Source organism: Macaca thibetana, chromosome 17, assembly GCF_024542745.1.
Source record: "Macaca thibetana thibetana isolate TM-01 chromosome 17, ASM2454274v1, whole genome shotgun sequence".
NCBI classification, from domain to species: domain Eukaryota; kingdom Metazoa; phylum Chordata; class Mammalia; order Primates; family Cercopithecidae; genus Macaca; species Macaca thibetana.
In genome coordinates this window covers 2,765,546-2,837,634 of record NC_065594.1, presented here as the reverse complement: position 1 = coordinate 2,837,634, position 72,089 = coordinate 2,765,546, and the positions used below count along the sequence as shown (strand labels likewise).

The 72,089-nt window shown below is 37.6% G+C and overlaps 1 long non-coding RNA gene across 1 annotated transcript; it reads left to right on the top strand.

Moving 5' to 3' along the window:
* The first annotated feature begins 25,916 nt into the window (after positions 1 to 25,916).
* LOC126940862 (uncharacterized) lies at positions 25,917 to 26,562 on the top strand. The gene is made up of 4 exons (XR_007720945.1): positions 25,917 to 26,013; positions 26,057 to 26,142; positions 26,272 to 26,400; positions 26,487 to 26,562. It is a non-coding gene; the product is annotated as an uncharacterized LOC126940862 (long non-coding RNA).
* The last annotated feature ends 45,527 nt before the right edge of the window (positions 26,563 to 72,089 follow it).

Sequence of the window (72,089 nt, the reverse complement as noted above, 5' to 3'; positions counted from 1 at the left end):
TTTTAGTTTTGATTCATGTCAGACATAGTTCCATCTCTAGTTTTAAACTCTCAGTTGTCACTGGGAAAGTGTCACAAAGACATTTTTGGGAATATGGTACCACCTTCACTTTTACCCTCTTCAGATGCCAAATAAATACTGCAAAAATAACTGTATGGATATAATATTTACTCGAAGCATGTAATGAACTCCAACTCTGTGCCGGTCACTGCCCTAGGGCTGCTTACATTCTGGCATTTATCATATGCCAACTACACAATCTCATGAGTTAACAATTAATATTTGAAGCGATGTTGACAATGAGGGCTGTGTCTTAGACATCTAGGAATCTTTTACTATTCATAGCAAGTTAGCTGCATCTTGTGTATAATGAGTGTTGAATTAACAGTTAATTGAGTGATGGGGAGCAAAAACAGATAAAAGTCTTTCCTTGAGAGAGAGATCATGCAAAGTCAAATCAATTAAATTTTGGAAACTCACTTTTGAGGTGTGAACATCATACCCTGAATTGACTCCTACAGTTACATCCAGACTGTATCTCACAAAATAAAGTTATTATATGGGATACGACCTGTCATGGCTGCATTGTTCCTCGCCCCCCGCAAATTCATATGCCGAAGTCCTAACCCTCAGTGCATCACAATGGGACTGAATTCGGAGACAGGGTCTTCAAAGAGCTAACCAAGGTAAAATGAAGTCATTCCAGTGAGCCCTAATCTAATCTAACTGATGACCTTCTCCCAAGAGGAAATGAGGACTCAGCCACATAGAAGGGGAAGACCATGTGAAGATGCAGGGAGAAGATGACCATCTTCAGCATTTCGTATATATGCTACGGAGAGAGACTTCAGAAGAAACAAATCCCGCTGACACCTTGACCTCAGACTTCTAGCCTCCAGAACTGTGAGACAATAAATTTCTACTGTGCAATCTGCCTAGGCTGTGGTACTTTGTTATGGCGGCCCTAGCAAACTATGTACTAATACTAAACTCCATTTCTTTTTTTTTTTTGAAATCTGCATAAAAAAGATTATAAAACCAACATATGTATTTCTTTGCCTTTACTTTGTCGTTGGCTATCATCTCTGTATATGTATATGCATCTGCGTGCATGGATGATAAGTTAAACTTTATATATAGTGCCTACCTGTGTCTGTGTTATGAGGAATATCTGAGGCTAATGTGTTGAGCTCTAACCCTCTCTTGTGGAGATCTGGCTGTGAACATCACTGTGACATTCTACACTGCCAGGAGTGGCAGAGAGCTGGAGCATGCTGGGTAACTATGAAGAAAGGCGTTATCCAAGTGCAATAGGCATTGAGCATGCTTTGCAGAATGCAGAGTTCTATTTTGTAGTCAACTAGTCTTCTAAGCATAGACATGGCTTTCTTGAGGATAAGGTAACTTCGGTGGAACGGCTGAAATGGATAAATTGGACTTGGCAATGTGAAACTCTTTGAATTCACTAGCAATCATCCAGACAGCTTTGTTGGCAGCATTATGCACCGCCCTGAAATGCACAAACTTGGCTGAGAAAGAAAAACCTTAAAACAAGTGCTATGCAGCAAAGATACTGGTTTCAGCCACAGCTAAGCTCTTTTCTCTTCTATATGAGGCCGTTCCACCATGCTTCCGATATGGAAGGGAAGTGCTGGGAAGGGCAGGGCGTGGTACCTTTAAACGATAGGGAATGCGGGAAGTGCTGGGTAGAGGAAGGCCATTGTCCCTGGCTAAGGCTCCATCCTTACGGACCTAGGTGAGGACAGGCATTTTTGGTTCATTTCCCAAGACCACCCTGGCCTGCTACGCCCCCATCCTGGGCCTATAAAACCCCCTGAGACCCACAAGCTGCTGGACATCGAGAGGAACAGGTAGGCAGAGGAACACATGGGTGGCTGGACGTTGAGAGGAATACAGTGACAGGCACCTGCATGCCGGCAGGCCACTGATTTGCAGAAGAAGAACAACATGGAGTTTGGCTGGGGCAGGCTGGGGCAGTCAGAGGAGAGCCCAGGCTGCTGAGCTGCTGGGCTCCAGGGGAAAACCCTCCCACTCCATCCCCTTTTGGCTTCCGCCATCTCCTACCTCCACTCAATAAAACCTTGTGCTCATTCTCCAAGCCCATGGTGTGATCCGACTTCTGGTACACCACGGCAAGAACCCTGGGATACACAAGGCTCTCCATCCTTGCGATAAGGCAGGGGTCTAACTGAGCTAACATGAGCTGTGCATACCCAGCTGAACTAAAACAGTACCCTGTAACACATGCCCACCGGCCTTTAGGAGGAGCTGTAAACATTCACCCCTAGACCCTGCCATGGGATTGGAGCCCCACAGCCTGCCCGTCTGTATGCTCCCCTAGAGGTTTGAGCATCAGGGCACTGAAGCAGCGAGCCACTCCACTCCCCCACAGCAAGCCCTGCGAGGGGGACAAAGGAACTTTTCCCGTTTCAACTGAGGACCTCCCCTGAGATCCTGGAAGGCAAGTGTGAAGGAATGCAAAACTGTGGAGTCTGCCTCTTTTGTAAAACCCTGCCACCTCTCTGTTTCCTGCAGGTACAAGGCTCTGCTTCCCTTCACAGAATTTTAAAAACTCCACCCTAAGCTTGCAGTGAGCTGAGATCGCGCCACTGCAGTCCATCCTGGGCGACAGAGCAAGACTCTGTCTCAACACACACAAAACACACACACACACAAAAACCTCCACCCTAATCAGGCCGGTCAAGAACTCCCAGAATTCGGGAGACAAGAGAACTTTTCACGTTTCACGTCCGTGGGTGGGCATGGGGTAGAGATGGAGGCTGTATGACTCTAAGGTGTTCTGATTGGGTGACTTACTTGTGGTGCCAGTAATTGTCTGATTCCTGTCTTTCTTACCAAAACAAACAAACAAAAAACCCCAAAACATGTAGCCAACAAAAAACAGGGATGTACTCCTAGGCTTGGTGGTGGCGGGGCAGTTTTGAAACTATTGCAACAAGTTTCCTCCAGTGTACCAGGGTTTGCATCTCCACTGTCTTCCTCACTCATTTTCTTTAAGAGGGTCTTGGAAAACTGTGTACAGCTGTAGATAATCTCCAGATTAATTTATCAATGTGGAGAAACGGCAGTGAGACCTGCCAGGGAAGAAAGTGCTTCTGTCGGGTCAATATTGGTAGAGTTAGTGTAGAGGTTAAATTGGAATGAATACAATTCAGCCGTGGCTTTAGATTTTCGTGCTTTGAAAAAAGCATGTTATTAAAATCCTTGTACTACCTAGACATTCTTCTCTGAATGAGAGTTGCTGTCTTTGACTCCAAATATAATCCAGGACTTGCCAGTTCCTTCACCACTGTCCATTTTCTTTGCTTCATCACTAGTCATCTAGAATGTTCCAGGGCCTCTCAAGCCACCTGGATCCAGTGACTTGGGCTATGACTGACATTTGGCTCCTCATTCCTCAGTGGCTCCCTGTGGTCTCTTCCATGAATTCTGAGTTCCTCCTCCTGTTTTTCATGCCTGTGCTTGGAAGACCCCTTAGACAACGCTTACTCTCTTCTCCAGCCTGCTTCCCATTTGCTATTCACTATGGTGCCATGTATCTCACCATAGTCATCACTGCCCCTTGCTTTCAGGAATCCTAAACACTATATCCAAGGGTCTTTCCCCTTCTTTATTTCCTTTGGTCCTTGCTATGACTTGTCCCCTGTGAGATCCTCCCAGTCTCAGCACCCTTCCCTTGCATAGGTGCAAGTGCTGTGCTTCCCTATTGGATGTGTCCCTGCTGGTCCACGTCTGTCATCACCGTCTCGCTGCACCTTGTCATTAAGAGTTGGCTTTGAAACAGTCAGACGTGGGTTTGAAGCACAGCACCACAAATCCTAGCGCTGTGTACCTTGGAGAGTTGCTCCAACACCCTCAGCTTCTTTACGGGTAAAGTGGAAGAAATGTCCATCCCAAAGAAGAGATTCAGGGGCCCAGGGGCACCCGGCCCTGAACTTGGAAGCACCCCACGCTTCAAATTAAAGGCTTTGTGGTTCCCGTCTTGAAATTTTCATAATTTTAACTTTCATATTTGCATTTTGTGGAGTGCAGTGGGAAAATTGAGTTTGGGGAGTGGGCACGACCTGGAGCCTCAGCTCACACAGGTCTTTTCCTTGACTTCCTTCATCTTCCCAGGACTGGTTTCCAGCTATCTGCCTACCCACCTCGCCCACACTCTCCATGGTCAACCCAGGGCATGCTGGCCCTCCCCTGTCCTGGCCCGCACAGGGCTCCAGGGACTGCTGCTTCAGCTACACCCACGGCAGCTGGCAGTGCAACTGTCCATTCAGCAGGAGACTCAGTGGGGGTGGTCCAGGTGCTCGCCCCGGCGCACACTGGCATGGACGTTGCCACACTCTTAGGGGCTGGCCATCCACCATGCTTGGGACTGCAGGCCCCTGGGAAGAGGGCATGCATGTGCATGAATATGGGGCCAGCGTGGGGTGGGGCCCCTGCTGGGGGCCCGCTCCTAGACACCTGTGAGGATCTGCCCGTACCCAGTGAACGGCCTGTGCATGAGAGCGGGCGATATCAAAAGAGCAGGCAGAAAACACCAGGAATGGTTGAGGGGACATGGAAGGGCTAAGGCTCTGTGCTTCCGTACCATTAAATAAGGCAGGTTTTCTTGCATTTTTTTTTTGTTTTGTTTTTTTAGCAAGGGATCCCACCTTTTGGCCCATAAATTATGCAGCAGGTCTTGTATAGAATTAGTTTGGGAATTAAATAACTCATGCTAAGCACGTGGCAAAAACTCCAGGAAACACCATTTGTGTTTTTATGAATGAATGTGTAGGCTCCCCAACTATACTGTGATTTCCTTGAAGGCCAGGGTTATGACGCCTACCAATATTCCTACTTCCCACTTGTCTAGAGCTGTTGTGCTACAGTTATAGTAAAACTAAAACATGCTTTGTCAGAAGCTGTTAAACTAAAGCCAGTGGGGGGATTTCATGAGAGCTCAGAGCTGCCTGAAATAGCAAAATTGTGTGTGATTTTGCAGACACCTTTCCCCTCCACAATCTATACATTTTATATTCTTACAGGGGCTTATCACTTCAAAAAGATTAAGGATCGCTGCATTTAAGCGTGAAGAAAGAACACATGCCAGATCACTGGAACCAAAGAGAGAGCAGTCACTCGAGCACGTCACGTCTCTCCGTGCTCCGGAAGAGTTGAGGTGCAGAGCTTCCCAAGCAGGTGCCTTTAATTATCCAGAAACACAAGACTGGGATGAAGTTTAGTTCATCATTTCCTAGATACTCACATAATTCACATTTTATAAAAATATATTATTTTGCTCTTAATCTTATTTATCTGAAATTCCTTTGTCCAACATCCTATGTAAAACACACATTCCAGTGTTCATTTTCCTGTGGATGGGTCTAGAGCAGAAAATGGGGTTATATACTAGGTGTTATCAACCTTCTCACCAATTAGATGGCACCACTCTTGAGAAACTAGGAGAGACCTGTGGCCGTGATCCACACTTGTAAGTATCGTTAACATTGAAATGAGCATTTTGACAACCATGTCCACATGTTTTGACTTTTGCTAGAAATACCACGTATTTTTATGTGGTAAAAAAACAAGGTAGTATCATTTAAGAAACATGGCTATTGTAATTACACCATTATGGATCATAAATGAATCATAAACTACCCACATTTGATGTGCCTAATAAAATGTCAAAGTTTCTTTTTAAAAAGTCTGTATAGTATTGCAATCCAGAGGTTCTGTGACTACTGAGGCAAGATGGTGGAATCATGTAAAAGAAACAAGTTTGCGACATGTTTAATTTTGATAAAAAATATAGTTATTATTATTTTCCATCATGTTGCAAGAAGTGAACCTGTAATTTATCAATGACCATGCCTTCTTTCCTGCGTTGTTAACAGTTCTGTTACATTTCTGATCACTGCAAGAATTGTGTTAGTCTCTGGGATATTTGGAAATTATGTGGGAAGTTGATGTTTGCTCTCATTTACTGTGCTTTCTATACTATGCCTATTCTGAAGAGAAATCAAGTACTTTTTTAGTCCTCAAATAGATGAAGACCTAAGGTGAGAGTCTGAAGAGTAGAATGATAAATGAAGCTCAGTGGTTCATTCCAGCCTGTACTTCTTTGCTCACTTAGTAGCCTTTGCACAGAAGTGTTGAGAAAATTCCCACATATCACCTCTAAGTTCAGATTCTAATCCAAGATTTCATATGTGTTTGGTTCTCTCCATATCACCTTGTGACTGTGAATTGTTTAGAGAGAAGCAAACACATGTGAAATGAGAAGAAGCAAGCTACCCAACCAAAACATTTTAAACAGAGAATTGATGAAGAGCAACAGTATTTTGCTTTGAAAAAAGCATACAACCAGGGACAGAGTCAGAGAATTTCTGAAAACCTTGCAGAATTAGAGATAAGTCCTTTTCATTGATATTGCTAGATATTTTATGAAAGAGAATTATAACTTGGTCCTAACATATATTTTTAACTTTGTGTTTTGAAATAAATTTAGATTTATGGAAATATTGCATATACCTTCACTCAGCTTCCCCTAACATTAACATCATATATCACCACAGTACAATGACCAAAACTAAGATGTTACCATTGGTGCCACATTATCTAATAAACTACAGATTTTATTAGATTTTCCTTGTTTTCCCACTGATGCCATTTTTTCTGTTCCAGAGTCCAATGCAGGAACTCATATCAAATTTAGCTGTCATATTTCCTTCATCTCCTTAGGAGGATAAGGTTATCCCTTATCTTCCATAACCTTGATACTCAAGGTGTACTGGTCAGTTACTTTATAGGATGTCCTCAAATTTGTTTTCTTCTGTATTTTTTCATTACTACATTAAAGTTATGCATTTTAGGGGAACAAGATCACAGAAGTGCTGTGTGTTTCTTGGTGTATCATATCAGGGCCAGATGATGCCTGAAAGTTTTATTAGCAGTGACACTAACTTGATCACTTAGTTGAAGCAAAGTCTGGGTTTTTTCCATGATACAAGTACTCTTTTCCACTTGTAACTAATTAATAAATATCTTGGGGGAGGTATTTTGTGACTATACAGCTATTCTGTTTTGGCTTAAATTGTGACTCGTGTTCTTCTTGATGAATCTTTCCTGCAACAGTTATTACTGTGTTGTTCTCATGTTGTGTATTTGCTGCATTCTTTCTTCTTTTATTAACTGGAATTCTACAAAGAAAAGCTCTCTTTTTCTCTATTTATTAGTTTATTCAATCTATTGCTTATATCGGTATTTCAAATGTATGGATATTCATTTTATTCTATGGGCTGTAATTCAGTACTGTATTTATTTTATTGATTAAATCATTCCAGTTTTGGCCTTTGGAAGGTCTTTCAGGTTGGCTTCTGTGCCTTCTTAAGATGCCCCCATTCTCTCTTGAGGACTATCTCACTTTCTGGCACCGCAAGATGCTCCAAGTCTATCTTGTGTTCTCCATGCCCACATCTGGAAATCAACCACTTCTTCAAGGAGCCCTGACAGATATTAAAATGATAATTCACACTTAGTTTGGAAACCCTTGATATGAGTAGGTAACAGTGATTGATAATCCTCTGTGTGCTACTTGACATAAATACCAAATTTCTTTTCAGCCTCAAAACATTAGAAACAACCCTCTGTAGTGAATGTGATTATTGCCATTTTGTTGATGAGAAGATAGCTAAGTAAAAGGACAAGTAATTGCCCAAGATCTTACACTCCTGAAGGAAGGAGCCAGATTGACCTAGAACTCTTTTAAGCTTCAACGCTTGATTCGCCTCACCTCACATGAACCAAAGCAAAATATTGCACACTCCTTATTATGATTTTGTTGGACAGCCAAAATTCACTACAGTGAGAGGCAGTTATAGTAAAAATCGTTTTGCAGAAACTGACGTGCCAGCCCTCTCTCATGAAAAAAAAAAAATCTGAAATTTTGACCAAAACACGTCCTACCTTCCTCTGGGATGAAAAGCTGTAACAATTGAGTTTGAGTTTGAAATTATAAAACAATCCAAAGGAAATATACTTAAGTCACAAGAGAAATACTTCTAGTGACAAAATGTACCCAAACACAGATCGCAAATCAGAGAGATATTTTTATACTGAAGTTAGAAAGAAGCAAAGCAGGAAGAAGTGAGATATTTTCTTTTCCCACTCTGTGCTACCATTTTTGAAAACTCCAAGTTTCATCAATTAGCCTACATCTGATGAAGATTGGCAAATTCATGCAAGAAGGAATGTTCCTTGGACTACCATAAGCTTTTCTTACCCATTTTACTTTGATTGGGTAACAGCTGACAGTTTATAATAGAATAACAGGCTATGGTAACACGGAAAAAAACATAAAATTTAACATTTATGTATTTCCAACTCCTGGTCACATGTCAGAAGGATTTAAAAAGGATTAAGTGAGAAATTTATAGCTTTGTACAACCACATTTACAGCAATAATATTAAAGCTTTCAAAAGGATGAAAAATGGAAAAATTATGTCAGATTCTTTAAGTATATAGTCTGCCACAATGAAGAACCACCTTGACTACATGTGTGCGTATGCATAATCAATTTCTGAGAAAAGGGAGACTGGAATGACATTAGAAGACAAGTCTGCTTTCCCACTGTTTGAGGAAGGAAAGACAACTGCTCATAATGTGTCAAACCAAAAACAGGACGTTCGTGTGTATAACTTCACATCTAAGTTTCATTTCTGAGTTAAATGTGATTTTGATAAACTCCACATCTTTCCACCATTTCCTTACATGATTTTGAAACCACCAGCCAAAATAAAAACAGTGGGAAACGGACAGTTATTGAATAATTATTGAGTACATTCCTGCTTCCTGACAGCATATATGGAATTGTGAACAAATGTATATATGGATAAACAAGGTGAAGTTCCTCCTTTTGAAGCACCTTATAGGAGAGATAAAATGGAAGAGATAGATTACATATATATCTTACTATGTAGCCATGCACATATACATTGTGCACATATATTTGTGCATATAACAGTTAATACATAGTGAATATGTGTGTGCATGTATACATAAATTTATATATGCATATTTATATATATTTTATGTACATTAGTTTTGATAGATATTTAATATTTATATATCATTTATATATAACATATAATAGTATAAAATATAATTGTATTACTATATAAATACATATATAGACTTATGAATATAAATATTATATATGATCACCTTTATGTAAAACCTAATTGACAGCCAACATCTAGATGCAGAATTCCTTAATAAGCAATGATGTTTTCATCCAACACTAAAAAACTAATACTCCATCTCTATGCATCTACGAAAAAGAAAAAGAAATAACTGGCAGTTTAGATGTAATTTGACGAAATGTTAATTAATATCTCTGGCTTTCCTGACAGAAATGTCGCATATGTTCCCGCTGTTGTGCAGAGCGGAAGTCTGCAGACCTGTTATTGCAAAGAAAGAGGAGGCCATCTACACGCGGAACCAGCTGGGGGACATGCTGGACAACTGTGTGGTCGGAGAAATTAAAGAGTATTTCAGGGACTGAAATGAGAGAAGAACCTTCTTTAGTCTAAAAATACCTTGACAAGTTGTAGCCCTGGTGTGACAAGGGAACACAGTGAGATGTCGAGGCCCCAGGACAGTAACAAGGGGTGGGTGGCACAAGAGGCTTTTTGAAGTAGGAATGAGCCTAGAAAGAGAGGAGGGGAAGCGGGAGAGAAGAGAGTGGCTGAGCTCCCATGGCAGCCGACAGCTTGTGTTGGTGAGAAATGGTCAAGGGACAGTCAATCAAATTTAAGCTGTCAGATATTATAGCAATGTAATCCCTTGCTTCTTTCACTGTGAAGTCTACTTGATGTCAGCCTTACGTTGGCAGTAACAGGGGATGTGAGTTGTAGACTAGGGGAACTCAAGCAACAGGGATCCACAGAAATCTTGACGAACATGGAAACAATGAGATAGAGCTTTGAGCCAGTTTTAGCTAAATCTGAAGAGTTTTTAATAAACCATTTTTCTTCTAGATCTAGTCCACTAGAAAATTACCATGTGGGAGACTAGGAAAGATGGCCGAATAAGAACAGCTGTGGTCTGCAGCTCCAAAGCGAGATTAACCCAGAAGGCGGGTGATTTCTGCTTTTCCAGCTGAGCCTCCACTGGTGATAGCCAGGCAAACAGGGTCTGGAGTGGACCTCCAGCAAACTCGAGGAGACCTGCAGCAAAGGGGCCTGACTGTCAGAAAGAAAACTGACAAACAGAAATCAACATGAACAAAAAGGACGTGCACACAAAAACCCAATCTGAAAGTCACCAGCATTAAGGACCAAAGGTAGATAAATCCATGAAGATGAGGAAAAACCAGCTCAAAAAGGCTGAAAATTCCAAAAACCAGAATGCCTCTTCTCCTCCAAAGGATCGCAACTCCTTGCCAGCAAGGAAACAAAACTGGATAGAGAATGAGTTTCATGAATTGACAGAAGTAGGCTTCAGAAGGTGGGTAATAACAAACTGCTACGAGCTAAAGGAGCATGTTCTAACTCAATACAAGGAAGTTAAGAACCTTGAAAAAAGGTTAGAGGAATGCTAACTAGAATAAGTTTAGAGAAGAACATAAAGAGCCTGATGGAGCTGAAAAACACAGCACGAGAACTTCGTGAAGCATACACAAGTATCAAAGCAGAAGTGATCAAGCGGAAGAAAGGATATCAGAGATTGAAGATCAACTTAATGAAATAAAGCAAAAGGACAAGATTAGAGAAAAAAGAATGAAAAAAATAAATAAATGAACAAAGTCTCCAAGAAATACGGAACTATGTGAAAAGACCAAACCTACGTTTGATTGGTGTACCTGAAAGTGATGGGGAGAATAAAACCAAGTTGGAAAATACTCTTCAGGATATTATCCAGGAGAACTTCACCAACCTAGCAAGACAAGCCAATATTCAAATTCAGCAAATATAGAGAACACCACAAAGATACTCTCTGAGAAGAGCAACCCCAAGACACATAATCATCAGATTCAGCGAGGTTGAAATGAAGGAAAAAATGTTAAGGGCAGCCAGAGAGAAACGTTGGGTACCCCCAAAGGGAAGCCCCTCAGACTAACACCAGATCTCTCTGCAGAAACCCGATAAGCCAGAAGACGGTGGGGGCCAATATTCAACATTCTTAAATAATTTTCAACCCAGAATTGCATATGCAGCCAAACTAAGCTTCATAAGCGAAGGAGATGTAAAATCCTTTACAGACAAGCAAATGCTGAGAGATTTTGTCACCACCAGGCCTGCCTTACAAGAGCTCCTGAAGGAAGCACTAAATATGGAAAGAAAAAAATGGTTCCAGCCACTGCAAAAACATACCGAATTGTAAAGACCATCGACACTATGGAGAAACTGCATCAACTAATGGGCAAAATAACCAGCTAGCATCATAATGACAGGATCAAATTCACAAATAACAATATTAACCTTAAATGTAAATGCTCCAACTAAAAGACACAGACTGGCAAATTGGATAAAGAGTCGAGACCAGTCGGTGTGCTGTATTCAGTAGAACCATCTTACATTTAAAGACACACATAGGCTCAAAATAAAGGGATGGAGGAATAAGCAAACGAAAAGAAAAAAAAATCAGGGGTTGCAATCCTAGTCTCTGATAAAGACGTTAAACCAAGAAAGATCAATAAGACAAAGAAGGACATTACATAATGGTAAAGGGATCAATGCAACAAGAAGAGCTAGTTATCCTAAAAATATATGCACTCAATAAGACACCTTAGCTCTTGTCTAAGGCAAGCTCTTAGACACCTGCAAAGAGACTTAGACTCCCGCACAATAATAATGAAAGACTTTAACACCCCACTGTCAATATTATATCAATGAGACAGAAAATTAACAAGGATATTCAGGACTTGAACTCAGCTCTACAGACCTAATAGACATCTACAGAACTCACCACCACAAATCATCAGAATATAATTCTCAGTACCACATTGCACTTATTCTAAAATTGACCACATAATTGGAAGTAAAACACTCCTCAGCAAATGTAAAAGAATGGAAATCATAACAAACGGTCCTCAGACCACAGTGGAATCAAATTAGAACTCAGGTTTAAGAAACTCACTCAAAACCACACAACTACATGGAAACTGAACAACCTGCTTCTGAATAACTACTGGGTAAATAACGAAATTAAGGCAGAAATAAATAAGTTCTTTGAAACCAATTCAGATACAATGTACCAGAATCTCTGGGACACAGCTAAAGCAGTGTTTAGAGGGAAATTAATAGCACTAAATGCCCACAAGAGAAGGCAGGAAAGATCTAAAATCGACACCCTAACATCACAATGAAAAGAACTAGAGAAGCAAGAGCAAATAAATTCAAAAGCTGGCAGAAGACAAGAAATAACTAAGATCAGGGCAGAACTGAAGGAGATAGAGACACAAAAAACCCTTCAAAAAATCAATGAATCCAGGAGCTGCTTTTTTGAAAAGATTAACAAAATAGACCACTAGCCAGAATAATAAAGAAGAAAAGAGAGAAGAATCAAATAGACACAATAAAAAATGATAAAGGGGATACTAACAGTGATCCCACAGAAATACAAACTACCATCAGAGACTACTATAAACACCTCTATGCAAATAAACTAGAAAATCTAGAAGAAGTGGATAAATTCCTGGACACATATACCCTCCCAAGACTAAACCACGAAAAAGTTGAATCTCAGAATAGACCAATAACAAGTTCTGAAATTGAGGCAGTAATTAATAGTCTACCAAACAAAAAAACCCCAGGACCAGATGGATTCACAGCCTAATTCTTCCAGAGGTACAAAGAGGAGGTGGTACCATTCTTTCTGAAACTATTCCAAACAATAGAAAAAGAGGGACTACTCCCCAGCTCATTTTATGAGGCCAGCATAGCATCATCCTGATAGGGAAACCAGGCAGAGACACAACAACAAAAAAAGAAGATTTCGGGCCAGTGTTCCTGATGAACATCAATGCAAAAATCCTCAATAAAATACTGGCAACCCGAATCGAGCAGCACTTCAAAAAGCTTATCTACCATGATCAAGTTGGCTTCATCCCTGGGATGCAAGGCTGGTTCAGTATACGAATTATCAATAAACAAAATCCATCACATATACAGAACCAATGACAAAAACCACCTAATTATCTCAATAGAAGCAGAAAAGACCTTCGATAAAATTCAACATTCCTTCATACTAAAAACTCTCAATAAACTAGGTATTGATGGAACATATCTCAAAATGATAAGAGCTATTTATGACAAACCCACAGCCAATATCATACTGAATGGGGAAAAGCTGGAAGCATTCCTTTGAAAACTGGCACAAGACAAGGATGCCCTCCCTCACCACTCCTATTCAACACAGTACTGGAAGTTCTGGCCAGGGCAATCAGGCAAGAGAAAGAAATAAAGGATATTTAAATAGGAAGAAAGGAAGTCAAATTGTGTCTGTTTGCAGATGACATGGTTGTATATTTAGAAAACCCCATCATCTAAGCCCAAAATTTTTTCCTTAAGCTAATAAGCAACTTCAGCAAAGTCTCAGGATACAAAATCAATGTGCAAAAATCACAAGCATTCCTATACACCAATAATAGACAGACAGCCAAATCATGAGTGAACTCTCATTCACAGTTGCTACAAAGATAATAAAATACATAGGAATACAACTTACAAGGAATGTAAAGGACCTCTTCAAGAGAACTACAAACCACTGCTCAAGGAAGTGAGAGGGGATACAACCAAATGGAAAAACATTCCATGCTTATAGATAGGAAGAATCACTTATTGTGAAAATGGCCATATTTCCCAAAGTAATTTATAGATTCAGTGCTATCCCCCTCAAACTACCATTGACTTTCTTCACAGAATTAGTTTTAGAATTAGAAAAAATTACTTTAAATGTCATATGAAACCAAGAAAGAGCCCATATAGCCAAGACAAGCCTAAGCAAACACAGCGAGGCTGCAGGCATCATGCTACCTGACTTCAAACTGTACTACAAGGTTATAGTAACCAAAACAGTATGGTACTGGTACCAAAACAGACATACAGACCAATGCAACAGAACAGAGGCCTCAGAAATAAGATCATACATCCACAACCATCTGATCTTTGACAAATCTGACAAAAACAAGCAATGGAGAAAGGATTCCCTATTTAATAAATAATGTTGGGAAAACTGGCTAGCCATATGCAGAAAACTGAAACTGGACCCTTTCCTCACACCATATACAAAAATTAACTCCAGATGGATTGAAGACTTAAATGTAAGAACTAAAACCATAAAAATCCTAGAAGAAAAACTAGGCAATACCATTTAGGACATAGCCATGGGCAAAGACTTCATGTCTAATACACCAAAAGCAATGGCAACAAAAGCCGAAATTGACAAATGGGATCTAACTAAACTAAAGAGCTTCTGCAGGGCAAAAGAAACTATCATCAGAAAGAACAGGTAACCTACAGAATGGGAGAAAATTTTTGCAATCTATCTATCTGACAAAGGGCTAATATCCAGAATCTACAAAGAATGTAAACAAATTTACAAGAAAAAAACCCAAACAACCCCATCAAAAAGTGGGTGAAGAATATGAACAGACACTTCCTGGAAGAAGACATTTATGCGGCCAACAGACATGAAAAAAAGTTCATCATCACTGATCATTGGAGAAATGCAAATCAAAACCACAATGAGATACCATCTCACGCTAGTTGGAATGGCCATTATTAAAAAGTCAGGAAACAACAGATGCTGGAGAGGATGTGGAGAAATTGGAATGCTTTTACATGGTTGGTGGGAGTGTAAAAAAGTTCAATCATTGTGGAAGACAGTGTGGCGATTCCTCAATGATCTGCAACCAGAAATACCATTTGACCTAGCAATCCCATTACTGGGTATATACCCAAAGGATTAGAAATCATTCTACTAAAAAGACACATGCACATGTATGTTTATTACAGCACTATTCACAATAGCAAAGACTTGGAACCAACCCAAATGCCCATTAGTGATACACTGGATAAAGAGAATGTGGCACATATACACCATGGAATACTATGCAGCCATAAAAAAGGATGAGTTCATGTTCTTTGCAGGGACATGGATGAAGCTGGAAACTATCATTCTCAGGAAACTAACACAGGAACAGAAAACCAAACACTGCATGTTCTCACTCATAAGTGGGAGTTGAGCAATGAGAATACATGGACACAGGGAGGGTACTATCACACAGAGGGGCCTGTCAGGGGGTTGGGGGCGAGGGGAGGGATAGCATTAGGAGAAATATCTAATGTAGATGACAGGTTGATGGGTGCAGCAAACCACCGTGGCACGTGTATACCTATGTAACAAACCTGTGCGTTCTGCACATGTATCTCAGAACTTAAAGTATAATTAAAAAAGAAAATTACTATGTGAATGTTTCACAATTCTTTCATAGTCCTTAAGTCTTCAGATGGCTACTATTCAGCTGTGTAGATTTAGGAGAAGGTGGCATATACATCATGGCATGGGGGAGGAATAACTTAATGTTAATTAAGAGTTCACAGTAATTAACATTTCTACATATTACACCTGAATTGCCCGAGTTGTTTCTTTTTCATTTTGGTTGACCCCACTCACAATGATCAATGGCATAAATTTTACTTTAGTAAACCTCATTATCATTGAGTGACCTGTTGTGCCCTGTGATAGGTGTTAAGTATAAAACTGAGAATGAGGAATGATATGTGACTTCACAGAATTATAATGAAGTGTGGAAACAGTAGATACCACCGTAGAAGTAGAGGATGGAGGCTGTGTGGTATATGAGTTGAGAACGTAGACTCCAGAGACAACAGGAACCATCATTCTTTACCTTATGAGCCTGGACTAATTACTTGTATGTTCAAAAGTTCAGTCTCTACCTCTGTAAAAAGAAACATAATGCTATTTACTATCTAAAATAAAACTGAAAATAAACCAAAGCCAAATAACTTGTTTATTAATGAAGGAAGGCTTTTTCAAACAAAGTTACTCATAAAAGAAGATTGTAAAAATATTTCTAGCGAGTCACCTTTTAGTAAGAAGCTATCAAATCATACCAAGGAAGGAGGCAGGTGAGCATTTAAAAAGAATCACCGATATGCATTTTTTAAAAAAGAAAAAAATAAGAGCACTCCAAATGTACCGTTTTTCTTTCAAAAGATGAGGCATTAATCATGCTAAATATTTGACAACTAGGGAGTGGGATTAAGAAAAACAACATGAAGTAGAAGTATTAAGAACAAACATAAAGTAAACTTCTGGAAAAGTCCTAACTGATCAATTGTTGGTCTTAACTCTTCCTTCATGAATTTACTTATACATTCAAGGATATGTTGATCATTTGAGTAGCTGCTTATGAGAATATGGAGCTATAAAACATAATCAGAGAATTTAGACAGAAGTATTCACATTTTGGATGTGTTTATTAAATGTTTATAATCAGAAAGAAGAAAAATCCCTATTCTTATCATATTCATTATAGCACTATGGACAAGTGGAAGTAACTGAAAATTAGAAGTATCCCAATAGTAATGATGCAGGTGGGTAGGTGAGCCCCAGAGTTGGGGCTTAGCCTGGGAGGGTTCTTGGCTTTACCCAGGAAAGAATTTAAGGGCAAGCTGGTGGTAAGAGAAAGCAACTTTCATAGAACCAGTACTGCTCCTTGCAGTACTGGCAGTGTGCCCTGATATAGAAGCATATTAGGCTGTTGGCAGCTGTACTTATACTCACTTTTAATTATATGTTAATTAAGAGGCACGGTATTCAGAACTTTCTGGAAAGAGGGTTGGGAGTTCCAGAAACCATGTAAGGTAACTTTCTAGCCATTGCCATGGCCTACTGCCATGGTATTTGTAAACTGTCATGGTGCTGGTAGGTGTGTCTTTATGCTAATGAGCAGTGAGGGCACCTAAACGTCACTTTCATAGCCATCTGCTGGTTTTGGCCCACTTGTTTGCTACATCCTGTTTTGATCAGATCCTGCTTTGATAAACAGGGCCATGACTGGAAAACAGGTCCTGCCAGCCCCCTACCTCAGTAACACAACAGTTAAGGAAGATATAGCTCGGCAACCTAATGGGAAGCTATGCTGTCACAATCAACCTTTAAGCCAATCATTTAATGAACACCTATTATGAGTCAAACAGTGTGCTAGGAACTAAGTATCTAATAAAGACGGAGATAGAAGTAGACTTTGCTCCAAAGAGTTTAAAGTCTACTGTCAGACACAAATGGATATTAAATAAATAATTATACTCAGAAATATTTATTTTATGTTCTAGGAAGTGCTATTAAGGAAATAAGCAAGATACCATGGAGGAGAAAAGTCAAAAAGGGGAAATAGGGCTTACATAGTGCCAATTAGTGAAGGCTTTTCTGAAGAATGGTCAAGAATTAGCACAGGAGGGGTGTAACAGAGGGCTGCATTGTGGGAAAAGGGGAGGTGGCTGAGGAATTGAGTTTATGTGGAGAGATACAAATATATATCTATGCCGTGATTTCAACTGTGGATGAAAGAAAAACTAACATTAATTGAATGTGAATTATGCTAGGCACCATGGTAAGTGCTTTGCATTTATTATCTTATTTAACCCTCAAACAATGCAGTGATGCATGTTTTTACTAAATAGGTTAACTAACTAGATCAAAGTTACACAACCAGGATTCAAACCAAGAGAGTCTGAATGAAAGCCTTTGGTCTTAGTCACTATGCTATGGCGGTATACAAGTTTGAATAAGACTATGAAGATAATTTTGTTTATTGGGGAAGCAGGATTGCAGAGTGTATTTTTTAATGTTGATCGCTCTCAAAGGTGTTATAATATTTTGGCCAGAAAGAATAGTTTTTGTTAATTAACATTTCCACTTTTCTATATTAAAGAGAAATGTTGAAGTACTCTTCCCCTCCAACAAAAAAATGTTTTCTTTTTAAAAATAGGATTTAATTTCTTATAGAACTCTTAGGTGTTTAATTTTATCAAAGGAATAACACACATACATTCAAAAAGTACCAGCAGGGTGGTAATTAGTAACATAACTGTCCAAGAAGAAACAATGGTCCTGGCCGGGCGCGGTGGCTCATGCCTGTAATCCCAGCACTTTGGGAGGCCGAGGTGGGTGGATCACTTGAGGTCAAGAGTTCAAGACCAGCCCGGCCAACATGGTGAAACCCTGTCTCTACTAAAAATACAAAGAAAATTAGCTGGGCATCGTGGTGCACACCTGTAATCCCAGCTACTTGGGAAGCTGAGGCAGGAGAACCACTTGAACCTGGGAGATGGAGATTGCAGTGAGCCGAGATCATGCCATTGCACTGCAGCCTGGATGACAGAGCGAAACTCTGTCTCAAAAAAAAAAAAAAAAGAAAGAAACAATGGTCCTTTGCCCATTCTCCCAATTTTTTTTCTACTTGTTTATAGTTGTTTCTAATGTCATTTACCTCCCATTTCCAAATCAAATGTTAGGACAGCTGTTTCTTGATTTTTAACCTTTAGATGGTATCTATTACTTTCCTTTTATTGAGGTTGAGAAATAATCTATTTTATAAAATCTTTGCTAGCTATAAACTCACACAGACTACCCCTCATTCTTCCAATATACTTATATCACCCTTTGAAATTAAATCAATACTTAGGGTTTACATTCCTATGACTATGCAAATATTCCTTACAGTTAAGCAGCACGTTACATTATGGTTACACCTCGTTTCGTGAACAACTTTTAATTGTATAACAACAATGACAAAAACAAAACCCATTTTTGTCATCTTACATAGAATACAAAATGATACTTAAAAAAAAATGTTGCATAAGTAATACAGTAGCCTCCAGGGTACATACTATTAATTTTCTAAAAGTTAGTTTTAGATGTTCCTTCACTTATGAAAACATCCAGCTGTTAGAACCTTCGTTTGTATATTTCTATTAAATATATGATTTAAGTAACATTAATGCTCTTCCAGTCTCAATCTATTTTGAATTGAACTTTATCTCAGATTTGTCTCTATTTGATATTTATTGTTTTTCTACAAAAATATGATGATCAAAGTTTAGTCTCATGTTTAATAAAGTTCCCAAGTAATTCATCATTGCCTTATTTTATAATCTAAAACCACTTGAAAGTTTTCTCTACAAAAAGCACCAGTAAGTTGAGACCAAAAAAAAAAAAAAAAAAAGAAAAAGAAAAATTGAAAAGTAAGTTTTAAAGCTGAATCACAACAGTGGAGTGGTGTGTTCAGTATTTATCCCAATTGGTGACTGAGCTGAGTGTGAACAGACCTAGGTGGAGAGGCAAAGACCCTGCAACATCTGCAACCAATCCCATAAAAAACGAAATGACAGGGACATTTAGTGATGGGATTGTTTCTTTGCCAACATTTTACTTAGAAAGATCTTTCAAGATTCTACTTAGAAATAAAAACAGCACAATGAGTATACCATTTCTGTGAGATGTAACACCCGGGTACTCTAAGTTATGTGAAGAATGTATTTAAGTATCTGCTTGAAATCTGGGACCATTATCAAACCATCCAGAGCTACCGACGCTGTTGCTTGATCTCTTCTTTCAGCCTTTTCCACCCACGAAAATTCTTTGCATTACTTGTGCATTGAATTTGCTAGTATCGAATGTCCATCAAGATAGTAATTTATGAAGTGAAAAAGCCTCTGCTCTAGACGTGATTTCTTCTCGCATGTATTCATTTTATTCTGGGTCTCAGGCCCCACCACTTTGTACTAGTCTCCCACACTTTGTCTTTAGGTCACTTGTGGAGATTGTGGAGAGTCCTAAAAGTAGTGTGCTTAACAAGGACTTTTGACCATAAAAACAATTAAGCAGGAAATTCAATATTTGCAATAAATCTCTTTGTTCCCTGGCCTTCAGATGTGATTGTGACGAGATTTTAGTACATATTCTATTGTTCGTGTGTCTAAATAATACAACATGTGCAGGACTAGTCTTCCCCTACATTTTCCTTCATAATGGCAAAACTGGCCTCACAGTAAACATTTCTGAGAAGTAGAAAACCAGCATATTGTTTACACGACATTAACAAAATGAGATAGAGACAAAATAATGTTTGATATGTGGAATTAAAGCAATAGATTTGAGTACTGACAGAGACCTGACCTGAATTTTTCTAGTTACAAATGTGACCCTTTCCATCTGATTTGTAAAACCACACCACAATTTAAATTCCATAGATATATATACGTGTATATATATGTATGTTGATTATATTATCTATGACTCAATGTGTAAGTCTTGAAGGACTCTAGGTCCTTTATCTACCTATACAATTCAGATAATTCCAGCCTTTTCTCTTTGTTCCTGTTGAAAATTTTATGAAGATTAAAGTTCTGAAAAATATGAAGTCCCAAATTGTCCCGATTATCATCATCTGGGCACAATTAGAAGAGAATGTTCTCTGTCATTGTCTTGTTCCTCAACACCTGCGCATTGCCAGGAAATTTGGTGAGTTCCCTGTGCTCAGATGTGCTCAGTGTGTCAAGCCCACCAACCATCTCGTCGGTAGAACAGCTGTTCACTTCTTACCACCACAGCTCATTAAGTAGCAACCCTCATGTTCAAATGTATTTTGATCATGTCTAATGGGATCAAAAGAAAAGAAGGAATGTTTTAGTAAAAACACATACTCTCTGGCATTTTAATATTACATATTATATACTTGAATTATTTTACCCTGTGTATCCAACAAAAGGGTATGCATATTTATATGTACAGTACTTAATAACATGTCTTATATAAATGAAACTGTATTTCAACACAAATTCAAGTCTCTTTAGTTAGGAAGAGAGGAAGTGGTCCAATAAATCGCTAAAGTGAGTAAATTTCAGGTGTTCTTACCACAAAACAAACAAAAGCTATGTGAGAAGAAGGATGTGTTAATTTGCTTGACTATAGTGGTCATTTACATATATATATCAAAATATTATATTGTAGACCTTAAAGATTTACAGTAAAAAATTAAGACACATGGGTATTTAAAATAGCAATTATTTTAAGGTTTGGAAAAGTCTGAGAAGGGAATAGGGATGGAGGGATCATGAGGGAAAGCAGGAATCCAAAATCATGGCTAGCCCGGAAGCTTCAGTGGGAAGTCAGCCCAAGAGATACTTTTTTATGGAGATGCCTATTTTCAATCTCTTGTAATATTTGTATGTGTGTACATAAATGTGTATGTGTATATGCATTTGTGTGTGAAGAGACAAATATGTTAACCTTTAATATATTAGTATTATTGTCAAATCACAAAGAGCTACCGAATGAAATAGTAGCTTTTTACTTAAAGGAATCGGCAATACTTTTGTTTTTCACTTAGTTATATTGAATTTCACATGATATGTTGAACTATGTATGGAAGAAAATCATCCTATATTTGACATACTTCAATGTTTTATTCTCTAAGATGTAAATTTACATGCATTTTTCCAGTGTCTGATGACTGAACATTCCCCTACTAGGGCTGGAGTAGAAGGAGCCACTTGCGTAGGGTGTGCAATTTAAAGAAATACAAAAAAAGTCAGCAATCAAGATTTTCCCTTTTGCCTTAGTCTCCAGTATGACTGTACATGGGACTGTTTCTAATTCTGCCTTTAAGTAAATTTTGATATTTTCTTCATTGTAAAATTTTTTCATTAATATTTATTTTTTAAAAAGTATTATTTAAAAATATAATTTATCTTGATTACTAAGTTTTTGGTCCCTCTTAAATTATGAGCTCCTAGAAATGCTTTATTTGTCTAACATTAATTCCAGCCCCCTTCCTAAAAAGATAAATGTCTTTATAATAAAATGCAGCAACATCTCAGTTAACTCAAATAATAGAAAAAGTTTGTTCTGATGACATATTTTTTTTAACTGCATGTTCATCTGCTGAAATAGTAAAATTGCCTGTAAGAGAGGGGATTTATGATTACCCTCCCATACAATTGCTAAAGAGATTTTTATCCATAGAACACTTGTTCATTTGTGCAAAGTTTTATGAGTTGATCTCTCAGCCTTGTACTTAAAAAAATATTTTCCTAACCACAAAATTGTAATCTAGTAACCAGATGTTAACTACAATGTCAGTGCTTTTGAAATATGCTACACTTAAAAAAATGGAGAGGACTTCCTGTTGCAGCTCCAACACTTACGGAGCTTGGAAATTGTCACTCTTATCCTTATGACAAGGAAAAAACTAAACAAATGAAAATCAATGACTTTTTTTTTTTTTGCACCCAACAGAGAATTACGATTGCAGGGCAAACTGCCACCCTAAAATCTAAAGAGACAGACAAATTTGGAGAAATATAGCTGAGATCATTTTACCTGGGATAGAAGTCACTGGAGGTGTAATCTGGTAGGCACACTTAAGTGGTGATGCTGAATTTAGACAGGATTGATAATGAATAACTGCTGGAGGCTACAGTCCACTTACATTCATATTTCATGGGTTTTTATATGAAAAAAATGCCAGCAGGTTCTCATAATAGTATTCAAGAAAAATCACCTCGTGTCTTTAGTATGAGAAGATAAAAATAAGTACTTTGAAATATGCCCAATGTGTTCTCCATGACAAAGGCCCACTCTCGAGTGAAAAAAAAGAGTTCACCAGAGCCTAATCTCACACAGGTAAAAGAGTAATCATCCAACTCCAGCCCACTCCAACCTTTCTGTCGCATCTAGGAAGGGGAGAAAAAAATAGTAAGAAATATTTGTGAAAATCACACAGAGGGACATAAAGAGACTGAGATAACATTATAAGAATATAGAATGCCTCTCCTTTGCCACTCCTTACCACCACATTAACAGCGCTTTTTATAATAAAAGTAGATAAAGCTGTCAGACTCCACTTAAGGAGGAGTCTCTAGGGAAATCTAAATACAGCAGGGGAGATAACCCATGGACACCAGAGGAATATTAGTTTCAGACACCTACAGCCACAGGAAACAATAAATATAACCTATCCTATAGCCACATAAACATAAAATATCTCACTAAAGGCCTATTTATCTCAGTTTTCTTTTGCTCGATACACTATATAGAGTTTTCTATGAAAAATTACAAAGCATGCTTAAAAAATTACAAGTCTGCAGATGCCAAAGCAAGCATCAGAATTGGACTTGGAAATGGAAGAGATTTTGGAATTTTCAGACAAGGATTTAAAAATAACTATAATTAACATGCTAATAGTTTTAATGAAGAGAGTAGACTACATGCAACAATAGATTGGTAGTATAAGCACAGAGATGAAAACTGTAAGACAGAATGAAAATAAAATGCTAGAATTTAAAACCACAGTCATAGAAATGAAGAATGCCTTTGATGGACTCAGTAAGATGAACTTGGCCGAAAGAATCAGTGAATGTGAAGCAATACCATTACAAACTGTCCAGACTAAAATGTAAATAGAAAAAAGAATGAAAACACAGAACCTAATATCCAAGAACTGTGGAACATTTTTAAAAGATATGACATACATGTAATTGCAATACTAAAAGAAGAAAAAATGAGCAGAAGTAATATTTGAAGCAATAATTGTTAGGTGAGAATTTTATAAAATTAATGTGTGTATATATATCCACATTAGTGTGTATATGTATATTATATATATGTGTACATGTGTGTATATATATTTTATATATATATATATCTCCAAGCTTACCATATCCAAACAAAAGAAAACCAAAGCAAAAGAAAACTTTGAAAAAAGCCAGAGGCAAAACATTATATCTATAAAGAAAAAATACAAATATTATATGTTACATCTTATCAGAAACTTTGCAAATGAGAAGAAAGTGGGTGAAGTATTTAAAGTGTTGAAATAAAAACAACAATTTTATATTCAGAGAAATTAATCTTCAAAAATGAAGAAAATGTAAAAATTTTCTACATAATTAAGAAAAGCTTTGGAGAAGAAATGAATGAAAATAAAGTAAAATCTTTGTTTATCTTATTCTTAATTGATAAGAGATATTTACTTAAAATAATAAGAATGTATTATGTGACTATAGCATGTGATAAAGTAAAATTAATGGCAGCAACTTTATAAGTAATTAGATGGAGAACTCTGAAATACTTTACAGCACCTGCAAAATTCATGAAGCAGTATAAACTTATTTGAAAGAAAACTTAGGTTAGTTATAAAATGTATATTGCAAACTTTAGGGCAAACAATAAGGTTTTTTAAAAGCAACATATAACTGAAATGCTAAGAGAAGGGAGAAAATAGAATTACATATACTGAATTAAAATCAGACAAGCCAGACAAAAGAAGGTGAATAAAGTTTGGGTGCAGTGGCTCAGGCCTGTAATCCCAGCACTTTGGGAGGCCAAGGTGGGCAGATCACCTGAGGTCAGGAGTTCAAGACCAGCCTGCCCAACATGGCAAAACCATGTCTCTACAAAAAATTAGCCAGGCGTAGTGGTGGGCGCCTGTAATCTCAGCTACTCGGGAAGCTGAGGCAGGAAAATCACTTGAAACCCGGATGCAGAGGTTGCAGTGAGCCGAGATTGTGCCATTGCACTCCAACCTGGGTGACAAGAGCGAAATTCCGTCTCAAAAAAAAGAAGGTAAATAAAAAAAACAGGAAAAGCAATGAATAAAATACAGTTACAAATATGGTAGATATTAACCCAACTATCAATCATCACTTTGTCAGTGGTCTCAATACTTCAATTAAAGACAGGTTGCTAGAGTGGATTGGAATAAAAAAGACCCTACTATAAATTTTCTACAATAAACCCTCTTTAAATAGAAAGACACAGGTTTAATCTAAAGAGGTGGGAGAAAGATGTATCATACGAACACGAATCAAAAGCAAGTTGGTGTAGCTGTATTAATTTCAGACAAAGCGGATTTCTGGGCAAGAAAAATTATAAGAGAAAAAAGAGAGATTACATGTTGATGAAGGGATCAATTCTCTAAGAAGACAAATCCTTAATCTGTATGTGCCTAATAACACAGACTCAAAATACATGAAGCAAAAACTGATAGAACTGCAAAGAAAAATAGACAAATCTATTACTATAGCTGAAGAATACAATACCCTTCTTTTATTAACATATATATATCAAGCAGGCAGAGAATCAGTAGGATGCAGTTGCTCTCAATAGCATTATAATTAGCATATTCTAATTGACATTTATAGAATTCTCCATCCAACGACGGCACAATATATATTCTTCTCACATTCACATGGAACATGCAACAAGACAGACCCCATTCTAGCTCATAAACACACCGTAACTAGTTTAAAAAAAAAAAAAAAAACAGGAATTATGCAGAATATGTTCTCTGACCACAATTAAATCAAACTACAAATCAGTAACAGAATGGTATTTGGAAAATTTCCAAATATTTGAACATTAAACAAAGAACTTCTAAAGAAAAGATGGGTAAAAGAAGTCTCTGGATAGATTTTTTTAAAAAAATTGAACCAGATGAAAATTAAAACACAACTTATCAAAATATGTGGAATGCATTGATAGCATTATTTGGAGGGAAAATTACATTATTAAATGCTTATATTAGGAAAAAAAGCTGAGGTGATGGTGATGTTAATTTGCTTTATTGTGGTGATATTTTACAGTGGATATGTATATCAAATCACCAATCGTATACCTTAAGCATATACAATTTTTACTAGTCAAATATACCTCAATAAAATTTTTAAAAGGAATGATAATAAAAAAGGCAAGAAAATCTAAAGTCAATAATCTAAGCTTCCATCTTAGAGAATTACAGAAAGAAGAAATAATTTATGCTTGAAACAACTATAAAAAATCATAAAAATTAGAGTAGAAAGCTCTATTGTAGAACAAAAACCCTCCTGGAACTTACAGGCAGTTACAGCAAAAGGTTGTAGGATGTGGGCTGATAGACAAATGTCAGTTACAGCAAGGTTGTAGGATGTGGGCTGACAGACAAATGTCAGTTACAGCAAGGTTGTAGGATGTGGGCTGATAGACAAATGTCAGTTACAGCAAGGTTGTAGGATGTGGGCTGATAGACAAATGTCAGTTACAGCAAGGTTGTAGGATGTGGGCTGATAGACCAATGTCAGTTACAGCAAGGTTGTAGGATGTGGGCTGATAGACCAATGTCAGTTACAGCAAGGTTGTAGGATGTGGGCTGATAGACCAATGTCAGTTACAGCAAGGTTGTAGGATGTGGGCTGATAGACAAATGTCAGTTACAGCAAGGTTGTAGGATGTGGGCTGATAGACAAATGTCAGTTACAGCAAGGTTGTAGGATGTGGGCTGATAGACAAATGTCAGTTACAGCAAGGTTGTAGGATGTGGGCTGATAGACCAATGTCAGTTACAGCAAGGTTGTAGGATGTGGGCTGATAGACCAATGTCAGTTACAGCAAGGTTGTAGGATGTGGGCTGATAGACAAATGTCAGTTACAGCAAGGTTGTAGGATGTGGGCTGATAGACAAATGTCAGTTGCTTTCTTACATACCAGCAATGGATAACTGAAACTTGGAATTAGAAACATAACACCATTTATATTAGCACCGGAAAACACTTTGATCTAAGTTTAATAAAATACGCACAAGATCTTTATGAGGAAAGCCACAAAATTCTGACGAAAGAAAAAATTCTGATAAAAAAGACCTAAATAGGCCGGGCGCGGTGGCTCACGCCTGTTATCCTAGCACTTTGGAGGTCGAGGCGGGTGGATCACCAGGTCAGGAGATCGAGACCATCCTGGCTAACACGGTGAAACCCATCTCTACTAAAAAAATATAAAAATCAGCCGGGCGTGGTGGCGGCGCCTGTAGTCCCAGCTACTCGGGAGGCTGAGGCAGGAGAATGGCGGGAACCCGGGAGGCGGAGCTTGCAGTGAACCAAGATCGCGCCACTCACTCCAGCCTGGACGACAGAACGAGACTCTGTCTCGGGGCGGGGGGGGGGGGGGGGGAAAGACCTAAATAAATGGAAAGCAATTCCATGGTTCATAGACATGAAGGCTCAATTTTGTCAACATGTCAGTTATCAATTTTATGTATAAATTCAACACAGTCCCAGTCAAAATACTAGCAAGTTACTTTGTGAAAATCAACAAACTACAAGAAAGCTGTAGTAATCAAGACAGTGTATTACGGGTGAAATAATAGACGAATAGAGCAATGCAATGGAATAAAGTGCCAAGACATAGACCCATATAAATATGGTCAATTGATCTTTGGTCAAAAAGCAAATCAATTTAACAGAGAAAGTACTTTTTAAAAATGGAAACATTTATTTGAATATTTCTTAGAGGTTTCAGGTATTTATAAAAATATTTGATTACAAAAGGAGAAAAAAGTTGGTTCTAAAGTGCAACCCAATAAGATGCCAAGTAACAACTGCAAAACACTTACATATTTAATAGAATATAAGTTGCAAGGTGCTTGGATCAAGCCAGTATATCTCTTTTTTTTTTTTTTTTTTTTTTTGAGACGGAGTCTCGCTCTGTGGCCCAGGCTGGAGTGCAGTGGTGTGATCTCGGTTCACTGCAAGCTCCGCTCCCGGGTTCACGCCATTCTCCTGCCTCAGCCTCCTGAGTAGCTGGGACCACAGGCACCGCCACCTCGCCCGGCTGATTTTTTGTATTTTTAGTAGAGACGGGGTTTCACCGTGTTAGCCAGGATGGTCTCGATCTCCTGACCTCGTGATCCGCCCGTCTCGGCCTCCCAAAGTGCTGGAATTACAGCCTTGAGCCACTGCGCCCGGCCTCCTCTTCTTAAACAGATTAATTTTCGTATATTTCTCAATTTAAAACTATAGTTGGCCGGGCGCGGTGGCTCAAGCCTGTAATCCCAGCACTTTGGGAGGCCGAGACGGGCGGATCACGAGGTCAGGAGATCGAGAGACGATCCCGGCTAACACGGTGAAACCCCGTCTCTACTAAAAAAATACAAAAAAATAGCCGGGCGAGGTGGCGGGCGCCTGTAGTCCCAGCTACACAGGAGGCTGAGGCAGGAGAATGGCGTAAAACCGGGAGGCGGAGCTTGCAGTGAGCTGAGATCCGGCCACTGCACTCCAGCCTCGGTGACAGAGCAAGACTCCGTCTCAAAAAAAAAAAAAAAAACAAAAAAAAAAACTATAGTTTCTGTGCATTGAAAGCACAAGATATGGGTGAAACCTGGAGGGAACTTATTCAGTTCTTGCCAAATAGCGGATAAACTGGTAAAACTAAATTATAATGGACCTAATCTCCAAGTTGTCACAGCTGGTATGGTTTTCCTTGAGCTGTATTCATGTTCAAACCTGGCATTAGTCTTTACATAGCTATAAATCAAACTTTCAAAGTAACTCTTGAACTTTTGTACTTTGACATCATTAAAACTACTCTGAATGTCATTCTTCCAAGATAGAAGATATTGAATTTAAAAAATTACTTTACGCTGAGACTTTTTTTTTTTTTTTTTTGACAGAGTCTCGCTCTGTCGCCCAGGCTGGAGTGCGGTGGCCAGATCTCAGCTCACTGCAAGCTCCGCCTCCCGGGTTCCCGCCATTCTCCTGCCTCAGCCTCCCGAGTAGCTGGGACTGTAGGCGCCCGCCACCGCGCCCGGCTAATTTTTTGTATTTTTTTAGTAGAGACGGGGTTTCACCATGTTAGCCAGGAAGGTCTCGATCTCCTGACCTCATGATCTGCCCATCTCGGCCTCCCAAAGTGCTGTGATTGCAGGGGTGAGCCACTGCACCCCGCCGATGCTGGGACTTTCTTTGAAGGAGGAAAGCAACAATTATCCTACATTTTAGTAAACACAGGCACTTATTTATTTAAAAAATACTCCTAACTAAAACTATGCAACTTGAGATCAGTTGGCCACAGTGAAACCTAAATAACATGCAGGACTTTCCTTGCATATTCAAATAATGCTGTAGGCCTATCATCATACTGATCACTGGGGGCCAGAAACCAATGGAACAGGACATTAGCAAATCAGTTAAAGACTTCAGAAAAAAAAAAGCTACAATTTATAACAACCTACAGATAAAACATTTGATGCATTTGCAAACTTGAACACCTTAAAACTTTTAAACACATGTTTGAACAGTGGACTAAAGGAAATGTAATGTTTCATTTTCTGAAAACACCAGATGCTTTGTAGTTTATTATTTAGAGGTCTTTGTGATAGGTAGTGAACATCAGCAAAACATGATCTGTTCAGTCCCAAATGTAGGAACTCGGAAACAGAAGTTCTCACTGTTCCTTAGCCATTTAAATCAGTAGGGCAAGGGCCGAAAAGAGGATTCTGAAGATGCCCAGTAATACACATGCCCTGGGTTAATGACACGTGTTTCCCTGCAAAACCAAATTGTATTTACTGTGGTACCAGTGTATCTCAAACAGAATTCGAGTTCACCAGAGTTCAGAATTGTTTTCCAGATGCTGCCTTTCCTACCTTGCAGCCAAACACCCAGCACACTTCTTTGCTTATTGGATGAATACGTATTGCACACTGTTTAGCAGGAATGTGTGGAATTAGAGATGGTACCCATCTCCCAGGTTCACTTTCTTAGGCACTATGGCAAAGTTTCAAAACATGAATGCGTAAAATCAAATTTAGAAAAAATGGCTAAGATAGGAAATTTTATGTTAGCTGTACTTTATCACAATTTTTAAAAATCAAAGTTGTATGTTCAAAGGCACCATGTTGGGTGGTATAAAGTAGTAGCTAACATTGTTCTTCCCATCTACATGAGCATACATCCATGACACATATGGTAAAGTGCATTATGTTGTATCAATTACTGCAGCTCTGCTGGCTTCCTCTGTCTTCCTTCTCAAAGCAGGGTTTTGTGTGAGAGCTGATTTCTAGCTGTGTCTATCATTCTTTGAGTCACAGGTAACACATTTTTCCAAGACAATGTGGGCCATGTTTATTCAGGGAGAAGTCTTATTTTTTGAATGTTTAACTTGTTCACAACCTAGACATTGGTTATTATACACTGATACTCTTTAAAAATCCTATCCTTAAACAAAATTAGACCTTTTGTAGACTTTGAAGACCAATCTTGCTCAAAATCGCTTGATGTTACCATCTAGTAGTCAACAGCTTTGTTGAGGCACAATTGCCATATTTGTATATAAAATTTCAATTGCCCAATGAATCAAAATTTTTAATGCAATATTCTTTAATAAAATGGCATACAAAAACATTAAGAGTGCTAGTATTAGTGGGTAACATAGGTCACATGAGCAATATAAGGACATCTTTAGGTGTGTCGAAATAAAAAAAACCATTTATTCATAGTTGGATACTCATTGGAATCAAGGCCAATGGTTTAGTGTTAAACTGAAGGAACACGGTTAAAGACTATAATAATCTACAATTGTATTCCTGAATATATCTAAAATTTAAGACGCTAAATAAAGTAGGGATTTTTCTAACATATTTTAGTTCTCTCGGAATAGAGCCCCCTTTTTGACTTTGAAGTCTTTAGTTCAAATTTCTCACATCTCGTTTGAGATGTGTTTTTAGGAATATATTATTCAACCAAGTCCAGCACTTATTGAATGGGCAACCAGAATAATATCTCTCAGATCAAAAGACATATAAAACATGGTGGTATTTTAGGTCAGGTGCAGTGGCTCACACCTGTACTCCCAGCATTTTGGGAGGCCGAGGCGGGTGGGTCACCTGACATCAGGAGTTCAAGACCAGCCTGACCAACATGATGAAACCCCATCTCTACTAAAAATACAAAAAATTAGCTGGGCATGGTGGTGTGTGCCTGTAGTCTCAGCTACTCAGGAGGCTGTGACAGGAGAATTGGTTGAACCTGGGAGGCAGAGGTTGGAGTGAGCTGAGACTGTACTTCAGCCTGAGCTGCAGAGATAGACTCCATCTCAAAAAAAAAAAAAAAAAAGATGGTATTTTATATTTTTATCTGACGTCTTTTCATTATAATTTTCTGCTTACCAGTTAAAGATGTGTTTATCCCACATAGTGGGTATGCACTTGTGGCTTGTTCAAGTATTGGCTATAAAAATAGCCCTATTCTCATATGACTTTTGAAGTGAAAGGATAGGGAATTCACTCAGCACCAATAAATGTCTGCAAATACAACTACAAACACATATGAGGATGGGAAGAAGTATGCTATAGAATCGGAAGGATGGGGAGTTGTTTTTTTGAAAAGATGGATCTACACATTTCAGTGGGGCAGAAGAATGCTGGGAAAGTGAGTGGATTAGGTAACGACTTGGAGACTTAGATGGGATGATAAAAATCAAGTTTCATTAAAGTAGGATGCTCAATTGGGAGTAGAAAGAGTGGACTTGCAGTGAAATGCTGAAGACCATTGTTAACAAATTACATATGATGAGGAAGATGAAAGATGACAGACATGAATAGGGACATTATTAAGTAACAATTGGAAAAGAACTTTAGCAGTGCTAAATTCTGTCAAATCTTCTTTCTGTTTCTCTTTCACAGACTATTTACTTTGGCCTTGCCACATTTGCTCTGATTCGATGTTTTTCAGCTCCTGCACTAGCTGTCTCCATAGCCTTTCAAATGGCTGCTCTTCCAAAATTTTCTCTTGCTTCAATCCATTTTATAGGGCTGAGGTTAATCTTCCAAAAACAGTATTCATAGTGTTACTTTTCTCCTACGAAAGCTTCAGTGCTTCCCTAAGACAGACTATGTATCCCTCAAATATAAAACCTTTACTCAAAAACTGAAGTGCTCTCCATTTGTATCCTAGTTTCCCATGATTTATATTCATCAAAACCTTTACTGAAATATATTGCTTTATCCTGCTATTCTTTCCACGTGGAATAATAATGCTTAATATTAAATGCTTACATGAAGAATATATTTATTCATTCATTTATGGTATATCTGCTTAACACAGTGCAGTTGATTCTTCTTTGAGATTCTGCAGAAGTCTACCTTTCTCTATGATGTCTTCTTCTTCATTCTCCCAGAAACAACCCTTTCAGTAACAGAGTTTGCATGGGTTATATTCCTCTTGTTGCATGGAACTGCCACCTACTTTTCTAGGTAATATTGGAGGTTCTACAAGAACAGACACTATGCATTGTTCAAATTTGCATCCCCCACAATGCCTTGCATAATGCTTTGCTGAAATATGTGTGAACTGAAGCAATGAAATAAATAGTTTTCCTAACGTAAGTTTTCTACAGAGGAACAGCACTGACTAACTAACAAGGGATAAAGAAAAGCCCAGTCAAAATTAGAGAACTGTAACATCAAAAACAAAATTTCCCCATCACAATTTCATCTTTAGCAGCTGTAAGTTGCTTTTTATTTTTATTGCTTTAATTGACAAATAGTAATTGTGTATGTTTGTGGGGTAAATTTGATGTTTTGATCTATTTACATATTGTAGAAAAATTCAATGAAGCTAATTAACACATCCATCACATCACCAAATTATTATGGTTCTGTGGTGAGAACATTAACAATTTATTACTTTAAAAATTTTGAAATATAGGCTGGGTGCAGTGGCTCGCGCCTGTAATCCCAGCACTTTGGGAGGCCGAGGTGGGCGGATCACGAGGTCAGGAGATCGAGACCATCCTGGCTAACACGATGAAATCCCATCTCTACTAAAAATACAAAAAATTAGCCGGGCAAGCTGACGGGCGCCTGTAGTCCCAGCTACTTGGGAGCCTGAGGCAGGAGAATGGTGTGAACCTGGGAGGCGGAGCTTGCAGTGAGCGGAGATGGCACCACTGCACTCCAGCCTGGGCGACAGAGCGAGACTCTGTCTCAAAAAATAATAATAATAAATAATAAAAATAAATAAATAACATTTTGAAATATATAATGCATTATTATTAACTGTGGTCACCCTGCAGTGCAACAGATCACTAAAAGTTATTCAATCAATTTAATGGAAACTTTGTACCCTATGACTGACATTTTCCCTTTTGTAATCTTTTCCCCTCCTTCTAGCCTCTGGTAATTACCTTTCTACTCTCTGTTTCTATGAAATTGCTTTTGTAAATTCCACATATAACTGAGATCTTACAGTATTTGTCTTTCTGTGCATTTCATTTAAGATAATGTTTTCCACTTCTATGTATGTTGCCGTAAATGATAGCATCTGCCTCCTTTTAAACACTAAATAATATTCCATTGTGTATATATACCACATTATCTTTTCATCTGTTGATGAACACATAGGTTTGCTTCCTTATCTTGGCTACTGTGAAAGATACTGAAATGAATACGAGAGTGGAAACATCTCTTTGACATGCCTATTTAGATTCTTTTGGATATATACCTAGAAGTGGGATAACTGGATCACATGATAATTATTTTAGCTTTTTGAAGAACTTACATTTTCCAAAATGGCTATACTAATTTACATGACCACCAACAGTGTGTAAGTGTTCCCTTTTCTCCACATCCTTACTAATACTTTTTATCATTCATCTTCCTGATAATAGCCATTCACCATGATCAAGAGGAATTTATCCCAGGGATGCAAGAATGGCTCAACATACATAAGTCAATAAATGTGATACATCATATTAACAAAATGAAAGACAAAAACCACATGATAATCTCAATAACTACAAAAAGAGAATTTAACAAAATTCAACATTCATTCATATAAACGTTTTCACAAAATAGGCATAGAAGGAATATACTTTAACACATAAGGCTATATATGACAAGCCCACAACTATCACCATAGTGGTGAAAAGTTGAAAGCTTTTCCTACAAAGATCAGCAGCAAGACAAGAATGCCCACTCCCACCACTTCTATTCAACATAGAACTGGAAGTTCCATCAAGAGCAATTAGGCAAGAAAACAAAAATAATAAAAGGCATCCATATATCAATGGAAGAAGTGAAATTGTCTGTTTGGTGATGACATGATCTTCTACACAGAAATCCCTAAAAGCACCACCAGAAAGCTGTCAGAATTAATAAACAAATTCATGAAAGTTTCAGGTTACCAAATCAACACCAGAAAAGTTAGCATTTCCATACACTAGCAACAAACTATCTGAAAAATAAGTTAAGAAAATAATACCATTTAAAATAGTACCAAAAAATAAGAGTAAATTTAACCAAGGAGGTGAAAAATTTGTACACTCAAAACCATAAAATATTGATGAAAGTAATTGAGTAGGACACAAATAAATGGAAAGATATCCTGTGTTCATGGATTAGCATAATTGATATTGTTAAAATATCCATACTACCCAAAGCAATCTACAGATTCAATGAAATTCGTATCAAAATTCCAATGTCATTTTTCACAGAAACAGAAAAAGCAATCTTAAAATTGGTATGGAACCAGAAAAGATCCCAATTAGCTAGAGGAATCTTGAGAAAAAGAACAAAGTTGAAGGCATCACACTTCCCAATTGTAAAACATATTATAAAGCTATTGTAATCAAAACTGTGTGGTATTGGCATTAAAAACAGATACATGAACCAATGGAACAGGACAGAAAGCCCAGAAATAAACTCAAGTAATTATGGTCAATATATCTTTGACAAAGGTGTAACAACTCTACTTTGAAAACATACTTGTTTTTCAATGACTGAGACCAAAAATTAAATACTAACTTGTTAATAATTTTTCTCTATTTTTATTATTTTCCCTGAATTTATTTTTTAAACATATTATGATGTTGCTACAATTCACCAATAGTACTTGGATTTTTATTTTTTTCTTTAACAAAATTTTCTATCAGAAAAAAAGATTTTTAGAACATTATAAACTATCAATATATATTCCAACTATGAAACATTTCTTGCTGTGTTAGTTTTGTTCTAGGATTCATAATTGGTGAACTTGATTTAAGATCAAACAGTAAAAGAAAAATCATGTAAACCCCTCCAAGAGCAATATCATATCCAGACTAACCTGTTGTTTTGGTTCCTTCACAAACTTTTAAAAGAATCATATGCACGATGTGGTTTGGAATGAAAACTGGTGTAAATGCGCATTCCAGGGGAAATTCTGCTGCAGACTTATTTGTCCTTGCTCAATTAATTTTTATTTATTGTCCTATAAATTTACAAAATTCTCAAAAACCATGTGTAATAAATTCTAATTATAGAGTAACATGTTATTATGGAAAACATGGTAAACCAAAACTGAAATGTTTGCAGAGTCCAAGAAGAGTATACTTCATGTTATTCATACACTTAACGGTCTATGCCTTGTATAATAGTAATTTTTGTACATGTTTAGCTCATCTGTCAATTATCTGTTTCAAAAATTTGAATTTCCTTACAAAAAGGATCTTTACAAAAAAAAATTTTTATCTCTCACAGATACTGATGGTGTGCCTTGCACACAGTAAAAAAGGTCAATACCGGTTGCTTAGCATGTAGGTTAAGGTATAATGCAAATAACTTTTACAAGTGGGTAGTTACAAAGCTACTACTGTTGATAAGACTGGCTGGATACAAAAGAAAATTTATAAAATTTCTGTTCATTCCTTTACTCCACCAATGTTTCACAGAATCTACATAACAAGATTTCTCTTAAGAGACACTGGAGAGGTAATGAAGGGAGAGTACTAGAGGAGGTGGAGCCTACTCTAAAAGGTTTACTAAGAGTGGGTCCTGGAGAGCTAGACCTGGAAAGGAGAATTTGAGAGATGTTAATGGCAAAAAGCCCAGAGATAATGGAAAAGAATTCAAAGCAAAAGCAGAAGCAGAGAGATTTACAAGAGTTGCCTGGGGAATTGGAGTGCATGCCCTGCAACTGTTTCTATCAGGATGGACTCTCCTACTAAACACCAGAATAATGGCCCACATTTGCTTATCAGAGTTTTGCAGGTAAGTTGATTCTCTAGTTTAGCTGACAGATGCCAGTGAATAAAATTTGAAGAATACTGCTAATGTAAGAATGGAAATTATCACAGGGTTTCTTGATGTGTTCTAAACAAGCTAAATACAAAGACAGAACATATAATGAGATGTGGACAGAGCTTTTGATGGTTGGCGCCACATGAGATTTTTTTCCTTTACCACTAGAGCTGGGCCAAAGTTTAAATTATAATAAATCATCAAGGCAAAAAACGATTTAGGGCTTTCCATTTGGACTGTATATTTTTCTATGATGTTTATTGATGTTTCTTAAGGATGACTCAATGCATTTTTTTTTTTTTTTTTTGAGACGGGGTCTCGCTCTGTCGCCCAGGCTGGAGTGCAGTGGCGCGATCTCGGTTCACTGTAACCTCCACCTCCTGGGTTCCTGCCATTCTCCTGCCTCAGCCTCCCGAGTAGCTGGGGCTACAGGCGCCGCCACCGCGCCCGGCTAATTTTTTTTTTGTGTTTTCAGTAAAGACGGGGTTTCCCCGTGTTAGCCAGGATGGTCTCGATCTCCTGACCTTGTGATCCACCCGTCTCGGCCTCCCAAAGTGCTGGGATTACAGGCGTGAGCCTCCGCGCCCGGCAGCATATTTCTTTATACTTACCTGCCTACTTTTATAAAACTCCTTTCATTCTTAAATGGGTTAGCAGCATAAACTGATATCTCTTTTGATCCTCACAAATATACTCAAATTCTCTGTGCCTCACTTTCTTAATTTCTAAAATGGGGATGGTGATAATGCTTGAGCCACAGTATTGTTTTGAGGATTATCAAATAAATTAACATCTGCAAAAACACTTAAAATAATGCTTAACATGTAAAACAGACTCAATATATTTTAGTTTTTATTATAAATGCAAAACTAAAATTTTAAGTTATTTCTTTTTTGTTTCTTATTAATTTTATTACATTTTATTTTTAAGTATATGAGAAAGTCATGGGTAGATGCTCAATGTAAAAAATTCAGACATTACAAATAAAATACATGCTCTCTTGAACACCAGTCCTTTCCGTGTAACCATTATCAGTTGACTACGTAATTTTCTATATAGGTTTCACTATATATATATATATATATATATTCACACACACACACACAACACACACACATATATGTAGTACATATACTATATCTAATTTTTAGTAGATAGATGTAATTTTCAAAATTAACAAAGTTATAGAACAAAAAAGCCTGAACATGTATTGATACAAAAATTTAATAATAAATAATTTGCTAAGGAAATAAAAATACTATAATATATAATATTTAATGTATTTTTACAGGCATGTCATATTGTATGTCAGATTAAGTCTACAATATTCATTTTTTGACTCAAAAAATTGGGTTGAGTTTTTTTGAAGTCAAGAAATAAACATAGAACATTCTTTTCTATCACATATATTGCATTGTATTATATCCTATATAATAATTACCTCTATTGGACACTTAGATTATTTTCTGTAAATTATTTTTTCCCACTAAAACCAAACATGAAATAAATTTATCTATGATTGCCAGTGGTTTTGTAGGATAGCTATTTAAAAAAATGAAAGAAAATTGTTGGTTTAGATAACATGATTTTCAAAAAAATTATATACTTTCAAATAATCTTGGATCAATAACTTAATAAAATTAAATACTCTGAGTAGTCCATTAGTATGCTAGTTTCTAGTCACCCTCCAATATTGATGTTACTGAATGCAAATTTGTCAATCAGATGAGTAAAAAAGTTTGGCACAATAAACATACATGTGCCATGTGTCTTTATAGCAGCATGATTTATAATCCTTTGGGTATATACCCAGTAATGGGATGGCTGGGTCAAATGGTATTTCTAGTTCTAGATCCTTGAGGTATCGCCACACTGTCTTCCACAGTGGTTGAACTAGTTTACAGTCCCACCAAATGATAGACTGGATTAAGAAAATGTGGCACATATATACCGTGGAATACTATGCAGCCATGAAAAAGGATGAGTTCATGTCCTTTGCAGGGACATGGATGCAGCTGGAAACCATCATTCTCAGCAAACTATCGCATGAACATAAAACCAAACACCACATGTTCTCACTTATAGGTGGGAATTGAACAGTGAGAACACTTGGACACAGGAAGGGGAACATCACACACCGGGGCCTGTTGTGGGGTGGGTGTAGTGGCGAGGGACAGTATTAGGAGATATACCTAGTGTAAATGACGAGTTAATGGGTGCAGCACACCAACATGGCACATGTATACATATGTAACAAACCTGCACGTTGTGCACATGTACCCTAGAACTTAAAGTATAATAAAAAAAAAGTTTGGCATTGTGGATTTAATTTTAAATTATTCTGGTTGCTAGTGAGGACTGGCATCTTTTAAAATGCTTATCAACTATTTCTATTTGTCCTTTGCCAGTTGTGTATTCACAGACTGTGACTCTTTCTATTACATTGTCTTTTCCTTATTGAGTCATAAATGCTCCAATGCAATGTTATTAATAAGGTATTACCTGTTTTTTCCTTTGTATGTTACAGATTTTTTGTCATCAACTTTTTCTGTTTTTTAAATTTGTTTGTAGTACCTTTTGTTATTTAGAGTTTTAAATTCTGATGTTTTCAAAGTTATCAAATAACTCATTTAAAAAATCAACTTTACTTCTTTTTCTTTTAAAATTTGTTTTATTATTAAATCCTTCTATTTTCTTGGATGCATTGCTATTTTTCAGGTTTCTTTGACTAAAACATTGTTCATTCTGTTTTTATTTTTTCATCACAAAATTTTTTTAATAATTACAATTATCAGACCATATTATCCACTTTGCTGGTATTCCATAGGTTTTGATATTAAATAGTTTCTTGTTCATGAATTTCTGCATTCTTTATAACTTTCATTTTAAAAATTTCCTTAGAACATTGATTATTAAATTTTCTTTAAACAAATTTTAGGCATTTTCTTGCATCTTTTTCTGTTACTTTTGAAATTATACAGTTATGGTCCTTGAAGAGTATTATTTCTGCATTTGAGGATTTATTGAGATTTCTTTTGTGATCTAATGCATAAAGTTTATTTTGTTGTGTTTGCTTCATTTTTAGAATGTTTTCTGTATGACTGGAAAGAATATATATTATTAATATGCTAATAGCCACAAATATTCATACAATTATATATGTTTACATTAAATTGGTAAATTTTTTTATTAATCACAACTATTTTATATGCTTTATCTGGAAATGGTGTATTAAAGTTTCCTATTATAACTATCATGCTAATTTCTTCCTTCTATATATGATTTGCTTCTTTTCTTTGGTCCTTTTCAATAGATTTTATGTTTTCACAGCATTTTTAGGTTCACAGCAAAATTGAGCAGAAGGTACAGCGAGCTCCTGCATACCTCAGCCCGCACACACATACAGCCTCCCCCACTATCAGCATCTTGCGCTAAAGTGGTGCATTTGTTACAACTGATAAAACATGAACGCATTAATATCACACCAAGTCCATATTTACATTAGTGTTCTTAGTCTTGTACAACCTATGGGTTTTGACAAATGCATCATGACATGTTTTCACGATTACAGCATCATACAGAATAGCATCACAGCCCTAAATATCCTCTGTGCTTCCCCTTTTATCCCTCTCTCCCTTCATCCTTGGCAACCACTGATTTTTTTTACTGTCTCCATAATTTGGCCTTTCCTACAATGTCATATAGTAGAATCATACAATATGTAGCCTTTTCACATTGGCTTCTTTCACTTAGTAATGTGCATTTAAGGTTCCTCCACATCTTTCCATGAATTGATAATTCTTTTTTTTTCTTTCTTTTTTTTTTTTCTGAGAGGGAGTTTCACTCTGGTTGCCCAGGCTGGAGTGTAGTGGCACGATCTTGGCTCACTGCAACCTCTGTCTCCCAGGTTCAAGCAATTCTCCTGCCTCAGCTTCCCGAGTAGGCTGGGATTACAGGACCCCCCATCTCCTACCACGCCTGGCTAATTTTTTGTATTTTCAGTAGAGACGGGGTTTCATCATGTTGGCTCCTGACCTCAGGTGATCCACCCACCTCAGCCTCCCAAAGTACTGGGATTACAGGCGTGAGCCACTGCGCCTGGCTGATAATTCATTTCTTATTAGTGCTGAAGAGTATTCCATGGTCTGGATTCACCACACTTTATTCATCCATTCACCCACTGGAAAACATCTTGGTTACTTCCAAATTTTGGCAATGATGAATAAAGTTGCTATAAACATCCATGTGCAGGTTTTTGTGTGGACATAAATGTTCAACTCATCTGAGTAAAGATCAAAAAGCACAAATGCTGGATTATTGTGTTAAGAATAGGTTTAGTTTTATATGAAACTGACAAATTGTCTTCCACACAAAGCAGCTGTACCGTTTTGCTCCTCATCTTCACCAGCATTTTGGTGTTGTCAATGTTCTGGATTTTGGCCCTTCTGATTGGTGTGTAGTGGCATCTCATTGTTATTTTAATTTGCCATTTCTTAAAGACATATGATGTTGAGCATGTTTTCATATGTGCATTTGCTCTCTGTATATCTTTGGTCAATTATCTGTTCATGTCTTTTGCCCCATTTTTAATGGGTTGTTCATTTTCTTGTTAAGTTTTAAGATTTCTTTGTATATGGTAGATAATAGTCCTCTATTACATGTCTTTTATAAGTATTTATGTCAGCCCATGGCTTGTCTTCTCATTCTCTTGACATTGTCTTTTGCAGAGTAGAAGTTCTTAATTTTAATGAAATCAAGTTTATTAACTATTTCTTTTGTGGATCATACTTTTGGTTTTTTTACCTAAAAAAGTCATTGCTAAACCCAAGGTCGTCTAGATTTTCTTCTACATTATCTTCTAAGAGTTTTATAATTTTGCATTTTACATTGAGGTCTATGATGCATTTTCAATTTTTTTTTTTTTTGAAGAGTGTAAGGACTATGCTTAGACTCTTTTTTGAGGTGAATGTCCTGTTTTTGTTTGTTCAGGGGGTACATGTACAGGTCGGTTCAGCACCATTTGCTGGAAAGACGGTCTTTTCTCCATTATACTGCCTTTGCTCCTTTGTTGAAGATCAGTTTGCTATTTTTGTATTAATCTATTTCTGGAGTGTCTATTTTGTTTCATTGATAATGTTTCCCTTCTTCTGCCAATACCACACCATCCTGATTACCATACCTTTACTGAATTTTAAAGTCAGGTAGTGTAATTCTCTCAATTTTGTTCTTCTCCCTAATACAGTGTTGGCTCTTCCGGGTCTTTTCACTCTCCATATTATGTTGTAAATGAGGGAGCAAGCCCCTTTTTTGGGGTCTTTAAGGATCATAACAACACAGCCATGGAAATTACACTTAAGGTGCATGCAAAATTAAAGTACTCAGCATACTCACAGATCCTGGAGAGGGTGGCATGGTGGACCATGCAGGGGGCCATATGTGAGGAGTGCCAGGGGAGCAAACTTAGCCAGGCAGGTTGGGAACCAAAAAGGAGACAGGATCTGTGAGCCAGTGCCTTTCTTAGGAGTCAGAGGGAGCACACAAAGACATGAGGGGATTTCATTGATGGATTTGAGTGATCTTAGGTCACGGACAGGGAAAGGCAAGAAGGGGCACTTTTGGCAATGACCACTCTTTATTAACTAGTGCACCTGCTCACCTGGGCAGGGTGTTCACAGCCTATTTTAGGGAAAGTATAAAGTTTCAAAAAATTTTAATACACATGCTGTGATGGTTAATACTGTCAACTCAGTATTTGACGGCTGCAAGGTATTGTTCCTGCGTGTGTTTGTGAGGGTGTTGCTACAGGAGATTAACGTGTGTCTCAGCGGACTGGGAGAGGCAGACCCACCCTCAATCTGGGTGGGCGCCATCTGATCAGCTGCCAGCGTGACCAGAATAAAAGCAGGCAGAAAAACATGAAAAGACTAGACTGGCTTAGCCTCCCAGCCTCCATCTTTCTCCCGTGCTGGATGCTTCCTGCCCTTGAACATCACACTCCAGGTTCTTCAGCTTTAGGGCTCGGACTGACTTGCTTGCTCTTTGGCTTGCAAATGGCCTATTGTGGGACCTTGTGATCATGTGAGTTAACACTGCTTAATAAACTCCCCTTTATATATACCTCTATCCTATTAGTTCTGTCCTTCTAAAGAACCCTGACTAATACACATGTAAATTTTAGAATAAGTTTGTCAGCATCCACAAAATAACTTGCTGAGATTCTGGTTGGAATTGCAATAAACCTGAAATCCAGTTGGGAAGAACTGACATCTTTACAACATTGATTCTTGCTATCCATGAATATGAAATACCCTTCCATTTATTTGGTTGTTCTTTGATTTCTTTGATAATTTTTGTAATTTTTCTCATACAGATATTGTATCCGTTCTGTTAGATTTATATCTAAGTATTTTATTTTGGGGGTGCTAATGTAAATAGTATTGCGTTTTTAATTTCAAATTCCACTTGCTCATTCATGGCATATAGGAAAATGATTGATTTTTGGATATTAACCTTGTATCCTACAACCTTACAGTAACATTGGTTCCAGGAGATTTTTGTCAAGCCTTTCAGGATTTCTACATAAATAATCATGTTATTTGTGAATAAAAACAGTTTTAGTTCTTCCTTCTCAATATCTCTATATCGATCGATCTATCTATCTATCTATCTATCTATCTATCTATCTATCTATCTATCTAATTTTCTTGCCTTACTGCATTATCTAGGAGTTCCAGCATAATGTTTGAAAAGAAGTGATGAGAAAGAACAGCCTTGTATTATTTCTGACCTTAGAAGGAAAGCTACTTCTAGTTTATCATCATTAAATATAATGCTAGCTCTAGGTTTATTGTAATTATTTGTCTTAGTCCATTTTATGTTGCTACAACAGAATGCCACAGACTGGGTAATCTATAAAGAATGCAAATTTATTTCTTACAGTCCTAGAGGCTGGAGAGTCCAAGATCAAGGTGCTGGCAGGTCTGGTGTCTGGTGAGAGCCCTGTGTCCACATCCAAGATAGGGTCTTAAGTGCTGTATCCTCCAGAGGGTACGGATGCTGTCACACACATGGCAGAACAACAGAAGGGGAAGGCAGGAAATCCATTCCTGAAAGCCTTTTAAGGCATTAAACTCAGCCAGGAGGGCAGATCCCTCATGGTCTAATCACCTCTTAAAGGCCCCATCTTCCAATACCATTACATTGGCAATTAAATTTCAGCATGAGTTTTGGAGAGGGCAGACATTTAAATCATAGCAATGTCCTTTATCCAGTTGAGGAAGTTCCCCTTTATTCTTAGTCTGCTGAGAGATTTTATCATGTATGACTGCTGGTTTGTCAAATACTACATTGATTGATATGATAATATGATTTTTCTTCTTTAGCTTGTTGATAAAATGAATTGCATTAATCAGTCTTCAAATATTGAATACATTTTTCATATCTGGGTATAAATTGCACTTGGTCATGGTGTGTAATCATTTTTATATTTTGTTAGATTTGATTTGTTAATATTTTGTTGAGGATTTTTACACTATGTTCATGAGAGATACCCGTCTGTAGTTTTATTTTCTTGTAAAGTCCTGATCTGGCTTTGGTATTAAGATGATGATGGCTTTACATAGTGAGTTAGAAAGTACGCTGTCTTCTTCTGTATTCTGGAAGAGATTAAATTGGCTATAATTTCTCATTAGCTGTTTAGGAGAATTCACCAGTGAATCTATCTGGACTTCTGCTTCCTGTTTTGGAAAGTTACTATTGATTCAACTTCTTTAATATAGGTGGGTCTCTTCAGTAGATTGTATATTTATTCTTCTGTGAGTTTTGGCAGATTGTGTCTCATAAGGAATTGATCCATTTGAGGTAGGTTATCAAATTTGTGAGCATAAAATTGTTTCTAGGATTCCTTGATTATATTTTAATGTCCATGGAATTTGTAATAGTGCTTATCTTTCATATCTGATATTAGTATTTTGTGTTTTCTCCCATTTTTTTCTAAGTTAGCCTGGCTAGAGCCTTAATGATTTTAATGATCTTTTCCAAGAACCAGCTTTTGGTATTTCTGCCTACAAAATAGTGAATTCTAGAACATGGTAAGGTGTATTAAAAGAAAAACCACTGAGAAATAATTCTGGAAATGTCAGGTGGAGTTGACTTAACCTTAAATGTCTACCCAAGGCATTGATTGAATGCTGAACCAAGCAGGGCAATGTTTTAATTACAGCATGACTTTGAGATTAATCTCACAGCAGCCTATAAAATTAGTAGAGGACAGGCTTAAAGTCTTTGAAACTGGGCTGGAGGTTACTGATTGTTCTGGTGAGAGACAAAGGGGTCTTAACTCAGAGTGCATTTCCTGGCTTTTTCTTGGGTGTGGGATAAAATCCTGACCACAACCTGTATGTGGCTTTGCCTCCCTCTCCAGCTTCAGCTATGTTATTTCTATGCCACACTCCGTATTGCAGCCCCAAGGGCCCTTCAGTGCCTTCATGCTCCTCAGTCCTCTCCATCTGATGGATTCACAAGTGTGTGTCCTCTTCTTGCACCATTTTTATCTCTATGGCACATCTGGATAGCACCCACAACCTTAGTTCTCAGCCCAATGCCACTTGCTTATTATTAGTCCAATCTACAAGAGAGGAAACCAAGGCCTAGATAACTTACTCAAGGACACACGACTAATAAGTGAATAGCTGGGATTTGTACCCAGAAAGTCTGTTTACAGAGGTCACATAATGTGGCTACTTCCTGGACATATTTGGATTGCCATTTGAAGCAGGCATCTGCCAGGAACAAAGGATGCTCTCAGTTCCAGCCACCTCTCCACCTCTACAGTCAATCTTCTTTGTATATCTCCTCTAGCTTTCTGTCTCTTTTCTAATTGACCAGACCCTGTTGTACTTTTTGAACACAATTTTGGGGGCAGTTAGGGAGAACATGTAGCTCATCACCTGTGTCTCCACTGTGTGATACCCTCTAACACTAAAGTCACATGAGCACAGCCCTGTGAGTACTAAAGTTTAAGCTAAAAGCTGACATTGAGTACAGTGTGCATTGAGACTGATATATTAAATGCCAATTTTACAGAAGAGGAAACTGAACTAATTTAATGTCACATATTTGATACTTTGACTTTTTAAATGTTGCCATAGTTTATTTAAAAGCTTTATTTTCCCCTTCTAATCTATCTCATCTTCTTCTGTATGTCTTTATCTTATCTTTCTCTCATTTGATAATTCTATTCCATCATGTAGATCAGGAATCAGAATCTACACAGAGACCGTTTTCCTTTACCATCTTAAAATTAGAACACAAATTCATTAAATAGGTAAATGTTCTGAATGATCACAACCAGCCATTTGTATTTCTAACAATAGACATGCCAATTTCCTTTTGATTAAGTTTGCTTATTTCTTCTACAGAAGCTTTCTATCACACAAGATAAGTTAAAATCATCCCATTTAGTTTATTTCCCACATATACTTTTTCCTACTGGTTTTAAGACTAGATGACTGACACAGGTACAGAGATGGAGCCTGCATGTCAAGAGATTTTTTATTAACACGTAGTGCATGCAAGCAGGATTAAGAGGATCAGACTTGGAGTTGGAGAGACCTTGGTTAAAGCTTGGCAGCTCTTCCTTAATGTGACCTGGGTAAGTTCACTTACTGTCATAAAGTTTTTCATCTTATGGACTGTATATAAAATTCCTAACAACCTGGTGAAATTATTATTGATTATATGAAATTATTATTGAGTGGTTAATTGTTTTGAGGATTAAATGAAATAATATATTTAAAGCATTAGTAAACATTCCTAACACACAGTCAACATCCACTATATGGTAACCATTGTTAGTAATAGTCTTTTTATATGTGGAATACATTAGACTATATAAATAGGGAATATAATATCCTTTGGTAAATAAAATAGTCAATTCACTTTTATATAATCTAAATGTATTAATTGTGGCCTTGGTAATGTAGGGTCCACATATGAATAATTGTTTTCAAAGTCTTCACAACATTTTTAAGTGTTATTGGGTCTGGTATGTAGATCTATGCTTTTCATAGAAACTAACTTGAAAAGTTGATAATGAATACATGTAGGTAAAATGGGAATTTATGTATGCAAGTGCCAATAAAGAGGAAATTAATGGAAGTAATTAAACCTGGATTTACTCCAGCTTTGGCACTTACTAGCTGACCTACAGCAAGTCACTAAACTTTCCAGAGATCCAGTTTCCACTTCTGTACAATAGAGATGATAATAATACATTGACGGCTTTTTACTTGAGATGACTGGACAGGAACTTACGATTATGCTTCAGAGAGTCTACTCATCCTGAATTTGTAGGCATCGTTTTGATGTTTGGGCACGTGTGGAGACTGGGAAGAGGGAAAGGTTGAGATCAGCACTGTCCAGTGAATATATCATATGGGCAGTGTATGTAATTTCAGTTGTCTAGCAGCTACAGCGAAAGTTAAAAGAAACTGTCAAGTTTATTTTAATTACATACCTTATTTCAGGGGGTCCTCAGCCCCGGGCTGTGGGCCAGTACCAGCCCGTGGCCTGTTAGAAACCAGGCCTCACAGCAGGAGGTGGGTGGTGGGTGAGTGAGCACGACCGCCTGAGCTCTGCCTTCTGTCAGATCAGCAGCCACATTACATTCTCATAGGAGCAAGAATCCAATTGCGAACTGCACAAGCCAGGGATCTAGGTTGCACACTCTTTCTGAGAATGTACCTAATACCTGATGATCTGAGGTGAAGCAGTTTCCTCCCAAAACCATACGCCTTCCGCCCAGTCTGTGGAAAAAAATGGTCTTCCCTGGAACCGGTCCCTGGTGCCAAAAAGGTTGTGGACCACTGCCTTATTTAACTTAACATATTCAAAATACCACTTCATTGTGAAATCAGCACGTAATTATTAGTCACCGATTTTGCGCTGTTTTTCTAAGTCTCTGAAATCAGAGTGAATTCTATTTACAGTGCATCTCAATTCAAATGCCACATTTTCATTGTAAATACTTGATCTGTATTTTTGTTTTATAAAAAGTACAGTCACATACTCACATTGTTCCAAATATACTTAAAGATTTTCCAGTAACTCGTCGAGTATCAGTTTTCAAATTTAAATATAAATAAACCATAATAAAATCAAATTGAAAAATTCATTCCCGGTGTCACACTAACCACATCTCAAAGGCTCATGAGCCACATGGACTAGTGTCTAATTTTTTGGAGAGCCCTGATTTAGAACTTTCAACAGATTTAAACAGGGGTCTATACCAACAGTAAAAAAACTGTGTAAACCTCACCATATTGAATATTTCTTAGGAAAATTCGCTTTTCTGAATTAAAAAATAATTATTTCCAATTGATTGAAAGAACAGTACATTCTTGAGAACACATGTGCACACGTGCGGAACAGCACACACTGGGTCCTGTCAGAGGGTGGAGGTGGGAGGAGGGAGAGCCTCAGGAAGAATAGCTAATGGATGCTGGGCTTAATACCTAGGTGATGGGATGATCTGTGCAGCCAACCACCATGGCATATGTTTGCCCATGTAACAAACCTACATATCCTGCACATGTACCACTGAACTTAAAATAAAAGTTGAAGAAAAAAAAAAGAACAGTATATTCTTTTGGCAAAGTCAGGCTTTTCAAGACACGTTTATGAACTAGAGGTGTGTGAGGGTCCCACGCTAGCAGCAGCAGGGAGATACTACGGTTGTGTTTAGTTGCTCTCAGGCAGCAAGACTTCAAGTACCTAAAAATATCCACAGACAACACCATTTCAATACTAACCAAAACTTTTAACAACAACAAATAAAATTTAGAGACCTTATACAAAATTGGCAACTGTTTAATTATGTCTAAATAGAAGTGTTAAAAAACAAAAATTATTGTTGAGATAGTATCATCATTGTTTCAAAAAAGAAAGGTGGCTGGGGTGAGGAAGCAGTGGAACTCCCATCCAAAATAGTAGTAGGAATTTGTTGTCAGACAAAAGAGAGTTTTTCCTTAGAAAGTTCTGCTGCCAAACTTATATTGACAACATCATTCTTATTGCTTTATTTTTCTAAAACTTCATAGCAGAACAAGATTGCTACCAAAAAGGCCTGTGAGGGCCTACAATTTAAAGGGGTATTTTTCCATCTGAGTACCTGACATCTTAGAGGGTTGGGAAATCAATTAATAAGTCCAAATAAATATTACGGTTTTAAATAAAAAGTAACTGAAATCGCGCCAAAAAGGAAAAAGAGAGTGAGAGAGAACAAACAAACAAACAACAAAAGGAAGAAGAAGGAGAAGGAGGAGGAGGAGGAGGAGGAGGAGGAGAAGGAGAAGCAGGAGAAGAAGAAAAAAAAAAGAAAAAAGACTAAAATTTGTTCCATGAAATTCTTTTTTGAGTTCTGTGGGTATGAATCTTTATTAGGTCACTTGTAAAATGTTCTTATTATAGGCCCTAGCCAGATTATTGAGAAAAACACTGGTGTAGAGATAAGCACGATAAAATCCTACTTTCAGGTGACTTACAATTTTCATCCTGAGTACCATTAACAAACTTAATGAGCGAATGTAGGCCAATCAATTAATCTTTCCTTCCTCCACTTACTTTTCATTCATAAAATGGGTGTGAACCTCCTCTGGCAAATGAAAGAAATGTGAAGCCTTATAGTATGGTCTTTAAAGGGCCAAATAAACATGAGAGCTTATTGTAAGTCTCAAACAGCTTACATTTCCACCAATTATGACAGTGAATGACTTGGCATCCATGGGCTACTCAAAGTCTCACCAGCAATCCCCTCTTCAGTTTGGGTTTAGGATAAACAAAGGCTACCTTGCTGGTTTATTGGAATATCTGACTTTATTTCTCTATTATGTCTAAAATCAAAATTCACAAATCATATATTTTCCATGTCTATTATCACTGTAATTAACATCTTCAGACATCCTACCAGATATATCAGGCTGGAAATATAACAGGTGACATAGTGACAACATATGTTTTAATATGTAAAGCACGTTGTCAGAGAGGAAACTTTCCCGGGTGTTAAGCAAGAAAAACTCTAAGGAATGATTTTAAATCTGAACCACACTTGAGTGGAAGGCAGTGGAATAGACAAGCATTTACTGGGAGCATTGAAAGAGCTCAGACTTTTTCATTCTATGAGCCTTGCTTTTCCTCCAAGTCCTTGCAGGCTGATTCAGAGAAAAAATGCTTTAATGAGTGTATGCCTTATCTTTGTTTACTCTAAATGATGGCATTTTCTTTTTTAAAATTTTTTATTTGTATAAATGTATGGAGTCAAAATGCAATTTTGTTACATGGATATACTGTGCAGTGATGAAGCCAGAGATTTTAGTGGGCACATCACTGGAGTAACATACTTTGTACTTCTTAAGTAATTCTCATTCCTTACTCTCCGCCATCTCCCCACCCTTCTGAGTATCCACCGTCTATCATTCCACACTCTTATGTCCATGTGTACACATCATTTAGCTCCCACTTATAAGTAAGAGTATTCAATATTTGTCTTTCTGTTTCTGAGTTGTTTCACTTAAGATAATGGCCTCTGATTCCATCCATGTTGCTGCAGAAGACAAAGTTTTATTCTTTTCCATGGCTGAATAGTTTCCTATTGTGTGCGTGTGTGTACATACATATATAGATATGTATGTATAATTTTGCTTGTCTAGTCATTCATTGATGGACACTTAGGTTGATTCCATATCTTTGTTATTGTGAATTGTGTATTGTGAATTGTGCTGCGATAAACATGCAAGTGCAGCTATGTTTTTGATGTGATTTCTTTTCTTTTGGGTTGATACCCAAAAGTGGGATTGCTGGATCAAATGATTGTTCTATCTTTAGTTCTTTGAGAAATTTCCATGCTGTTTTCATAGAAACTGAACTGATTTGCATTCCTTCTCACAGTGTATACGAGTTCCCTTTTACCCGTGTCCTCGCTAGCATCTGTTATTTTTTGTCTTTTCAATAACAGCCATTCTGACTGGAGTAAGATGATGCCTCATTGTGGTTTTACTTCGCATTTCTCTCATGGTAGTGATGATGAGCATTTTGTCATATGCCTTTTGGCCATTTTGTCCTCTTTTGAAAAATGTTTATTCATTTCCTTTGCCCACTTTTCATGGGATTATTTATTGTTGTTTGTTGTTGTTGTTTGAGTTCCTTGTAAATTCTGGATATTCATCCCCTGTGCACAGTTTGCAAATATTTTTTTCCATTCTGCACATTGTCTGTCAACTCTGTTGATTCGTTTCCTCCTCTGTACAGAAGATCTTTCATTTAATTAAATCCCATTTGTAATGTTTCATAAAGCATTTCCTAAACTGAAGAAAGTTATTTGTCTCTTCTGATCCAGTTCAAGCCCCTTGATTTCACTGTGAGAAAAGTGAGTGCTGGGCAGGCGAAGGCCATCCAGTTAATAAATTCCTGAGCCAGAAGTCAACTGGGATCTACTCCCTGTAGCTCACTGACGTCCTGAATCCAAAAGGGGAGAGAATGCCCTGTTAGCAAGTTTCCTTCTTATTCTTACTAAACTCTCCTTGGGGGACTGAATCCATACACTGATGATAAAACCAAAAGAAGTTAGCAAATACAGCAACCTGAAATCAATGTGGACAGAGCAGGGAAAGGTGCATTCATCCTCTCAGAAGGCTCAAATGTGCTGTTTAGACAGCTCTGCACTCACCATGGCCGTGGCTGTGGTCTTGCGACCTTTCAGTGGCATCTCTGAAAGCAGTTTGACCCTGAGTTGTCAAGGATTTTGGCTTCTATCTTCTCTTATCTTCAAAGGCATTTTCACTAAGAATTTCCACCCCAAATTTTGGAATCCTTGTAAACATCTCATCTATTTCCGCCCTTTGCTTTGGTAACTTGGAATATATTTGTGCCAGTAACAATCTCACAAAATATCAAGGGGGAAAGCAGGAGATTATTTTCTGTCCAAACTCTGTGTGTTGGAAAGCAGTTTGCTCCCTCTGAAAGTAACCATGACTAATGCAATGCTCTGATAAAAGCTGTCCTCCTGGGAATACTTCAGAAGGATCACAGCCTTTAGAGCCATAAAACCTGTCTGGCCGAGAGATATGCAGACATGGTGTTATTTCTATTTGCTCATGACCAGAATTGGACTGGCCACTCCTTTTGAAATGAAGTTCATCAGTGTCTACAACCTAACATTTTCACTTAAATGTCAAAAGTGAAAATTTTCTTTTTGTTCCAAAACTATTAGGAATTGCAGGCAGAAATGTGATAAAGGTTTGAAAGCAGGAAAATATAACAAAGAAACATCAACAACAACAGAGGAAATTATGAAGCATTTGCCTATGGTGCTACCTGGTTTGACTTCAGAGGTGGAAAAAGTCTAATTTTTCTCTATTGGTCAGTAGTCATTTTTATTTTATTTAATTTATTTTATTTAATTTTATTTTTTGAGACAGAGTCTTGCTCTGTTGCCTAGGCTGGAGAGCAGTGGCATAATCTTGGCTCACTGCAACCTCTGCTTCCCGGGCTCAAGCTATTCTCCCGCCTCAGCCTCCTGAGTAGCTAGGACTACAGATGCATCTCACCACGCCTGGCTAATTTTTGTATTTTTAGTAGAGATGGGGTTTCACCATGTTGGCCAGGCTGGTCTTGAACTCCTGACCTCCTGACCTCAAGTGATCCGCCTGCCTCAGCCTTGCAAAGTGGTGGGGTTACAGGTGTGAGCCACCGCGCCCAGCCCATCTTTTATAATAATAACCTGTTGGTGATGTGCCGTCCCTTCAGCTTGTTACATTTGCTTTTAGGCTTCCTTTTTTTTTCCTTATGATATTATAATAAATAAGACGCAAATATAATTCAAAGGATTTTTAAAAGTCTCTTCTTCTATCTCTTTGCTCTCCAGAGTGCAAAAATCCAAACAAGTTCACATTTTTAACGCATGTGCTTACAAACCAACTATATCTACTCTTCAACAAAAACAGTTTTTATTCAACAACATACCTGATATTTTTCCAGGTGGACTTGTTTAGGTAAAATTAATATAAAGCTTCAACCCGCTCATCTAGAAAATGGGAATCTTATCTCTATACATAATGGTTGGGTGGGTTATGCCTGGCACATAGTAGGCTCTCAAATTCATAGGTTTGTTTATTGTCATTATGGAGGAAAAGAGTGCAGTAAACACGTAACGATTAACTGCCCCATTTCTGCTATTCCTTGTTAATGAGGTTATATTTTGTAGAAAATAGGTACAACATGTATTCCATAAATGCTATTCAAATCAGTCCTTAAGTCATTGCTTCTTTGTCTTCTATTTGCCCTACTATATAAAACCATATATACTGAATAAAAGTACATACCAGTTGATGAATACTTATTTCAAACTTGCACACTCGTTCCCCTTTGCTAAGAGATGTCTAAAAGCTTTCTGCAATACGCACTAGAAGATTCAAACCTCAGTCACTGAAGGAATACTTAAGGCATCATGGCTTGAAGGCTCTGTGATTGTCTAATTCATTAATACATCCCTGCCCTCTTTCCTAGAGCTGTATTTTTTTGTACATTTAAGTCTTTTACCCAGAATAACATAGTAATGCTATACAAAGAATGATGTATGCTCACTTGAAAAAATACTAGTTGGATTTCGAAAACAGAAACAGAAATAGCTGGAGTTCCAAAGTAGAAATCTATTCACATTGCTGTCTATGTAGACTCTTATTTTCTCTTTCGCGTAAGTCTTGTTTTTGCATGTTTTCCCTTTCCTCATGCCTGGACTGTGGCTAATATAGTAACTGTTCATCTAATGTAGCATATCAGGGGAGAGGCAGGGAGGGAAATTACTGATTATAAATATCCCCAAAGCATACTGCTTTATAAAAATGTAGGTCCTCCCCGTCTGGATATAAAAATCCTCTGCATGGGTAAAAAAAAAAATTGAAAACTGCAGCCCTCTGCTCTGCTGGCCCTAAGTCCTGGCAAGAACATGTCGGTGTCTCTGGGAACTGCTGAGGCTGAAGGAAGGATCTGTTACCAGCTCAGCTCCCTCTCCCACTGACCCCATGCCGGCGGACAAGTCCCTTGAACAGATTGTGCCAGTCTGATGCCAGCTAATTGCCTTTCAATTCCTGTTTCTGCAGATCCCCTGCTTCCTGTGGGATTGCGGGCTGCACACATTCCTGCTCAAAGCTCAAGAGCATAGCGCCGGGACGTCGGGAAACCGTCCACCCTTCGCAACCTGCCGTGTCAACTCCCAGCAAGCTCAAGCTGCAGTTTACCCTGGTTAAGGATTGCTTAAACAAAGGCTTGAACAGAATGATGTTGACTGTTTTACAATGAAAACTAATAGTTTTAGCTTAATCCACATGCCAGTTCTGGATCATTTGCAACACTTCTTACAATTATTGATGTTCTTCCCAACATCCATTTCATGCTCAACTGGGCTTCTAGATGATTTTAAAGTTTTGGGTTATTTTGCTTTGTTTGGTTTTGTTCCCTTGAAAAGAAGACGGTTTGACTTGTGGAAAAGACATATTGCTATGCAAATAGACACAGAATAAATGAAAGAGCCACTCAGACAACCCGTTTGCCTCTTCCCTTAGACTTCCAATTTGACTCCTCTCCAATGAAAAAGGATTGAGAAAGACTGCTTGTGGGGGTCACAGGAGTTCCAGGGGGCTGCTAGGGAGCCAGCTCTGCAAGGTTGATGCAGGGAACAAGTTGGCACATGCTGTTTTATGTCATGGAAGAGTGACAACCACCAAGGAGCCTTTCTATCGAGCCAGTTATCAACCCGTAAGGAATGACGTGCACAGGGCACCGCTTACCTCAAGCCAGCATCTCAACTCCCGTGTGCAGAAGTCCGGTTATGATCATCCAGGAGATGAGAAGACAAGTTGAAGCTACAAGGCGTGTTTCTGTGGGCTCATCTAGGCAGCACAGCTTGAGCATAGGGCAGATCTTCAGAGTATACAGCTCAACGGAAGAAGGTACGGGCTGCTCCTGTGGACCGAAGACGGGAGAAGGGTAGGAACAGAGCATCAGGAGAGGTGCCATTCCCCCAACTCTGTCCTGGGGTGACGGCAGTGGCTGGCCTAGTGTCTGAGTCTGTGCCATTCTCCTTTTGCCACTGTGTTCCTCGTCTGACGCTCCAGCACAAAGAGTGATTCCCTGCTTTTAAGCCATGGCTTCCCATGAGGTTGGATCCAGAGGTGCCTGCTATGGGGACACCAGGTTCTGGGCATCAGAAGTGGGTTCTCAAAGCTCTGCAGACTGGGTGCTTTCAAACCACAGCCAGGCACTGCTGGTGATATGAACACAGACACAAAGCCATCACCACTAAGAATCATTTTATACCTGTAAAATGGCTTTGCCTGGCAGTGGCTTTGCCCGGCAGTGGCTCATGTGGGAGGGGCCTCTATAGAGGGGCTCTGAGGACCAACTTGTGAATATCAATTATTTGTGTTCTTCTCATACTTCTTACTCTGCCTTCAGGTACAAGTAGAGATTAGCCAAATGCTTTAGGACCTACAGAGTTTCGAATTTGTTCCCAAATGCTGAAAACATAACGTGAACTTTGGGATCTTCGGGACAAAAAATAAGACTTTTAAAATGTGATGCTTTTTCTTTCCTCCTACTCAAAAAGTTATAAATCATAGGAATGAGTTAATGTTTCAAAGATGTTCATTGCTTTTTGTGTGGGGGAGGTGCCTGATGAAATATGCTGGCCCATAGTGCTTCCAGAGGAGCAAGTACAGAGACAGGCTCCTGTAGAGGATGTCAGCCTTGAGCATTTGATTTTCACCAGCAAAATATAATGAGGTGTAAAGGATTCAGTTTATCTTTGTCACTTCCCTCTAGACCTTTGTTTGTCCTTGGTGACCCATGGGTTACTTGAAACACTATATCAACATCTTTGGTCTTTATATATGCACAGATTATAAACCAAGCTCTTGCATGTATCATCATTCTGGATAATTAAACAACATACACATGTATGCTTTCTATGTATTAAATTTTCTATTTGTGTGAAGTATATATATAAAATTCAAGAAAGATAAAATTAAGGTTTCTAATGTGTTAGAAAAACGGGAACTTCACAGCCCACTTTGGAAAATTGGCCCGACTCTTCCATGTGATTATTATGGCATGAATCAGTATTTTCCTTGACATTTATTTACTTTAGGTTACCAAAACTATCTTTTGAAACTGTGGGGACACTACTTTGATTTCACTTTTCTATTACTTATTACAATTTCTGTATTCCTAAATATGCATATTTTTGCTATATATATATATATATATATTTTTTTTTTTTTTTTTTTTTTTGAGATGGAGTCTCGCTCTGTCTCCCAGGTTGGAGTGCAGTGGCGCGATCTCGGCCCACTGCAAGCTCCGCTTCCCAGGTTCATGCCATTCTCCTGCCTCAGCCTCCCAAGAAGCTGGGACTACAGGCCTTCGTCACCAGGCTTGGTTAATTTTTGTATTTTTTTTTTTTAGTAGAGACAGGGTTTCACCGTGTTGGCCAGGATGGTCTTGATCTCCTGACCTCGTGATTCGCCCACTTCAGCCTCCCAAAGTGCTGGGATTACAGGCGTGAGCCACCGCGCCCGGCCGCTATATTTTTATTCTACTTTAAAGGAATGTGTAAGTCAAGCCCCAGGATGATGATTTGATTTTAAAAAAGGTTTGCATTAAGTATATAGAGATTTATTTTCAAAGCTAGTTCAATTTGGTGTGTGCAGTTTGAAGAAACTGCAATTCATGTGTTGCCCCACTGTGAGGGAAAATGGTAACTACACATTTTGTAGGTTTTGACCAGCAATTTAAAAAAATTTTTTTAAAAAAATTATGAGCAATTTTAGCAGGTGTAATTTTTCAGATGACAAATAATCACGTTCAAAAACATCATTTAAATTATAGATAGAATTGTGCTAAGTTTACGAGTTGTAATTAGGACCATTTAATAACAACATTAAACACTGAACAACCAAATGAATTCAAATATACTAAAATGCCATATTGACCTAATGTGAAAACAAGACCTAAACCAACCTGGAACATAGATTTTTTGTTTCCTTTTTTTGGTCAACTTCAGGCCTCTCCTGACAACCCTTATCTAAGAGGATTACAGGCCACCGGTACTGCTCTTTTTCTGTGATAATGATCTCTACTAATTGCCTTCATAATTCTTGTCATACACTCTGGTCATTTTGGCCAGTGGCTGCCTTCACCTCTCCTTTTCGTTCTGCCATTTTATCCCTCATTTGGAATAGACCTGGCATACATAGATTTTAAATAAACGTTAAATAATTTGAAAAACACCTGTGATGTTAAGTAAATAAATCAGGGTACCTATTTTTCTAAATACTGAAGGGTTCATACCATGTTTTAAACAGGCAAGAGATATTGTTTGTATTCCATTGTCATGTGGTTTGCCCAGGAATTTGCGTGAGGGAACTTAGAGAACATGGATTTTAATTAGATAATTGACATGAGGAGGTTGCGGGGAGGGGGACGCAGCATAATGGAAGGAGTCCTCATTTGCTGTCTGAGGTTGGTACACATGTTGAACAGGACTGACAGTGACAAACCATCAAGAAACGATGAGTTTCCCTATGCTATTGTAATTAGGTCTTTAGTAGTCAAAGCCATCCAGACATTCATTCAACTACAGATAACATTGATTTGTTTCCCATTTTTAACTGTTTCCCATTTTTACTTTAAATATCTTATATCAGCCACCCTCTTCAGCTTGCCTCTCTGTTCCCTCCATTGCCCGCTGCTTAAACAGCCACGGCTACATAATATATTGCCTGCCTTCGGAGAGCAGGGAATTTGCCATTACAACTTGCACTTGGTTTAGAGACTAATGTTTTGTAGTATTGCTAATTGCATGTCTTCCTCTTCCTCTAGGCTTAAAATTTCTCAAGAATACAGTATAATTATAAAAGCACAGAAAAAGGGCTTATGTCCATGTCTGAAATATCCCTTTGAACGACTGAATCATTAACTTGCTGGCTTGCTTTTGGGCTACAGATTCCCTCCTTTTTCTGGTTCCTGGAGATTACACTTTATTTCTGCTAGGTCAGTTATGCATTTTTGCGTGTTTTTATAATATGCTAAATAAGTATATCTATTTGTTGTGGAATGAAACGTATGTTAGCTAAGTTTTGAATGAGAAGTTTGATGTTGAATTTTATCAACTGTCTTTTGGGTATCTATATGAATGATTGATTTTTTCTCACTTACTCTATTAACCAAGCAATGTACAAAAATAAAAATCCTGATAATAAAACATGGAAAGATAATCAGGAGAGTTGAGCAGGTGTGCAATTGTTATTAATCAGATAAGTCTTCACTGAGAAGGTGACATGTAACTCAAGAATTGAGGAAAGAATATAAACAGGCATGAAATCCTTGAAGCAAGAGCTTGCTTAGTATGTTAAAGGAAGGGCAAAAAACAGCCAAGCTGAAATCAAGTGACCATAATACAGTAATAGACGCCGGGCGCGGTGGTTCACGCTTGTAATCCCAGCACTTTGGGAGGCCGAGGCAGGCAGATCACGAGGTCAGGAGATCGAGACCATCCTGGCTAACACGGTGAAACCCCGTCTCTACTAAAAATACAAAAATAAATTAGCTGGGTGTGGGGGCGGCGCCTGTGGTCCCAGCTACTCGGGAGGCTGAGGCAGGAGAATGGCGTGAACCCAGGAGGCGGAGCTTGCAGTGAGCCGGGATCCTGCTACTCACTCCAGCCTGGGAGACAGAGGGAGACTCCGTCTCAAAAAGAAAAAAAAAAAAAGCAATAGAAAGTGAGGTCACAGAGGTAGGAGATGGAGAGGGTTTTGTCTCTCCAAAAGTGATGTCCATCCGGAACCTCAGAATGTGTCCTTATTTGGAATTATACAACATTTGTCCTTTTGTGTCTGGTTTATTTCACTTTGCATAGCATCTTTAAGGTTCATCAGTGTTGCAGCAGATGTCAGAATTTAATTTATTTTTAATTTTTTCACAGACAATTTTTTAGGTTCATAGCAAAATTGAAAAAAAGGCACAGAGATTTCCCATATACCCCTAGCCTCTACACATGCACAGCCTCCCCTACTATCAATATTCCACACTAGGGTGGTGCGTTTGTTACAACTGATGGACCTTCACTGACTCACCATAATCACCCAAAGTTCACTGTTATATTAGCATTCACTGTTAGTATTGTACATTTTATAGTTTTGGACAATTGTATAATAACATGTGTGCATCACTATACTATCACATACAGGAGAGTTTCACTTCCGGAAAAATCCTCTGTGCTCCAACTGTTGATCTCTCCCTCCTCCCATTTCATTATTTTTAAGGATGAATAATATGCAATACACCACATTTTGTTTATCTATTCATCATTTGATGGGCATTCGAACTGTTTCCACTTCTTGGTTATTATGAATAATGCTGCTGTGAACATTTGTGTATAAGTTTTGTGTGGACCTACTTTTTCATTTCTCTTGGGTATATACTGAGGAGTAGAATTGCTGGGTCTAATCTTAATTGGGTAAGACTCTTTTCCAAAGTGACTGTCATTTTACATTCTCACAAACAATGTATGAGGTTCCCATTTTTTCACATCGTGATTGATACTTGTGTGTTGTTTAAAAATTTTAGCTACCCTAGTGGATTTGACGTGGTTTTTTAAAGTGGTTTTGATTGCATTTCCCTGAGGACTAATGATGTTAAACATCTTTTTATGTGCCTATGACAATTTGCATACCTTCTTTGGAGAGGTTTTGATTGCATTTCCCTGAGGACCAATGATGTTAAACATATGCCTATGGCAATTTGCATACCTATTTTGGAGAAAGTCAATTCAAATCCTTTGTTCAATTTTAAACTGGAAATTTTATCTGTCTGTTGTTGACTTGTAAGAGCTCTTTATGCTTGCTCTAATTGTTTCAGATCATAATGTTATTAATTTTATTTCCTCCAGGGTCAATTCTGCTAATGTTTCATTTTATGTATTAATATTTTATTTTTCTCCTGTAATTTGTCCTTTTTATATGTCAATTCTCATTTATGTCATCCTGTTGTCTTATATTTATGCCAGGGAATTCATTTTTTCTTTAATTTCTAACAGCAACAATTGTGTGGATTAAAATACATTTTAGGGGAATACAGGTAGCATTTGTCAAAAATGTTTGTCTTTGCTTACTGTGTTCAAATGTTTTTGATAGGTTCCTAATGTTCTTCCTCAACCTGCTTCAAATTGTACTACCGACAGTTAATATTTTCTGGAGTTTGAGGTATGAACTTAGCTCTTATCCCAATTTTAGTGTGTGCATGAATTATCTTCTCCTTTTTTGTTTGTTTCTTTTCATTGGATTTGAAGGTGTGTAGGGGTTGGGGTGGAGACACATTCTGCTTTTTCTCCTAATCTGCTAGTACTTAGGAATGAACAGCAGCCACAATCGCATACTATTATCTAGAGAGCACTGTGGATTAGGTCAACAGCAAAATAAAGTTGATACCGGCAACCTTTGTTAGTACCTGGGTTGTTCTCTAAAATCAAGGTCTTCCAGATTTCCATCTGCCTTCATGGGCATGCAATAGTAAACCAAGGCCAGCCAGAGAACGTGCCTTTTGCTCCCTCCAGATCATGATCTCTTAATAGCTGAACTAAAAATCTACAATTATAAAATCTCAAAATAAATTGTAGCTGTCCAAGACAATTACATAACAGCTCTATTCTGAAAAACGCTAGCTTCATCACCTCTGGTGAAGTGCTGGTTTTTTCTTTTGAAAACTCTGCATTTGTAGGAGGGCAAGGGTTAGCCCAATGCCATAGAGTCAGCGCAGGGAGTGGGAGGAAAGAGACTAGGTTCTTTAATTCTCAGCCCAAGTCTCTAACCACTAAACCACACTACCATTCCCTCTAATTACCCTTTAGGTAATAAGTGTAAAAATATGTTTTTGAGGTGATGAGATAAAATTAGAAGTTAGGTGATTGGGTTAGTCTTCATCTCCATCTTAGTCACTAAAACAAAAATCCACAATGAATAAATGGGACCAAATAGTTTCTCAGCAAAACAGAAAGTTAATGGAGATTCTAAATAAATTCACACCACAAAACCAAAGAGGCATTTAGGAATTTCCCTAATACCCTCAAAGTGGGACATTTTCTAGTACTTACTGGAAAATGATACAATTAAGAGGATAGAATTTTTTTATTTTCATACATTGAAAACTTTCCTTCCAGAAGTTCTTGGCAATTTTATCTTCAGGAAGTATATCTGTGCTATTTGGTTGTGTTATTTTGAAATGAAAATTCATTTAATAAATTATGAAGATTTTGTTTTTATTTCTCTGCAATGATCTTAGTAACTACTATCAGGATTACATGCTACAATATCTGGAAAAGTTTTTCCCAAATGAGGAAAATGGACATTCTGCAACATGATAGTCATTAACAATCTAAGAGCAGTCTCAGTAGCTCTGTCTTCTAGAAACTTCTACTATTGTTATCTTGATACAAAGAACCTCACTGCCAACATCAGAGTTTGAGTTCTAATACCATCACTTGGCTATTAATATAGCTTATCCAGGTAGATCACGCTACGTTCAAATCTCAGCTTTGATATTTTTAAGTAGAATTATGAATTCCTGTTCTATCTATGTTACTAATATTACATAAGAATAAAACACTAAGACATGGAAATATGTAAAACTTTGAAAATTCTAAGCTAATCTCTTAAATTTGAATTAAAATCTCTTAAAGGAAGATTATTAAAAAACATCCTGCAGAACGTTTTGTTGCTTTCTTCTGAAGACAAAGCATATTAAATTTGGTTAATTGACATGCTTCTTTATCCACTAGAGGGTGGTCTGTTCACCTCCAAATTAGAAATGAAAATATACAGGATGTGGAAAACCATTTTGATCATAAAGCGAATGTGCTCTATTCCATCTTATGTGATTCTATTACTTGCTGACCCTATTAACTTTTCTAATGTTCTTTTCTTTTTCATCTTTTTCACCCTAGGTGTTTGTTTGGTAATCATAGTTATTGATTAAATTTATATGTACACTGCACATACAGTTGTAAAAGTAGGTCTGGCTGGATGCGGTGGCTCATGCCTGTAATCCCAGCACTTTGGGAGGCCGAGGTGGGCAGATCACCTGAGGTCAGGAGCTTTAGACCAGCCTGGCCAACATAGTGAAACCCCATCTCCACTAATAATATAAAAATTAGCCTGGGAGGTGCAGGTTGCAGTGGATCACACCACTGCACTCCAGCCTGGGCGACAGAGTGAGACTCTGTTTCAAATGATGTATATTTTAACTTTAACTTAGTTATTGATTCCAAATGAATATAGTGTGAGACCAGTGTAATTAATGGGAAGGGACATGTTGTTATCATTAGCAAAGCATAATGTTACTTTTCAAAAATACAAATCATAATTTATGAATTTGTGAGTAAATGGAGATTGTTCTGAATTACACAGAAACTAAATTATTGAATTTTAATGGTTTTAGAATTGTAGCTTTATTACTTTAAAAATGAATCAGTTGGGCCGGGCGTGGTGGCACACGCCTGTAATCCCAGCACTTTGGGAGGCCGAGGCGGGTGGATCACGAGGTCAGGAGATCGAGACCATCCTAGCTAACACAGTGAAACCCCGTCTCTACTAAAAATACAAAAACAAAATCAGCCAGGCGTGGTAGCGGGTGCCTATAGTCCCAGTTACTCAGGAGGATGAGGCAGGACAATGGCGTGAACCTGGGAGGTGGAGCTTGCAGTGAGCCGAGATCATGCCACTGCACTCCAGCCTGGGCGACAGAGTCGGACTCTGTCCAAAAAACAAAAGATATATAGTATCTAGAGATAAAAATACAGCATTAGAATTCAAAAATATACATAATTGGGTTATTATCAGTTTGAGTTTGAAAGCAAAAGTAAAGACCAGTAACCTTGATAATACAGAAATAAAAAACACTAATAGGGAGAAGAAAAGAATCAAGACTGCAAAGGAATAAACAGAGCCATCAGGAAACCGTGGTACTATTTTTTGTATTTTTAGTAGAGACAAGGTTTCACCTGTGGTTTTTTTTTTTTTTTTTAAAATGATCTATGTTGGATATACATCAAAACCTTGTGTTTTGCACATATTGAGCTGAATACATATATTCACCTGCTTATATAGTCATGTGACTTATTTTGAAACGTTAAAACTGTGCAATCATATAACATATAAGCAACATTAGAGTAATATAGCTTCGCTTTTTGGTAACTACTGGATTGGTTTTACTAACATTTTATTCAGGATATTTCATATATGTTCATGAACACTTTTGGTCTGTACTATTCTCTTGTAAGTTCCCTTGGTTTTACTATCTAAGTAATGGTGATCTCGTAAAATGACTTTTGAAATGTATTCCATTCTTCTCATATTCTGAAAGAACTTATAAGGGTTTTAAAAAAATTTCTTGCGTATATGTTTTGGTAGAATTTGCCATTGAAGCTGCTTGGGTCTGGAATTTTCTTTATGTATGGCTTTTATTTATGAATTTAACCTCATTGATGGGCACAGGCCTATTTAGATTTCTATTACTCCTTTCATCAACTTAAGTAATTTGTATCTTTCAAGGAATTTACTCATTTAAATTATCAAATTCATTGGCATAAAATCTATAAGATGTTGATACTTTGTTTTATGTCTCTTGTTTTCTTGATCAATTCTATTGATTTAATGGACCTTTAAAAGAAACAGCTTTTGGTTCTATAAATTTTCTCTGTTGTATTGATTTCTGTATATGTATTTATTATTCTATTTATTTGGGTTTATATTACTATGCTTATTCTAGGTTCCTTTTTTTTTTTTTTTTTGAGGTGGAGTCTCGCTCTGTCGCCCAGGCTGGAGTGCAGTGGCGCGATCTCGGCTCACTGCAAGCTCCGCCTCCCGGGCTTCCGCCATTCTCCTGCCTCAGCCTCCCGAGTAGCTGGGACCACAGGCGCCGCCACCACGCCCGGCTAATTTTTTTGTATTTTTAGTGGAGACGGGGTTTCATTGTGTTGGCCAGGATGGTCTCGATCTCCTGACCTCGTGATCCGCCCGTCTCGGCCTCCCAAAGTGCTGGGATTACTTATTCTAGGTTCTTAAGGTAAAAGATTCCAGCTTTAATATTAGATCTTTCCCACTAAATGTATACTTAGCAGCATCTCACAAATTTTTGCTGTGTTTTGCTTTTACCTTATTTTATTTCAAAATATTTTCTACTTTCACTTAAGAAATGTGTGAAAATATACTTTCAAACGGTACTACAAGGCTACAGTAACCAAAACAGCATGGTACTGGTACCAAAACAGATATATAGACCAATGGAACAGAACAGAGGCCGCAGAAATAATGCCACACATCTACAACCATCTGATCTTTGACAAACCTGACAAAAACAAGCAATGGGGAAAGGATTCCCTATTTAATAAATGATGTTGAGAAAACTGGCTAACCATATGCAGAAAACTGAAACTGGACCTCTTCCTTACACCTTATGCAGAAATTAACTCAAGATGAATTAAAGACTTAAACGTAAACCCTAAAACAATAAAAATCCTTGAAGAAAACCTAGGCAATATCATTCAGGACATAAGCATGGGCAAAAACTTCATGACTAAAACACCAAAAGCAATTGCAACAAAAGCCAAAATTGACAAATGGGATCTAAGTAAATTAAAGAGCTTCTGCACAGCAAAAGAAACTATCATAGTGAACACGTAACCTACAGAATAGGAGAAAATTTTTGCAATCTATTCATCTGACAAAGGGCTAATATCCAGAATCTACAAGGAACTTAAACAAATTTACAAGAATAAAACCAAACAACCCCATCAAAAAGTGGGTCAAGGATATGAATAGACACTTCTCAAAAGACGACATTTATCAGCCAACAAACATATGAGAAAAAGCTCATCATCACTGGTCACTAGAGAAATGCAAATCAAAACCACAATGACATACTATCTCACACCAGTTAGAATGGCCATCATTAAATAGTCAGGAAACAACAGATGCTGGAAAGGATGTGGAGAAATAGGAATGCTTTTACACTGTTGGTAGGAGTGTAAATTAGTTCAACCATTGTGGAAGACAGTGTGGCGATTCCTCAGGGATCAAGAACCAGAAATACCATTTGACCCAGCAATCCCATCACTGTGTATATACCCAAAGGATTATAAATCATTCTACTGTAACGACACATGCACACGTATGTTTACTGCAGCACTATTCACAACAGCAAAGACTTGGAACCAACCCAAATGCCCATCAATGATAGACTGGATAAAGAAAATGTGGCACATATACTCATGAATACTATGCAGTCATAAAAAAGGATGAGTTCATGTCCTTTGCAGGGACATGGATGAAGCTGGAAACCATCATTCTCAGCAAACTAACACAGGAACAGAAAACCAAACACCACATGTTCTCACTCATAAGTGGTTGTTGAAAAATGAGAACACATGGATACAGGGAGGGGAACATCACACACCAGGGCCTGTTGGGGGCTTGCAGGCTGGGGGAGGGATAGCATTAGGAGAAATAACTAATGCAGATGATGGGTTGATGGGTGCAGCAAACCACCCTGGCATGTGTATACCTATGTAACAAACCTGCACGTTCTGCACATGTATCTCAGAACTTAAAGTATAATAATAATTTAAAAAACCCAGAAATGTGTGAAAATTTACACATTTTTTTTCTATACATACTCTAAGTTCTATCAGTTTTGTTGCAGGTGCTTTGAATGTGTTTTTTATCTTCTTTCACATTTATTTTCTTCACAAATTGACACGTTTATACTTATATCGATTTTCATCCTGATAATATCTGCTTTTCTTTTTTTTGTTGTTGTTTTTTTTGTTTTGTTTTTTTGAGACGGAGTCTTGCTCTGTCGCCCAGGCTGGAGTGCAGTTGCCGGATCTCGGCTCACTGCCAGCTCCGCCTCCTGGGTTCATGCCATTCTCCTGCCTCAGCCTCCGGAGTAGCTGGGACTACAGGCGCCCGCCACCTCGCCCGGCTAGTTTTTTGTATCTTTTAGTAGAGACGGGGTTTCATCGTGTTAGCCAGGATGGTCTCGATCTCCTGACCTCGTGATCCGCCCGTCTCGGCCTCCCAAAGTGCTGGGATTACAGGCTTGAGCCACCACGCCCGGCCAATATCTGCTTTTCTAAAACTAACTTTTATGACATTTATGTAGCCACCTTAGCTTTTATTTGATTGGTGTTTGTATGATATATCTTCTGACATTATCTGACTCATCATAATCTAGGTTTGTATATTTAAAATGTTTTTTTTTTTAATTTTTATAGACAGCATATGGTTAGAGCCTGTTTTTTTATTCATTCTGACAATCTCTGCTTTTTAATTATAGTGTCTGGCCATTTACATTTAATATGTTTTTCAACATGGTTGGCTTTAAATTTATCATCTTGCTATTTGTTTTCTACTAGTTCTATAATACTTTATTCTTTTTTTCTTATTTTCCCTTAGCTTTTTTTCCTTGAATATTTTTGGCATCCATCTTATCTTATTAACTTTTTATATCTTCATGTCATTTTCAGCGGTTTCATCCTTCAAATGTAATTTTAGCTTGCCACATTCTACCTTCATATAACGTTACACCACATCACATATAACTGACTTTTATATATTACATATTGCATACAGACTGTATGATATTGTTCTTCCTCTAAAGAATTCCATTCAAAGATGTTTTCCCAATTTAAAAGATTTTGTATTATTCCACCTAATTACAATTTCTATTTCTCTTCATTCTTTGAATAGACACATATTTTTGTTGCTGTTATGTTTTAATCTGAAATCATTGTAAGAGATTTAGCTTACTTGTCCAGAAATATTTATAAGTACATATAAAAGGGTATTTGCTTCTGTGTTTATTGTAAAAGTGTATGCTAAATATGTGAATTTTCCCTCAAAACAGTAATAAGTAACTAGTTACAATTAGTTACAGTTTCAAGTAAACCAATTATTAATATGTAGAAAAGAGTGTCACTCCAGATACCTTACATAGTGAATTGGATACTTTAAAACATTTGTTTCAAAAGATAGTATCTAGTCTGTTTTATCTGCTTGGTATGGCCATGACAGCAAAAGTCTTTAACATTAAGGAATACGTTACTATAATAAATGTGCAGAATCAAAAGAATGTCCAGGGCTGGGCGCGGTGGCTCAATCCTGTAATCCCAGCACTTTGGGAGGCCGAGACGGGCGGATCACAAGGTCAGGAGATCGAGACCAGCCTGGCTAATACGGTGAAACCCCGTCTCTACTAAAAGATACAAAAAACTAGCCGGGCGAGGTGGCGGGCGCATGTAGTCCCAGCTACTTCCGAGGCTGAGGCAGGAGAATGGCATGAACCCAGGAGGCGGAGCTTGCAGTGAGCTGAGATGCGGCCACTGCACTCCAGCCTGGGCGACAGAGCGAGACTCCGTCTCAAAAAAAAAAAAAAAAAGAATGTCCACTGAAAAATTATGACTATAGCTGATAATAAAACTACTATGAATTTCACCATTACTTTAGTATAATTGCAACCAGGATACTAGTTTTTATAATACATTTGAACCCTATACATTTTTTAAAAGATATTTTTGTTTGTTTCACTGAAAGTGTGTCACCATTTAACATTGATCAAAATAATGAGGCACAGTCACATACGTTACAAAATTTAGACCCTTTTGTTTTTCCTGTTACTTAAGGCGAGGACAGAGTGTGAGAGCTGGTAGTGGTCAGCTTTATGCTTAACTGTTAGAGTAAACTGGTAGAGCTGTCCTTCACAATTTATTCAAACATCTGGCTACCACAGTTAAATAGGTTAGGGAAGAGCATATGGTTCTCATTTAGAACACTGCAAATATCATCCTGATGGAGACTAAAATGTTAAGAAAGGCCAATACTGTTTTGATTATAATCGCAGACAGGAAAAAACAAAACAAAACACACACACACACACACACACACGCGCGCGCACACACACACACACACACAAAACCCCGCATCCTAAGCTAAGAATCCCCATATCTTATTATAAAAAATTTATATTCTGTGTTGTGTTGTTATTTTGATTCTTACATTAAAGGACAGTCCATTAATACAGGAGGATAACAGTTGACTTTTATGTGTTCTTCATATAAAATGATAGCCAAAAAATAAAAAAAAGGAGAAAATTATAAACTTCAGGAACTTTTAATAACAATGTTTATTTGGAATTTCAAAGTTACATTTTTATATATTAATCCTATTGATTAGGAATACATGGACATGTATTTTCCAATTAGATTGTAATTAAATAGCAGGCTTCTATCTCTGTAAAACAGATGAAAGGGCTGTTAGGTTAATCCAGCTGCTTAAAATGTGTGTTGTATTTGACCATTTGCCAAAAAAATCTGTGGCTACACGAGCCAGCTGGCATGGGTGGGAGGGTGGGAATCTCTCAGCTGATTATGACCATGGCTGAGGACATTTTTATAAATTCGACTTTCAAAATGACAGTGAAAAACTCTACCTTGGCTGCCCTACAATTTTTCCAAGCAATGATATCTTCAGAAATTGTTTGCCTTTTAAAATATACCTTCCCATTCATATTACTTGAACCCCAAACAAGTCATTTACTTACATTAAAAAAGTAAGAGAAAAAAAATTTTTTAAGATGTATTAAAATTCAGGAGCCCGGGATTTCACTTTGTGTATTTTGTCATATTTCCTACATAAAAAAGGGGGAAAATTAATTTTAAAATAGGTAACTCAATAAGAATATTTATGTCAAAACATCAATATCTCATTGTGTAATTTTATGATTTTTTAAAAAATTCTTATTAGAGACCATAGCTAGGCAGAGTTGTTTAATTTTTAAAAACTGTCCTCATCATTTGAGTTATATATATATATTATAAGAACCCATGTTTTTAACCACCAAGAAAACCCTAAATTACTTCTCTACATTGGCTCATCTGCGCATGTATTTATGTGTGTGTGTGTGTGTGTGTGTGTGTGTGTGTGTGTGTGTGCGCACGCGCGTCTACCAGGTGTGAGGCCCACCATACTAACAAGTTCCCAAGGTACACTCTTCCTTTGATTTTTTTTTTTTCCCCAGCTGGTACTTGCTACAGCAACATGTCTGAGTGGCCATTTGAGTTATCTGAGAAGCTGTCAAAAGGCTGAGAAAATTTGGGAAGATTTCAAAAACCTGGCTGAGCCTGCTTTCTCAAGAATAATACTTTATGACACTTCCATTCTCAATCCTAAACCTCAGATGTTTGATTTTTTTTTTTTTTCACTGTTGAAATAGTGGCAACAAGAAGGATAGGTGCAGTTAGGATACTTTAAAAAACATAAAAATCACAGAATGTTTCAGCTTTCACTGAATTGCAGACATTTATATTTTCAAATTATAACGGGATAGATGGAGTCTGGTTTCACTAAAAACAGAATATAAAAGAGAAATCTCCATGAATGATACATGGTTTCTAGTAGTCCACTTATAGGAATATTTAACTTTATTCATATTTGTTTTTATGTCTTTACATTATTTTAATAGGTAATGCAATTACATCTTCTAAAATTCAGAAAGCATAAAATGCATACAGGAAAAACTCACCATCCAGCCCTGTCTCATGTTGCCCTTGAGGACTCTATTTTCTACACCCACACAGCTAAACCCTGTTACAAGTTACTTGGGTGTATTAGTTTAACAAATAAAAACATAGGACTCCTGATTAAGTTTAATTTTCAGATAAATAATTAATGCTTTTTAAGTATTTCCAAAATATTGCAAGAGACATACATATATTTAAAAGTCATTGTTTGACATTCAAATTTAACTATGCGTCCTATATTTTGTCTGGCAACCCTAATCCTTCCTCAGATTCTTATGCAAATGGAGAAAATATGCACTCTTTTATTATCCTCCGTCCCTTTCTTTTACAGAAATGATAGAATGCTTTATTTAGCATTCTGCATCTGTTTTTAGCTAACCACACTTTTGGGGATTATTCTGTATCATAAAAGATATTTCTCCTTTTTACCATATTTCATTAAACTCTCTTGATGTATTCACAGGTTAGGTCCCATATTTTGCTCTTCTAAACAATGTCACAATGAAGAATGTCATAAATTTCCAGAAATTGCATTATTATGTCAAAGGGGTAAGTGTATATATAATTTTAGTAGATACTGCAAATCGTCCTCCATAATGGTTACAACAATTACAATCCAATCAGCAAAGGGTGACAGTGCTTATTTTGATCACAACTTACTAACACTGTGTTACCAATCTTTGGATTTTGTTGCCTATCTGCCTGATAAAAAATGGTGTTTTAGTTTAATTCTATTTAGTTGTATTTTGCATTTATCTTTCAATGAGTAAAACTGAGAATTTTTATATGTTTATAAACTGTTTATATTTTTTTTTTAATTTTCTAGTCATTGCGATGGTTCTACTGTGGTCAGTCTGTTTCTTCTAAAGTTCTTTGAGCTCTTTGTATATCAAGGATGTTGGCTCTTTGACTGTGATATAAATGGCCAACAGTTTTCCTAGTTTTTCATCTCCCTTTTCACTTCACTTGTGAATTTTTAAATGATTCATTTTTATCACTCTTTTAGCTTATGACTTCTGAGTTCTGAATCAAAGTCACAAAAGCCTTTCCCACTTAAAGACTATAAAGGAATTCACTTTGTTTTTTAGTTTTGTACCTTGCTAGTTTGAATTTTTTGTTTTATATTTAAATCCTTGATCATCTTGGTGTTTGCTATTGTCTGTGAATGCAGCTTTACCTTTTTTGGATATCTTCACAGTCGTTCCTATTCTATTTATTTGAACATCTGTTATTGTTTGTGCTGATTCGAAATCCTTCCTTCATTGTACATTAAATTCCGTTGTGTATTTGTGTCTATTTTAAAACACTAAACTGTTCCCTTAGCAATTTTATTTGCCTATAACACAACAGTATCTTACTGAATTTATTATGAAGGTTTTATATGCTAAAATAACTAGAAAAAAAATCTCACTTTCCTAACTTTTCATTTTTAGAGTTTACCTGGTTATTTGTGTTTGGTGATTTTTCTCTATGATTTCTAGAATTAGCTCGTCAAATTGTAGAAACAATGCTACTGGTATTTTTGGGGGGATGGCATTAAACTTACAAATTTGTTTAGAGAGAACTGACATACTTACGATGAGATTTCCTATACAAAACCATGATGTAGCTTTCCATTCATTCAGTGTATATTCTGAGTTGTCTTACTGATTATACAAAATTTTAATTCATTCTATTGGGTTATTTAGGTATATCTCTTAGTTTTAATTCTTTCTTTCTTTTCTTTCCTTCCTTTCTTCCTTTCCTTTTTAGAGACAGGATCTCCTTCTGTTGCCCAGGCAGGAGTGCAGTGGAGCCAGCACAGCTCATCGCAGCTTTGAACTTCTGGGCTCAAGCCAGAAGTTCCCACCTCCTGCCTCGGCTTCCTGAATAGACAAAACTACAGGTGCCACCATGCCCTGCTATTTTTTATTTTTTGTACAGATGAGGTCTAGCTTTTTGTTGCCTAGTCCGATCTTAAACTCCTGGCCTCAAGCAATCCTCCCACCTCAGCCTCCCAAAGCTCTAGGATTACAGGCATGAGACATAGCACCCAGTTATCTCTATTTTCTCCCATTGAACTGAGAAATGTGTCTAACGCGATGTTCATTTGTGGTGGGGAAAGGGCAGCTTGCTTACTTTGTTTTTCTTCCTTTCCTTTTCTTTTTTCCTTTCCTTTCCTTTTTCCCTCCCTTTCCCTTCTCCTTCCCTTTTCTTACTCTTTCCCTTTCCTGTGTCCTTCAGTTTCCTTTCCCTTCCCTTCCTTCCCTTCCTTTCCCTTCCTTCCCTTCCTTTCCCTTCCTTCCCTTCCTTTCCCTTTTGCAGACCCATTTAATAAGGTGCTGGCCTTTCTTTGGCTGGAGTCCATGTATTTCATCATGTTAAGAAAGTATTCACTGGTATCTATTTTGTTAATAAATACAAAAAATAAGGAATGGTAATATTATGGTAATATTTTTCTTAGTTCTATCAATATACTAAATGATATTAATAGATTTCTTAATACTAGACCACACACATTCTTGGAATAAATTCCATTTTGCTCAAAACGATTAGCAATTTATCTCAGGCTTATATTGTAAGCAAAGGTATTTCAGAAAGGTTTTTTTTTTTTTTTTTTTTTTTTTTTTTTTTTAGCTTATAGGAGGAATGGCCTTTTGTTTTCTTATTTTACCCTCTCGGTTTTATGGCATCGTGATCAGATAATTGTTTCAATGCTACTTATATTTTTTGAATTTATTGTTTTATTCTTGCTCATTATATATCCCATTTTGTTAACTCTCATGTTGGACTCACTCCTTTGAATGTATGTAGAAATAAACAGCTAGCATGTGAGTTTTCTATTGCTTTGTAAAACATGACTACAAATCTAGTAGCCTAAAACAACTCACATTTATGATCTCGTATTTTCTACGGATCAGGCCCAGGTTCGCCGGATCCTTTGCTAAGACTGTAATCAAGGTGTAAGCCAAGCGGTGTTCTCCCTGGGAGCCTTTTCTTGGGGGAAGAATCTATTTCCAGGCTCACTTCCCTTGTCCGCAGAATTCAATCCCTAGCTTAGCACCCAGGATTTTTGCTGGCTGTGGGTTGGAGGGGCGTCCCAGGTCCTAGAAGCTACAAATAGGTCCTAGAGTGCACTCTAGGTTGTCAAGGTCCTCCAGAGCCTAGAAGCCACCCCCAAATCCTAGAGGCCTCTCCCAGGTCTGAGAGTACACTCCAAGTTCCAGAGGCCCCTCCCAAGTCCTAAAGGCCTCCCTCAGGTTCTGGAGGCCTCCCCTATTTTCTAGAGTACACTCCAGGTCCCAGAGGCCTCCCTCAGGTCCCAGGGGCCTTCTCAACATCCTGGAGGCCTCTCCCAGGTCCTAAAGGAAGCCCCCAGGTTTTAGGGGTCACAGGTAGGTCCCAGATGGTGCTCACAGGAGCCTCCCTGAGGCCCAAGAGCCTCTTCCAGATATTAGAGGCCTCCCGCAATGTCCCAAAGTCCACCTATAGGTCTCAGAGGCCTCTTT